This window comes from Salmo salar, chromosome 04, assembly GCF_965601325.2.
Source record: "Salmo salar chromosome 04, fSalSal1, whole genome shotgun sequence".
Lineage (NCBI taxonomy): Eukaryota > Metazoa > Chordata > Actinopteri > Salmoniformes > Salmonidae > Salmo > Salmo salar.
In genome coordinates, this window is record NC_138294.1 from 48,549,664 (window position 1) to 48,611,512 (window position 61,849).

Sequence of the window (61,849 nt, forward strand, 5' to 3'; positions counted from 1 at the left end):
TCCTACGCCAGAGTAATGACCAGTGGAACAACCAAGCTATGTAACTACCTTGCAACAGGTATGGAGTATGGAGTATGGTGTTATGGACAATTCCCACGTTTGCTCTTGCTTTTGGTTTTATCTTGAACAAAACGCTCTTTGGGCAATACTATGAAACAGTCTCTATACATACCTAGTACACAAGGTATTTACATGTGTTATTCCCTTATAGATAACACATAATAAAGCCATTTAATGTAAATTGTTGCAGAGTTCGAATTCAAGAAGAAGACATCCCCGTGACTATTACTTGACTACTGCTGCCGACCACCGTAGTGAGCGATCAGAAGAATATGCGAAGCATATTTAATATACATATATAATCCATTGGATTTAGAAAGAAAATACAGCAAACAGACAGTAATGAAATCAAAACCAAAAGACCAAAATACAGCCTTTATGGTTTTGCCAAAACAGGGCAGAGACCACTGTTTTAAGAACACTTTGTTGAAATTGAAGTTAGCTCAATCGAATGGTTGAAGAAATGAGGTAGAACCAAATAAATAAGACAAATATATCTCCCTGTTAGAGAAGGCCCTTTACCATAGCAAAACAGACTAGAGAGCTGGCTGTTACTGCCACAGGCACTGAATGACCATCGATGTACGTGTCGTAACCTATAAATAAGCACTTCGTCATGAAATACTTGAATACAGACTGGAGGAGAGAGGACATTTTGGGCAAAGCTTTAGATATTGTATTATTATTATCATGTTATTCTACCCTTTAAATAAAGACAGTAAAATTGATGCCTAATTCTCATTGGTACTAAAGACTTTTGTCATCTACTAAGCGCTACTTACGATGACAAAACCCATTAATGAGCTTTTTTTGTTGCATTAAAGAAGATTCTCTGGGACAGGGCAGTACAGAGAGATAACAAGACAGAGAGAAAGGTTGGGAGAGAAATAGAGAGACGGGAGGACAGCAATATAAAGACAGAATATGACGTGACAGGGTAGACCACAGACTAGACAGGAGGAAGATACATGGCAAAAGGCACTAATGATTATTCACTCCCAAGCAACACACATAGTGACCCATAGACAAAGCACACCATGCTTGCGTTTTCCACATGCATACGTCCACGCACAGAGCTTGGTGATGGCATCCTCATCTTTTTCCCTTTTTCAGCCTTGCCTTCGTAGCCTGTGGTGGAGGGGGGTGGGGTTACATTGACCCAGTTTTGTCATGGTGGAAGTCAACATCACTCTGATCACTTTTCACTCACACATTGTAAACACCTCATCAGCACATACATCAACACAGTGTAGCGGTGTATTGGTCCTTTTTAATCATACTGTCAAAAGAACAGTCAGACCAAAAACACAGTGCAAATCACAAAAAACATACTTAAGCAAATGCTTGCAGCAAGCAATGCCTCTAGAGATCATTGTCATCATCATCATTGTTCATGAGTGCCATTCTGACCATTACTGTCACCATATCTACAATTGCAGCCAGTAGTCCTACATACATTGTGTGAAAAGATGTTCTGAATGTGGAGGCTTGATAAAGGGTGTAAAAGTAATGTTTTTGCTACAGAATAAGATCATAGGCTTACCTCTAATAGATACAATGCTTCGGATGTGCAGAAGACAGACTTCCACCCGCTATACCATTATGTGATCATTTTTAAGGGCGATAGAATGGCTAGAACATTTTTGAAATTCTGTCCCTGAATGTCACAAAGGTGAATGTAGAGAGGTGACCTGATGATTTGTCTCGCTCTGAAGTAGAGGACCATGTTGGATTCACAAGGCACTGTCTGTCTTTTTAGGATCTTTCACCACATACGGTGCATTCAGAAAGTATTCAGACCCCTTCCCTTTTTTCCACATGTTGTTACGTTACAGCCTTATTATAAAATGGATTAAATAAATGTTTTCCTCATCAATCTACACACAATACCCCATAACGACAAAGCGAAAACCAATTTTGAGATTTCTTTGCAAAAACAAAAAAACAAAAACAGAAATACCTTATTTACATTAGTATTCCGAACCTTTGCTATGAGACTCGAAATTGAGCTCAGATGCATCCTGTTTCCATTGATCATTCTTGAGATGTTTCTACAACTTGATTGGAGTCCACCTATGGAAAAATTCTATTGACTGGACATGATGGAAAGGCACACACCTGTCCTTATAAGGTCCCACAGTTGACAGTGCATGTCAGAGCAAGAACCAAGCCATGAGGTTGAAGGAATTGTCCGTAGAGCTCCGAGACAGGATAGTGTCGAGGCACTGATCTGGGGAAGGGTACCAAAACATTTCTGCAGCATTGAAGGTCCCCAAGAACACAGTGGCCTCCATCAATCTTAAATGGAAGAAGTTTGGAACCAACAAGACTCTTCCTAGGGCTGGCCGCCCGGTCAAACAGAGCAATCGTGGGAGAAGGGCCTTGGTCAGGGAAGTGACCAAGAACTCAATGGTCACTATAACAGAGTTCCAGAAGGACAACCATCTCTGCAGCACTCCACCAATCAGGCCTTTATGGTAGAGTGGCCAGACCATTGGTCATCCTTGAGATGTTTCTACAACTTAATTGGAGGCCACCTGTGGTAAATTCAATTGATTGGATATGATTTGGAAAGGCACACACCTGTCATATATAGGGTCCCACAGTTGACAGTTGTCCGTAGAGCTCAGAAAAAGGATTGTGTAGAGGCACAGATCTGGGGAAGGGTACTAAAACATTTTGCTTCATTGAAGGTCCCCATGAACACAGTGACCTCCATCATTCTTAAATGGAAGAAGTTTGGAACCACCCGGCCAAACTGCGTAATTGGGGGAGAAGGGCTTTGGTCAGAGAGTTGACCAAGAACCAGATGGTTACTCTGACAAAGCTCCAGAGTTCCTCTGTGGAGATGGGGGAAACTTCCAGAAGAACAACCATCTCTGCAGCACTCCACCAGTCAGGCCTGTATGGTAGAGTGGCCAGATGGAAGCCACTCCTCAGTAAAAGGCACATGACAGCCCGCTTAGAGTTTGCCAAAAGGCACCTAAAGGACTCTCAGACCATGAGAAACAAGATTCTCTGGTCTGATGAAACCAAGATTGAACTCTTTGGCCTGAATGCCAATCGTCACGCCTGGAGGAAACCTAGCACCATCTTTACGGTGAAGCATGGTGGTGGCAGCATCATGCTGTGGGGATGTTTTTCAGCAGCAGGGACTGGGAGACTAGTCAGGATTGAGGGAAAGATGAACGGAGCAAAGTACAGAGAGATCCTTGATGAAAACCTGCTCCAGAGCACTCAGGACCTCAGACTGGGGCGAAGGTTCACCTTCCAATAGGACAACGACTCTATGCACACAGCCAAGACAACACAGGAATGGTTTCGTGATAAGTGCCTGAATGTCCTTGAGTGGCCAGGCAGAGCCCGGACTCTAACCATTTCTAACATCTCTGGAGAGACCTAAAACTATCTGTGCATCAAGGGCTGTAATCGCTGCCCAAGGTGCTTCAACAAAGTACTGAGTAAAGGGTCAGAATATTTATGGAAATGTGATATTTCCGGGAGTTTTTTGTAATACATTTTAATCTAAAAACAAGTTTTTGCTTTGTTATTATGGTGTGTAGATTGATGAGGTGGGAAAAAAAACTATTTAATCAATTTTAGAATAAGGCTGTAACAACAAAATGTGGAAAAAGTCAAGGGGTCTGAATTCTTTCAGAATGCACTGTATCATCTGTTGTGGCACATCAGTCTACTGCTGAAATTATTTGAAGCCTTCCGTGACCTCTGGTCACCTATCTACACGTTCACACAAAGACCTACCTGCAATACTATTTATCCCTGTTTACTGTGGACAAATAACGGCATGCTGCGCCTGCAAGGTAAGGAGAATAATAACAACGGGCATTGGTGGAAAAAAACATAATACATTTACTGCTAATAACAGAGGAGGACAATAACTTTAATAAGGTGGAATCATACGGGAATGAAATTATTTTGCGCATTGTCGCACATCATTACGCTTAGGGTCCCGTCTCTCTGTGAATGACAGGGAAGAAGAAGCAGTCTCCTCTCCATGAGCGGCGTTTTATGTTTGCCCTTTGTTCGCATATAGGATATAGATATGCTGAAATGATTAGACCTAGGCTATATAAAAATAGCCAAAATTAGAATACATACTAGTATTGAATAGTGACTTGCAAAAACGCACATCATGGAAACTAATTAATAAGAAAACCATGGTTTTAAAATATACATAAGAAATAATGGTTATGGCCTTGTAGCATGTATGTCCCACAACTCCAGCATTAGGCCATGGAAAATGAATCATCATCATCTAGTATCACTTTCACTCCCACAGTCCTGATAAATAATATAACTTATTTTGGCAAAGTCTGCAGAGATTGAGGGTTGGTGGTATTATCCTCTGCTGGGCAGTTCTTAAGTAATGAAGGTGAATTTAATCAAATTGATTCGTAGTGTCGCGTCAAAAGGATATATAGCGTCCGGCGTCTCAGGAAAGGGAAAACTAGTTTGGAGTCTAGTCTGTGAGACCAGTCTGTGAGACCAGGCTGCATTCTAACGCATTGGCGTGTTTCTTATATGCATAAGTGTGTAACACGTAGCCATAGTGCTGGATCCTCATGTGTCAACAATAGCCTATAATATTCAGAGTAATTGTAAATCAGGCATGAGTCTTGTTCGTCAGGATACTTTACGCCGTTAAAGGTTTAAAATAAACTCACTTACGTTAGGATTGACAATTCCGTTGTATCTTCATGCTCTCCGTGTAATATAATTATTTACATTTTCATTGATGTTGTCCAGACATTTCTTTGGTTAACGGTATCCTCTTCTACACTGGAGGACCTATCATATTTTGCGGATCCGTTTTCCGTGCAAGAATAAGCTTGCATATAAAAATAGAGGACCTACGACACTAAGCATCTATTATTGATAATAAAAACTAAAAAAATAACACCACTATAAAAAGTGCTTACACCACACCAGTGTCAGTGCTTGTGCATGTGTCAATGTGCTCTCGGATGTATATGTGAATGAGAGCGAGGAAGACACTAAGACAGACGGTGCTGTATGGAGGTGGGGTCTGTGGTCTGTGCAGTGGATGACATCATTCCAGACCAATGGCAAGCAAAATGTTGTAAGGCAGCCAGCAAATTAAGCTTCGTTTTGAGCACGTGTGCAGTATAAAGTGGTATTCTCCAATGTCATTCGACGGGGTGGGAGGCGGTGATAACAGTGGTAGGTAGGCCTATTACAAGCCAGCGTTGTGCTGAAATTATGTAACAGTGAAAGCTTGAATAAAATCGATTGTGTCATTGTTGTTATAGAACTAGAACATTTCGTTTCTGCCATTGTTCAACCTCTTCTTGACCTAGCCTACATAACCTACAAATAAGGCCTGTGTCTATCAGACACAAATACACACACATACAGCATGAAGGGTGTTTTTTTAGTTTTTTTTTTTACGATATACAGTCAGGTCCCAAATTTTTGGTACCCTTGAAAAAGATTAGCAAAAACGATTGTATAAAATAAATATTACAAATACTGAGCTATATTGTTAGCACAAAAAAAGCACAATAATATTATTTTATACTAATACAATTGCTCAGAGAAAGAGATTTTGTTTAAGAAGTGATACTATTTTTCCCCAAAAATATATGGGTCAAAATTATTGGCACCCATGTTTCAATACATCAGCTTGCGAGGATAATGGTACTGAGCCTTTAACATTTTTTTGATGATATTGGAGAACACATTGGGAGGGATCTTAGACCATTCCTCCATACAGAATCTGTCCAGATCCTTGATATCCTTCGTCTGCGCATATGGACTGCCCTCTTCAGTTCAAACCCATTTTTCCAATGGGGTTCAAGTCCGGAGACTGAGATGGCCATTGCAAGATTATGATTTTGTGGTCAATTAACAATTTCTTTATGAATTGTAATGTGTGCTTTGGGTTATTGTCTTGTGGCCCAGTTTCAGCCTCCTAACAGAGGCAACCATGTTTTTGGGTGAAATGTCCTGGTACTGGGTAAAGTTCATGATGCCGTTGACCTTAACAAACCGAAGCAAAATAGTTCCATAACATCAAAGAAGGTCTACATCTGTTGTATTCGGGCGCACGTGACAAATAAACTTTGATTTGATCCACCACCATATTTTACAGTAGGTATGGGGTTATTTTCTGCTTATGCATCCTTATTTCGATGCCAAACCCACCACCGGTGTGTGGTCAAAGAGATTTATTTTCATGTCATCTGACCATAGCACCGGTTCCAATTCAAGTACCAGTGCCGTTTAGAAAACTCCAGGCGTTTACATTTGTTGGATGACATGAAAATAGAGCTCTTTGGCCACGCACACCAGTGGTGGGTTTGGCGTAGAAATAAGGACACATAAGCAGAAAATAACCCCATTTAGACAAAATATTGATGTCATCCCTCATTATGAAGAACAATGTTCATGCCTCTCTCTGTGTGTGTGTGTGTCATTTGTGTGTGTGTGTGTGTGTGTAAGAGAGAGAGACAGAGAGAGTGAGGGGGTGGGGACATGAGAGTCATTTATAATGAAGTCTGACAACTTTAGTCATTGATGTCATGATCTTGACTACACAGGCATAGCCTACGTGATTCTATGACTTGTTGAACATTGTGTTACAACACTAACTCACACCTGAAAAATGATGTCATTAATTTCCCAGCCCCGAGCTTCAGAAATAATGCCTTCGGAAAGTATTTAGACTTTTTCTAAAAAAATGTAACTTACAGCCTTATTCTAAAATGTATTAAATCATTTTTTTTCACGCATCAATCTACATACAATAACTCATAACGACAAAGCCAAAACAGGTTTATAGAATGTTTGCTAACTTGTAAAAAATATCACATTTACATAAGTATTCAGACCCTTTACTCAGTACTTTGTTGAAGCACCTTTGGCAGCGATTACAGCATCGAGTATTTTTGGGTATGACACTACAAGCTTGGCACACCTGTATTTGGGGAGTTTCTCCCATTCTTGCCCACAGATCCTCTCAAGCTCGGTCAGGTTGGATGGGGAGTGTTGCTGCAAAGCTTTTTTCAGGTCTCTGCAGAGATGTTCAATCGGGTTCAAGTACGAGCTCTGGCTGGGCCACTCAAGGACATTCAGAGACTTGTCCCGAAGCCACTCCTGCGTTGTTCCGTTGGAAGGTGAACCTTTGCCCCATTCTGAGGTCCTGAGAGCTCTGGAGCAGGTCTTCATCAAGGATCCCTCTGTACTTTGCTCCGTTCATCTTTCCCTCGATCCTGACTAGTCTCCCAGTACCTGCCACTGAAAAACATCCCCACAGCATGATGCTGCCATCACCATGCTTCACCTTGGGGATGGTGTCAGCTTTCCTCCAGACGTGACACGTGGCAATCAGGCCAAAGAATTCAATCTTGGTTTCATCAGACCAGAGAATCTTGTTTCTCATGGTCCGAGAGTCTTTAGGTGCCTTTTGGCAAACTCCAGGCGGGCTGTCATGTGCCTTTTACTGAGGAGTGACTTCCGCCTGGCCATTCTACCATACAGGCCTGATTGGTGGAGTACTGCAGAGATGGTTGTCCTTCTGGAAGGTTCTCCCATCTCCACAGAGGAACTCTAGAGCTCTGTCAGACCGACCATCGGGTTCTTGGTCACCTCCCTGACCAAGGCCCTTCTCCCACGATTGATCAGCTCTAGGAAGGGTCTTGGTGGTTCCAAACTTCTCCCATTTGAGAATGATGGAGGCCACTGTGTTCTTGGGGATCTTCAACACTGCATACATTTTTTGGTAACCTTCCCCAGATCTGTGCCTTAACACAATCCTGTCTCGGAGCTCTACTGACAATTCCTTTGACCTCATGGCTTGGGTTTTGCTCTAACATGCACTGTCAACTGTGGAACCTTATAGAGACAGGTGTGTGTCTTTCCAAATCTTGTCCAATCAATTGTATTTACCATAGGTGGACTCCAATCAAGTTGTAGAAACATCTCAAGGATGATCTACGGAAACAGGATACACCTGAGCTGAATTTCGAGGTCCAAATACGTATTACTTTGTTTTATTTTTTAAAATAAATTTTCAAAAATGTTTAAAAACCTGTTTTTGCTTTGCCATTATGGGATATTGTGTGTAGATTGCAGATTTTTTTTGTAATCCATTTTAGAAGACTGTAACGTAACAAAATGGGAAAAAAGTAAAGGGGTCTGAATACTTTCAGAAGGCACTGTAGGTCAACTTGTAGGCTAGTTAAAGCTTGAAATGCTGTTATTTTAAGCAATAACCAACAGAGGGCAGCAAAAACTAGTAAATGCCTGTGTTGGGGTTTCAAGATGAATTGGGGCCCTGCAATATGTGTTTATAGTGCCTTCAGAAAGTATTCATACCCCTTGACTTACTTCACATTTTGTTGTGTTACAGCCAGAATTCAAAATTGATTACTTTTTCTTCTTCTTCTTCTCACCCTTCTACACACAATACGCTAAATTGACAAAGTGAAAACACATTTTTGCAAATGTATTGAAAATGAAATACAGGAATATTAACTTACTTAAGAAACATGAGTCAATACTTTGTAGAAGCACCTTTGGCAGTGATTACAGCTGTGAGTCTTTTGGGGTAAGTCTCTTAGAGCATTGCACACCTGGATTGTACAATATTTGCCCATTATTCTTAAACAAATTCTTCAAACTCTGTCAAGTTGGTGAACATCGCTCGACAGCCATTTTCAAGTCTTTCCATAGATTTTCAACCCGATTTAAGTCCAAACTGTAACTAGGCCACTCAGAAACATTCAATGTCGTCTTGGTAAGCAACTCCAATGTAGATTTGGCTTTCTGTTTTAGGTTATTGTCCTGCTGAAACGTTAATTCATCTCCCCATGTCTGTTGGAAAGCAAACTGAACCAGGTTTTCCTCTAGGATATTGCCTGTGCATATTCCGTTTATTTTATTTATTTTTTAAACTCCCTAGTCCTTACCGATGATAAGCATACCCATAACATGATGCAGCCACCACCACGCTTGAAAATATAGTGGTACGCAGTAATGTGTTGGATTTGCCCCAAACATAATGCTTTATTTTCAGGACAAAAAGCTAATTTCTTTACCACATTTTTTGCCGTATTACTTTAGTACCTTGTTGCAAACAGGATGCATATTTTTTATTCTGTTCCTTCTTTTCACTCTGTCAATTAGGTTATTTAGTATTGTGGAGTAACTACAATGTTGTAGATCCATCCTCAGTTCTCACATCACAACCATTAAACTCCAACCATTTTAAAATCCCCAATGGCCTCATGGTGAAATCCCTGAGCAGTTACCTTCCTCTCTGGCAACTGAGTTAGGAAGGACACCTGTATCTTTGTAGTGACTGAGTGTATTGATACATCATCCAAAGCCTAATTAGTAACTTCACCATGCTCAAAGGGATATTCGGCGTCTGCTTTTATTTTATTTACACATCTACCAATCGGTGCCCTTCTTTGCAGGACATTGGAAAAACCTCCCTGGTCTTTGTGGTGGAATCGGTTGTTGAAATTCACTACTTGATCGAGGGACCTTACAGATAACTGTATGTGTCGGTACAGAGATAGGGTAGTCATTCAAACATGGAATGAGTCCATTCAACTTAAGCGATTTGTTAAGCACATTTTTACTCCTGAACTAATTTAGGCTTGCCCAAAAGTGGTTGAATACTTGCCACAAGCCATTTCAGCTTTTTTTCTAACATTTTCTACAAACAAAATTCCACTTACCTTATGGGGTAGTGTCTAGATCAGTGACAAAAAAACCCACCATTGAATCAAATTTAAATTCAGGCTGTAACAGTGCAGAAGTAATGGTTTGTGAATACAGTGCCTTCAGAAAGTATTCAGACCCCTTGACTTTTTCCACTTTGTTAGGTTACAGCCTTATTCTAAAATTCATTCCCCCCCCCCACCCCACCCCACCCCACCCACACAATACCCCATGACAAAGCAAAAACTGAAATATCACATTTACATAAGTATTCAGACCCTGTGCTCAGTACTTTGTTGAAGCAACTTTGGCAGCGATTACAGAATCAAGTCTTCTTGGGTATGACACTACAAGCTTGGAACCTCTCAAGCTCTGTCAGGTTGGATGGGGAGCGTCGCTGCACAGCTATTTTCAGGTCTTTTCTGAGATTTTCGATCGGGTTCAAGTCCGGGCTCTGGCTGGGCCCTCAAGGACATTCAGAGACTTGTCCTGAAGACACTCCATTGTCTTGGCTGTGTGCTTAGGGTCGCTGTCGTGTTGGAAGGATATTCTTCGCCCCAATCTGAGGTCCTGAGCAGGTTTTCATCAAGGATCGCTCTGTACTTTGCTGCGTTCATTTTTCCCTCGATCCTGACTAGTCTCCCAGTCCCTGCCGCTGAAAAACATTCCCACATTATGATGCTGCCACCCGCTTCACCTTAGGGATGGTGCCAGATTTCCTCCAGATGTAACACTTGGCATTCAGGCCAACACATTCAATCTTGGTTTCATTAGATCAGAGAATCTTGTTTCTCATGGTCTGAGAGTCCTTTAGGTGCCTATTGGCAAACTCCAAGCGGGCTGTCCCTTTTACTGAGGAGTGGCTTCCATCTGGCCACTCTACCATAAAGGCCTGATTGGTGGAATGCTGCAGAGATGGTTGTTCTTCTGGAAGGTTCTTCCATCTCCACAGAGGAACTCTGGAGCTATGTCAGAGTAACCATCGGGTTCTCGGTCACCTCCCTGACCAAGGCCCTTCTCCCCCGATTGTTCTGTTTCGCCGGACGGCCAGCTCTAGGAAGAGTCTCTGTGGTTCCAAACTTCTTCCACTTAAGAATGATGGATGCCACTGTGTTCTTGGGGACTTTCAATGCTTTCTGTGCCTCGACACAATCCTGTTTCGGAGCTCTACGGACAATTCCTTTGACCTCTTGGCTTGGTTTTTTCTCTGATATGTACTGTCAACTGTGGGACCTTATATAGACAGGTGGGTGCCTTTCCAAATCATGTCCAATCAATTGAATTTACCACAGGTGGAATCCAATCAAGTTGTAGAAACATCTCAATGAGGATCAATGGAAACAGGATGCACCTGAGCAAAATGTTTCGTCTCATAGCAAAGGGTCTGAGTACTTATGTAAATAAGGTATCTTTTTTAAAATGTTTTTAATTTTCTAAAAACCTGGTTTACTTTGTCATCATGGGGTATTGTGTGTAGATTGCTGAGGATATTTTTTATTTAATCAATTTTAGAATAAGTCCTTTCTAAAGGCACTGTACATGTACATCATTGGGTCCTACCCTTGTGTAGTTTCAGAATGTGATTTGTTCGATTTACACAATGATTCCTGAGGTACCCAATGCCTCTTGAAGGGTGCTCGTAGAAATGTTTTACTTTTTCGGTGGGGGCTCACATTGAGGAGTCCTGATTTGATATGGGGATGCCCATGTCTCCTCTAGCTCCCCTGTTATTTGAATGATGGGCTTGGATGAACATTTAACATAAGTGGGTTTGGGGCTGTTTCTTGAGGGCCTGAGGCTTTAATGGGACAGAAGATTTAAGGTGTTGCAGATAGAAAATGATCTGTCAGTTGCAATAGCACCTTGTTTCCTCAGCCTGGTCCCAAATCTGTTTGTGCTATATTCCCACTCCTGGTCATGGAAAACATGTTTAGCATTAGCTCTCGTTTACACAAGAGGGGGGCCTCTTGGGTTCTCAATTGAAACATGGACAATGGCTCGGCCAATGTGTACAACAGTACCGAAGCTCTTTTTAAATAATTATTGCTTGCGGTACTGTTTCGGTAACCTTGTCATCGAGGGGAAAAAAAGTAAAAGACGGTTGTTGTTTTTTTAACACGGGTCCCACAGGTTATGGCTCGTTTACAGAAGAGAGGTGCCCACCTGTTCTAATTAGCATCTCTGAACACCTGTGTGTAACGGAAGACTGAATGGTGTTGTAACATAAAAGCACTGGCTGGAACTGTGTTAAAACAGTACGTGCATATTTCGCATTTGTACAATTAATTTGATGTGATATGAAAGTAGATAAAACCGTATTGCAATCGAGTATCGATTCACATTCAGATGGAATATTTGACTGTGTTGGCTGCCAGAGCACCTCTTAACATAAGGGCCTTGGACGTTAAAAGAGTAGACTAGCCTTTAGCACATCTTGGGCTAATTTGGCATATGACACGGCGTAATGGGTGTAATGTTAGCATAAACAGATTGGTACCCAGGCTAATGTTTCCTGTTAGTGGCTTCTTATTTCCTTCAACCACACTGAATTCGGTACGCCACTGTCTGTTTAACACAATTCGTGGGGGTGACAGATGAACATAATTATAACTTGAATGGCTAGTCTGAAATCAAGTCAGACCTTCTTAGATCTGAAATAATCGGATGAGTAAAAAAAAAAAAGCTCCACCTAGACACCTGGTAGGTTCCACCATATTGCTTACACCCATCAGATATTGCGGTAAATGTGTAGCTAGTTATGGCTAGTGTTTGATTTCACACTGGGTTGTTTGGCCAGCTGGAAAATAATCAGCGTAGACGCAGTCGAAACCTGGGGGGCGCTTCAACTCTAGTTAGTCTATAGCCCACCCGAGATTCAGCGACCCAGCAAACTGAACATACTCGCATAGCGCGGAGGGACAAACTCGGAATTAAACTTGATTACATATGTTGCTTTGGCTAGCTATTCTGATATTCAAACATGCTAGCGTAGACAGCTAGCTACAACTTATATATCACATTTATAAAAGCAAGACCAAAGACAGACCGAGCTAACTTACTGGCCAAGTAAGATAGCAAGCTAACTAACGTACGTTGATAGCTGGTCAGGAAGAATACAGGACGTTGCGGTTGAGTTGCTCGTGTACCATTTTAGCTAACCGGCTAGTCAAAGCGACTGCAGTTCATTTTCAGTTTAACTCGCGGATTCTTACCTCTGCCGTGGTGGGAAACTAGCCTACGCTAGCTAACAACCTAGAGTTGGCAAAGCAGCTTGCAGATAACGTTTTCATCATTACAACTGAGGGTCGATAGTTGTATCTATACGTTAATGATATTTAACTAGCGACCTTTTTTTTTATTCCTCTAAAGAGGACGTTTGGGCTGCTGCTATCGGCGTGGCCAAAGTTTGGTAGAATCCCCGGACTAGATTTTACCGTCTACTTGTGGGAACAAACCTCGCTTTGGGTGGAGCTTTAGCTAGCATATCCCTCTAACTTGACAGCTCATCCTTCCACTGCACAGCTCCGTGTGTAATTGGCAGACCACTTTTCTCCATTGAGTGGAATAGGCGTACCAATGTAGATAGCTTGTGAATGCAGGGTTACCTTTTCACGTGAATAGCTGTTATTTCAGATAGTTGTGAATCCAGAACTTTGCTTTGAACTCGAACGGTACTTATTCTATTGATAGGTAGCTAACTACTAACGTTATCTTCCTACTACCTGGACTAGGTATGGTATTTCATTGACGATTGAGTAACTTCAGCTAGCTGGATAGCTAGCTAGTTAGCTAGCTAGAACTTTAGCTAGCTAGCTAGCTAGTTTAATTACTCCTCGACACGTAACGTTAGCTAGCTAACGTTAGCCTCGAGCTAAGGCTACGTATGAGTAACTTTTTGATAAGTTGGCTAGCTAACTAAATTAGCTACACAAATAATATAGTCCCCAGTTCAGCAATAACAAACACGGAGGACAGATGTACATTGAGTTTTGAGATTCTGTTAAGAAGTTACCCCCCGAAAATCTGTTAAGATGTCAACCCGGACGCCATTATTAACAATTGAACATTCGTCAAACCAGGTAAGCCAACTGCAGTTGCGGTATATCAGACCATTTTTAGGTAGCTAATTTAGCTAGCCTGAACTAGTTAACTTAAACCACATAAACCCTCTTTCTTTTCTTAGCCCTCAGGCTTGCTATCTTCCTAACTTGGCTACCTTACTAGTCACACATTGTTTGTGGTTAGGAGGTATTGCATGGTGTAGAATTGAAGTATTATTTTGTATAGATATTTAGCTAGCGAACTATGATTAAATAACGTTGGAGGGCTAAAAGCCTAACTAGTTAGGAAACATTATTGTAACCAGGTTTAGACACTTTATGAAGCATTTCAGTAGGAAATGCCAATACTTTTAAAAACTCACTTTTCCATGTCTTCTTCAAATCGGGTCAACAGGAGCAGATGTAATCTCTAACATTAATGTCTACACAGAATATATCAATCACGTTTATATTTTTTGGCAACTTTATAGGTCTTCCCCTTTTCCTGTATGCCCCTGCATTGTTTGAGTGACTTTGTCTAACTCGTCAACAGATCATTCACTCCCAGTAAGTCAAGTTGTAGGCCCAACTAGATATTGCCACTTCTACAACTGTTTAGTGTGAGCTGCATCCTCTGCCATCTTGTTTGTGTTAGCCAGTAGCTCATGTCTGAACTGGAATGGGGGATTCCATCATACAAATACTTTAGTAGGAATAGCTCAAATCAGGTGTAAGTAGAGGATAGCATAATTTACATTTGTGCATTTGAGGAGCAACTCAGTCATGAACACACATCTGCTTGCAGTGAAGGCTGGCTCTCATTACTGACATGAATGTTTTAGTCAATAATGACATTATGAAACAATTGTCTATTCAAATCACAAATTGCTGATCCTTGTACATGGGTAGCAGAGATGTTGACGTATTCCATTGTGGTGAAAATACCCTAACTTGCACATGCTACTAATTCCAAAGTTTTGTTTGCCACTGAATTTGGCTGAAGCAAGGAGTGGTACCCTGCCCAGCTTGTTTTATTACAGACTGCTGTTGACCAGGGACTCTCAATGTTCTTCTTACCCCAGTTTCTCTGTTCGTTAAAACCAGCATTTCCAGTTGAGCTGGGCGTAGGATATGTCTGAAGGCCAAGGGGAGTGCTTCTTTTCTCCACTTTGGACGGATTAGCGTTATTTGTATGCACACACATCTGTCAGAGTTTCCCTGTGTGTGTGTGTGTAATTCTACATTTTAGCAGAGGCTAATATCCAGAGCGACATACAGGTGCAATTCGGGTTAAGTGCCTTGCTCAAGGGCACATCGGAAGATTTTTCACCTAGTCAACTCAGGGATTCTAACCAGCAACCTTTAGGATACTGGCCCAATACTCTTAACCGCTAGGCTACCTGCCTCCCACTTTCTCCTGCATCTGTTAGTAATTATGGATCTGGATATGGCATCATGTTTATGATTGGTCAATGAAAGATGAGAATATTTATCCATCTGGTTGTAGGTTTCTCCTGCATTTGTTAGTAATTATGGTTCTGGATATGGCATCATATTTATGATTGGTCAATGAAAGATGAAGAGAATATTTATTCATCTGGTTGTAGGCCTATTGAAAACAATTAGGTTTTTACTATCTGGTTTCAGTGACAGTGTCTTTGTTTTTGCTAGCCATTCCCTTAGTGATCTTGGTTTCTCTCTGTGGTCTTTCTGTCATGACCTAACCCCAGTCATATACTTGTGGGTATTAATAGCTCACATAGGCAGGAGTGGGATGATTTTAAAAGCTTGTGTCAACACTCTTCTTGTTCCAGCTTTGTTTAAAATGATTTGGTTTCTTGTCTGAAAGGATTCATCACTATCCAGTATTCCTTTTTATTTATTTATTCTTTTCTTTTTTACTTCTATTTTTTTTTTTTTTTTTTTTTAGGGGTATTCCTTTTATTTCTCAGCTTTGTAGCTTGTGCTGTCTTCTTTGAGGAAAAAGTTGTCCTGATTTTTAGTTCTAAGTATTTTTACAGTTAGGCCTACAAATTAATGTATTCTCTTACAACATAGACAGGTAGCCTATCTATACTGAACAAAAATATAAACGCAACAATTTCAACGATTTTAGAGTTAAAGTTTATATAAGGAAATCGGTCAATTGAAATAAATTCATTAGGCCCTAATCTATGGATTTCACATGGTCCCACCCATCTGTGGCATTGTGTTGTGTGACAAAACTGCACATTTTAGAGTGGCCTTTTATTGTCCCTAGCACAAGGTGCATCTGTATAAAGATCATGCTGTTTAATCAGCTTCTTGATCTACCACACCTGTCAGGTGGATGGATTATCTTGGCAAAGGAGAAATGCTCAGTAACAAGGATGTAAACAAGTTTGTGCACAAAATTTGAGAGAAATAAGCTTATTTTGTGTATAGAACATTTCTGTGATCTTTTATTTCAGCTCATGAAACATGGGACCAACACTTTACATGTTGTTTATATTTTTGTTCAGTATAGAATATATAAAACCAGAGCCCCAGTGGTGTGTTTTCCCTCCAGTGCAGTGTAGGTCTATGTGATTGTGCAGGCCTATGGTTGTGGTCCTTTTCATTTTAGCAGCTTGAGTTGTGCTCAATTATAATTAAAGACTAAACAAAACTGGGTTGCAATTGACATTTCTCTCCCCCATAGTTCCACTATGCCATGTGTTTTGATTTCGGGATGTTCTACTCGTGTTATTGAGGTAAAGGACTGTCAGAAGTGTAGGGAGAGGGGACTGGAGGGAGAGCTCAGTTAGTGTCTATTTGTGGTTCTTGCTGCTGCTACCCTGACTGGAAATAGCCATGTGTGATATTAATACCCAGATAAATGACAAGCTGGCTCACTCGCCTCCTTTATTTACCAGTTCATCTCTCTCTCCCCACCAGTCTGTTACTTTGTTTACTCGCTTTTCTTCTTTCCCTCTTAAGTTTCAATAAATTGAGCAGGCAAGGACCACTTTTCCTCTGACAGGTAGCCTAACAATTACTAATAGGCCTATTTTTTTATTTATTTTATTAAATATGTTTGCGTCTTTAGGCCTAGGCTATTTTTTTGTTGGAAAAAATGTGCTTGTGTCCTTGTTTGACTACTGTGTATTGCTCAGTCTGAATTGAATGCTTTTCTCAGAGTATGTTAAGGAGAGAGAGATGTGAGGCGACAGCTAGGCTGGAGTGAGTGAGTGTTTTGTTTCTGTGTGTGTATAAGAAGGTTGGGGAGGGCAGAGTAGAGGACAGGTTTAAGCAGCGGGTCCCCATGGCAACACTCCCACAGCAAGACTACTTTTTCAGAGAAGGACCATTCCTTCTGATCTTAGCAACGCTAAAGCATTTCCCCAACCTCTCATAGCAGCATTGCACATTACTCCAACGAATCTTATGTTCTCGATTGTTTAAAGTTATCAAGTATAAAATAACATTAGTGCAATTGTGACAACAGGCACAAGTGTAAGTCAACAGATACTTTTAGAGGGTACAGTTGTGAATGGCTACGGCAATACATTTCAAGAAATATGTGTTGATGGTTTAAGCTGGACTAGGGAGATGGGGTTAAGAGGGAGAATGGTTGCTAAGGTAGATGGGTAAAGCTAGTTCATCATCGGCCTTTGATGTTATATATGGACCAGAGCATGCGCTTGCCTATTATCCTCTTTCAGGATAACGTTTTCAGGTTAAATTCTTGAAGGAGTTACTAGAATACTAGTTACTGAGAACATTGATCATGTGTTTGTGTGTGAGTAACCTGATTTTGACACCAGGTAAATGTTTGAAAAGGTAATTGGGCAGTGTTTTTAAAAGGGGTGTGGTACAGAGACTACTACAATACACTGATTTGCTCATCTGTTAAAATCAATTTGATCTCCTTAAAACTCATCACCAAGTTGTGCTTCCTGTTGTATTCTCTTTAGTATTGGGGAATCCTTGACCTTCCCCCTTCTATTTTTTTCTCTCTCCCTCTCATATCCTCCCTTCTTTCTCCTGATTGTATCTGTGGCACAGCTGTCTGAGCATGTCTGCTCTTGTCCATTAGGCTGCCTCCCTCCCAGGTCATGTCTCACCAGTGCTGCTGTTCCCTTAGCCAGACATACCTAGGCACGTCTCACTGGCACTAGGAACCTGACCCTGTCATTGTGTCAGCCATTTTGTTAACTTTTTTTTCTATTTTTTTGGGGTGGGGGGGGGGGGTGTAATTGCAATACTTCCTCAAATTACCCAAACAAACTTCCTGTTGAGCGGTTGGGACCGGCGAGGTTGTCTGGCCCTCTGGAGAGCCTGGCTGTGCGTGCTGTGTCCTATTTTAGCCTGAGACCTCATGGCCCCCTGTGTCCCACTTCCATCCAAGCCATCAACACCCCCTTTATGCTTTGAAATCTGTGGCGAGGGGGACATTTACAATCTGAACTCTGTCCACACCTTTTTCTTAGAGCATGGCTGAAGTCTGTCTCTTCATAGAGGAAGTGACAAGGTTCCTATAGCCTGAATGGTATCTGGATGGTCAGTTCTCATGCTACTGTTAGCAATGGATGGAGTCCACATGTCCCACATCAAGCATCATAACAGGTCAAGTACATTTGCATGTGTAGTTTTGTGCGTATCGCTGAATGATTAATGTATGAGTCTTTTTGACAGTGATAGCCGGCTGATAAGTGAGGTTTTGCCCTAATACTACCGGCTCTATAGAGACATGATTTTTGAATTTCAAATCTGTCGTCTTCAAGTGTTTGAGTGTCGTTCTTGTGGTTCTTGCCTCTCTCCACCTGAGGCTGATCATGAGCTGAACAGAGAGATGTGGGGCTGTATATGTTATTGATGAGAACCTCTAGGTCCCTCAGGCTTTTCCTGGCTGCACTCTCCTCAGCCTTTCTCTGTCTTTCGCTGTCAGCCCTGGAGCTGAGCTTCCATGACTTTGATGGTATGTCTGCATTGCTCTCGGTTTTGTCTGATATTATGTGCTATTTGTGAACATGTGTTTTATTTATGTAATCTTTGAATGTGCTGCTGTCTGTGTGCCAGCCTCTGCGAGTGCGTTTATTAGTTTGTGTGGTAGACTAATGTGCGTATCTGGTAGGGATAGAAGTGCCGGCTGCTGTACTGAAGGTCAAAGCTGTGTTTGTGAGGACTGCGACTGCATTGCTGACGCTCTGTTACTGCAGAGCATCCTCTGCAGATGAGCTGGGTGCAAGACACGTCTTTGACATACAGTGGACACTTTCCCTCACACTCCTGACACACAACAAATCCACTGTAGAGTGATGGCTAAACCATGTCTGCCAGCACAGAAATGAAAATGAAAACAAAAACGAGGTCCGCACACTGAAAGTGTGGTAGTCTGGCTTACCCTGTTCTGCTCTGTATGGAGCTCTCTGTGATGAGGCACTTCCTCATGCATTTATGCCAGAGTGTGTTTTTTTGTTGTGTAAGTGTGGGAGGGAGGGAGCGTTTAGATGACAGCTGCCTTCTGGCTCATTGGCTCCTGCTGGTTCTACAGGCAGACTTGCAACAAGCTTCTGATTTATCGCTCTATGAAAACTCTGGGGCGGGACTCAACACAGACACTACACAGGTGTTACGTAACTGAACACAAAGCAGGCACACCTTTGAAATGCAGATATTGGTGCGTTTAAAAAAAAAAAAAATCTTATGTGGAATGCTGTTTTGTTTCTGAAAGGGAAGTGGCTTGTTGGGAAATGTGACGTACTGTATTTGTCTCATAGCCTGTGCTTTTTGTTTCTTCTTGGAATAAGTAGGAGAGCAGAACTTGACTTATATTACAACGTTTTTTGTCAACTGTCAATTATTCACCCTATGCCAAATAGCCTTGACATTTCTGTCCAATTCATTGTAAATGACATTAACATTGCTCTTGATAAGAATCCTTCGAATTTTCCAGTTCAGAATGCAGAGAAGTTGTTCCGCCTTGGGCCCAGACTTGAACACGGAAACTAAGGTCCATGCGGAACAATGCACACAAAACGGTGCCCGTGTCAACAATAGCTTTTCTGTCCACTTACGTATGCTCACAAGGTAACAATCTCCTCGAGAGAGCAAGCGCAAAAGGATACAATGCAGAGTTTGTGAATACAGAGAGAGCAGAGTGTGGCAGAGACATGTAAACAGACCCCCCCCCCCCCCCCTTTCAGTCACTTTCTCATCCTTGCTTTCTGGGGCTCCCACACACTAACTACCCCCTTGCACTTTTCCCCATAAAAGTACTGTACCTTCATATTTTTTTCTGATTTCGCCCCCCCCCCCGTTCTGTCTGCTCACTTTCGTCTTCTTGAGTCACTCTTCAGTCCCCCAACACTTTCTCTCTGTCCTGTTTGCTTGTCAGTGTGGATTTGAGTTGCTAGCAGTGACAAACAGGCCCTCTGTCAGTGACAGCCTCATTAGCTGAGAGGTGGGGTGACTATGTAGATTAGTAAAAAGCATGAGCTGAAATTTTTGTAGAGGTGCTGAACCATACTCCCTGTTACTAGCCGGCTACCACCCTCTACTCTACCCTGCACCTTAGAGACTGCTGCCCTATGTACATAGTCATTGAACACTGGTCACTTCAATAATGTTTACAAATTGTTTTATCCATTTCATATGCGTATACTGTATTCTAGTCAAGGATCATCCTAAATAACTACTACTGTACACAGCTTTTCTATTCATATATACTGTTCATACTGTCTTTCACACCCATTATATACATATATTTATATTCTGGACTCTGACATGGCTTGTTCTGATATTTCTTTCTTTACATTTTTTTGTGTGTGTGTGTTAGGTATTACTGCACTGTTGGAGCTAGAAACATAACCATTTCACTGCTACTGCGATAACATCTCAAATATGTTTACACGACCAATATGTTTACACGACCAATACATATTTTCTTTTAACTAATGAAGAGTAAACCGTATAAAAAGAAAGTTGCACAGTCTACAGTAACTTCAGAAAGTATTCATACCCCTTGACTTATTCTACATGTTGTTGATTGGACCGGGTCTGGATCCAACCAGGTCTATAAGGAACTGGTGTAGTTGTCCTCGGGTCCGTTCAGAACGGGTGTCAATATTTATTAATGCATAAATTTGAAGACCTCTACTTGACGTCCAACATCCCTGTCACAACAGACAATGCCAGGAACATTATGAATGCGGTCACAGAAGCTGGTCTTGGACCACAAATAGGGTGCTTTTTAGTTTTGTGTCTCTTGCCAAATGAACTACAGTAACTGTTGGCATTTAATTTTCCCGCTGTAACGTTACCGAACCGTGACCCCAAAACTGCGAAACGTACACCCTTAATTTCTGAACACTGCTACATTCTTGAGGATGCTAACATGATTACAGATAATCATGAATGAATTGTGAAAAAGGATAAGTTAGGAACAAAGGTCATTACCACCCAAAAAATGCTAACACCCAAAATGACACGTTACATTATTCACCATTCAGTTCCCATTGGGCAAAACCATAATCTGAAACGCAACCAAAACAAACTGAAAATGCATTCAACAAGTTTGTAATCACAAACTTGATGTAGTCATTGTGTGCTAGGATTATGGGACCAAATACTAAACTTTTGACTAATTGAATCATTGTGAATTTGTCTAGTCATTCCACCTCAAAAAGCACAAGAGGATTTCGACACCCACCATCTCAGTTTCTTTAGTTTAAACCAAATAAGATGATCATTCATGAAATATAATTAGATTAAACAAATGAATTGGCCATTTAATTTTTTTGGGGGGGATTGGATTCATATAATCTTCAATAAATATAGTACCTAACATCCGATTTGGACCATTTTTCCGAACAACGAGTAAGATGAGCTATCCAATAAAATGATCAAACCCCCTCCACCCCAACAACCAGTATACAGTATCAGTTCTCGGTCTGACGTATGGAGCTGTTGCTTGGAGAATTGCTTCTTCAGCCTTTAATGTTTTCCCTGTGAATCTTAAACATTTTTGTTCAGAGAAATTAGCCATTGGAGTCACAAGCTATTGGTTTTCTGCCCAAAGTTGCAAAGAAAATGTTGTGATCCATTTAATGAACACAAGAGACTAGTAAAATTGATAAAAGGGTGTTGCGGAAGTAGCAAGAAGAGCGGCATCCAGTGGGCAAAACCTGGTAATTTCACACTAATTTACTTTCACACTAATTTACGGTAAATAATGCAAGCAACGTCAATGGTTAATTTCTCTGAACAGGGGAGGAAAAAACTTCACCAGATTCACAGGGAATACATAACAAAGGATAAAGAAGCAATACTCACAGCATCTCCATACTACCTATCAGAAATAGATAACTGATGCTGGTTGATGGGGTGGGATTGCTGTGGGGGGGTCCGTGGGTGACTTTTGACCCTTTTATTGGATTGCTCATGTCTTACTCACTGTTGGAAGAAGTTTGGTCCAAATTGGATGTTTTGGTGCTATAACTGTTGAATATTATGTGAATTCTATAAATTAAAAAAGGTAATTTGGGTGAAATGTTAAAAAAAATATTTCAGGAACGCTATCTTATGTTTCTAACTACAGAAACAATTCCAGAACAGTCTGAGATGGTGGGTATCATGGCTTGCTGAAATGACATGGAATGACCCCAAATACTGATGGAAAAAATGTCAAATGGGGGGACTAGATACATAAAGTGCTTTCATTTCTAAACGGTAAAACGGATATGTATGAAAACCCCTTAAATAAAAGGCGACATTCTGAACTATCGCCTCATGAAACATTTGATCTCCAATTCAAAATGCTGGCGTATAGAGCCAAATTTACACATTTCAGCTTCACTGTCCAAATAAAGAGGGGAGTATATGCTCCTAACAATTTTAATGGGTTAGGTTGACCCATTTAAATAGTTTGGAGCATATAGTGTGCGACTTTATTTCATTTTTATACAGTGACTATGTAGATTGCGAGATCAACACTATTGGACAGTATCAAGTTATGCTCACAGTTGCGTTTTTCTATGAGGTCTCCTTGGATCCAAGGCTCTTTCTCCTTTGATGGGAGTCTAAAATGCATTGTCTGGATTTGTGTCAGAGGTGTTGTGTAGGCTAGTGTTAGGAATTCACCACTCCTAACAGAATTTTGTTCCCCTCTTTCAGTCTCACTCGGAGTCCAAGGCAGGTGGGCATCCTAATATGCCGCGGTGCCGGAATTCTGTCGCCACGACGCCAGACGAGCAGCCACACATTGGCAACTACCGGCTGCTGAAAACCATTGGCAAGGGCAACTTTGCCAAGGTCAAACTGGCTCGTCATGTCCTCACAGGGAAAGAGGTGAGGATAAACTGAGATCAAACCAAGTCCAAACATTGGATTTAGTGGCTATGATGTTTTTGCTTTTTTGTTAATGTGTTATTAGGGATGTGACTCTTTCCTTTCAAACACGGTTTGATACGCACCTAGATACATGGGCTCTGATATGATACTTTCAGGCACGGTTTGATACGCATCTAGATACATGGGCTCTGATATGATACTTTCAGTTTGAAACGATTTGGTGCGATTCAGTTTGATTAGTGGAAGGAATCGATGTGATTCGATATGATTTGATGCACTAACATTTGTTGTCTGAACACATTCATTTTCCATTCTAAATTCAAAATCTGATGGAGCTCAGGAGCTGGCCCTCTGAACTGGATCTGTCAGAGCTGACTTCCCTGAGCTGAGCTGAGTGGCGTGTGTGTGTGTGTGTGTGTGTGTGTGTGTGTGTGTGTGTCTCAGGGGTCGCGTTAGTTTTCAAAATTTCAGACTGCGTTTTATACCATTTCACCTGCGTTTTATATTGAAAGTCAAGTGTTTTTTTTTTTGTCAATAGAGTGGTCAGGAGTGTGCAAATATAGTTTTCCTTCATAGAAAATACATTAGTGCAACACATTTGGGAGAAAAAAGCTTCATTTCCATCAGATGACAACAGAAGTGCAACACTACAGGTACCATGCCATCAAACTAGTCACACCCCTTTACTTTTTCCACATTTTGTTGTGTTACAAGATGGGATTAAAATGTTGACAAAATTACAATTAAATCCAGTCTACACAAAATACTCTGTCAAAGTGGAAGAAAAATTCTAACAGTTATAAAAATAACTAAAAAACATGAATATATCTTGATTAGATAAGTATTCAACCCCCTGAGTCAATACATGTTAGAATCACCGTTGGCAGTGATTTACAGCGGTAAGTCTCTAAGAGCTTTGCACACCTGGAATGTACACTATTGTTGATCAATGCTAGACAGCCATTTTCAAGTCATAGATTTTCAAGCCAATTTAAGTCAACTGTAACTAGGCCACTCAGGAACATTCAATGTCGTCTTGGTAAGCAACTCCAGTGTATTGCCTATTTGGCCTTGCGTTTTAGGTTATTGTCCTGCTGAAAGGTGAATTTGTCTCCCAGTGTCTGTTGGAAAGCAGACTGAACCAGGTTTTCCTCTAGGATGTTGACTGTGCTTAGCGCTTTTCTTTTTATCCTACAAAACTCCCTTGTCTTTGCCGATGACAAGCATACCCAAAACATGATGCAGCCACCACCATGCTTGAAAATATGAGGAGTGATACTCGGCGATGTGTTGTTGGATTTGCCCCGGACATAAAGTTAATTTCTTTGCCACATTTTACTTTAGTGCCTTATTGGAAACAGGATGCGTTTAAAAAAAATAAAAAAAATGTGTACAGGCTTCCTTTTCACTCTGTCAATTAGGTTAGTATTGTGGAGTATCTACAATGTTTATCCATCCTCAGTTTTTTTCCTGTCAAAGCCTTTTTAAACTGTAACTGTTTTTTAAAGTCACCATTTACCTTGTGGTGAAATCCCTGAGCGGTTTCCTTCGTCTCTGGCAACTGTGTTAGGAAGGACGCCTGTATCTTTGTAGTGACTGTATTGATACACCATCCAAAGTGTAATTAATAACTTCACCATGCTCAAAGGGATATTCAATTTCTGCTTTTTATTTTATTACCAATAGGTGCCCTGCTTTGCCCTGGCATACAAAAACTTCCCTGGTCTTTTGTGGTTGAATCTGTTTGAAATTCACTGCTTGACTGAGGGACAGAGGGTACAGAGATGAGGTAGTCATTAAAACATCATGTTAAATCCCATTATTGCACACAGTCTTTGCGACTTATGTAACTTGTTAAGCACATTTTTACTCCTAAACTTATTTAGGCTTGCCATAACAACAGGGTTGAATACTTATTGACTCAAAACATTTCATTTTTCATTTTTAATTAATTAGTAAAACATTCTAATAACATAATTCCACTTTAACATTATGGTATTGTGTGTAGGCCAGTGACACAAAAATCTCAATTTAATCCATTTTAAAATTCAGGCTATATTACAAAAAAAATTCAAGGGGTGTGAATACTTTCTGAAGGCACTGTATTTTGCTAGCAGCCACACAAGTTAATTAGCTTTAATTTCAGTTAAAAAGCAAGGTATTTTATGCAAAAACGTATTTATGTGTATCATAGGAAATGAGGCTGGCTACATTATTTCTTAAGTTTTGTTTGAAGTTAATCTTGCATTTTACCAGACAAAGGTAGGCTACACATCGGTCAGAGCGCTGTCTGCTGATAGAATGCCCATTCGGGAATTCTCATCTGAGTGGAGAAGTGCAACTGAAGCACAAAATGAGTCTGTCGAACAGAAATTACAATAAGAAACCTTTCTGCATTTTGTAAACGCAGATTTGAAATGCATTTCTTACGAGTTTAATATTTTTTTCTTTGTGAAAAATGCAGAACTCGGCGTTAACGCGACCCCTGGTGGGTGTGTAGACTCCTGAGCTGAGCCATAGGGCAGACTGAGCATCTAACACTATCCAATTGGGGGGAGGGGGAATTTGTTTTATGTCCCCCTACTTTATTCTGATATCCCCGTCACCCACTAATTAACTTGTCATTATACAGGGCTCCAGACTGCGACCATTTAGTCGCATTTTGCAACCCTTTGACTTGGCTGTGCGAGTTATATTTTTAATTGGTTGCATCGGAAAAGTGTTCTGATAACATTTCAAAACCCAACCACGGGGAAAACACAGCAATCCTGTGTAATATTGTTGTTGCCATTGAAGAGAGGAGGTTCTCTGCTTTCTGTAGGTAGGATTTTTATTTCTCAACTGAATATTCAGCAATATGTTTGATATGGCTTTGAGATACAAAGTGCGCGAAATGCGCATCGGCGATTTGTGATTGCATAGGCGTCATTGGATAGTAGGCTACAACTGTGAAGTTTTAGGACATTACATTTACTGTTAGATTAATACATGGCTACTAGCAGTGTGTATTATATATTTAGAGTTGACTATCTAGCTAATATCTTTTGAGTTTCCAGTTACTCAGGTGTAAATTAGCCCCAAATAAATTGGCCTATGATATTAGTGCACATAAAGACGTGGGCAAATTCATCTCTATTGAGCAAGAGAATTCTGGAGCCCTATTTTAACAGTAAAATATAACAATTGCCTAATAGTCAACCCAACTTATTTCTTGAATACCATCTCAGTAGTCTATTACACTTCTTAATAAAGCACTGTGAATGACTTTAAAATGATCTCATTTTGTTCTATTGCGTGACCCCACATTTTTGTATATGAGATCAAATCATGGGCTGGTGCTCACACAAATGATTTCAGTCCTTGTAATGAAATTACAACTTTACCATTTTCATGTAAAAATGACCAGATGCACTGACTGTTTAAAGCAAAACTACAAAAACTATTATTGTGAAACGGGCAATCTCAAAGCCCCGATCAGCAGTTAGATGTGCAATCAGCAAAATGCGAGTTGTCCACTCCGGTAGCCTACACAACTATGCCGGTAAAACACCATTTTCTACAGCACATTTGGTAACAATGACCCAGCAAATTACATTGGTTGTCACCCAACTACACTGAGCAAAAATATAAATGCAACATGTAAAGCGTTGATCCCATGTTTCATGAGCTGAAATAAAATATACCAGAAATGTTTACATCCCTATTGATGTGCCATGCGTGCTTGGAGTGGGACATCACATGGAGAAACAATACCAAGAGCAATAGAGTTGTTTGGGGGGAAAGAGTCCTCATCCAGCTCTTTCCACTGGTGGCTGGTATAGTTCAAGTCAGGAGCTACTCATGTCTAACTTTTTCCCCCCCTCCTATAAAAGGTGGCTGTGAAAATCATAGACAAAACACAGCTCAACTCTTCCAGTCTCCAAAAGGTGAGGACAATGAGATGCTGGGTTAATGCCATATGTTTTTTTGTGTGTGTGTGTGTGTGTGTGTGTGCATGTTCGGATAGGTACTGTTTATTTCTGAAATAGAAAGAATACAGCTAAAATCAAGAAGAGATTGTGACGAGCATTGCTTATTCACATCCATCCTCTTGAAGCATCTTCCAGTCCCTAACCCCAATCTTCTCCTGAAGAGGGTAGTTCCCTCTGTAGGGCTTAGGGCAGGATATGGGGGTAATTACAGGAAATTAGACCCAAGTACTTCCTGTCGTGATGGTTTGGGTGGGGTGCCAGTACTCTCTTCAGAAATGTATGCATGGAGACATGCACACAGTGATTTTCACATACAGTCTTGGAGTATAGAGTTAAAATCATATCGGATAAACTCTGACTTTGTCGCATATAAACTGATTGATCTTCTGTTAATGTCTCTGTTCTCCTGCCCATAGCTGTTTCGTGAAGTGAGGATCATGAAGCTGCTCAATCACCCAAATATCGGTGAGCTTTGTGCTGCCCACCTTTTTAAGATTATCATCCCCAACCAAATAACAAAAACATGTTTCGCCTGCCTGCCTGCTTATTGGTGGAGGCTGCCTATGTAGAGGTCATAGTTCACATTTTGAAAAGTGACCGGTAAGTTGTGATGGAAGGTGTTGTCTTGATTGAATTGAACAAAATGTATCATCTTTTCTCTGTAGTTAAGTTATTTGAAGTTATTGAGACAGAGAAGACGCTGTACTTGATCATGGAGTATGCCAGTGGAGGTGAGTAAAGACCCACTCAGTTCAACCTGACGTTCTGTTTTCAGCATTTAATAACATCAGTTCTGTCTCGCTTTATTCACATACTCTTTTTACTCACTCAACCTTTTATCCTCTTTTGTGTTTCCACTGCTTTCTTCAAAATTCCCCTATTTTCTGTCTCCCCCCTCAACCCCTCTCCTCAGGTGAGGTGTTTGATTACCTTGTTGCTCACGGGAGAATGAAAGAGAAAGAGGCCAGAGCCAAATTTAGACAGGTGAGACACTGTTTGTCTGCTGGTTTCATTTCCTGTTATTGACAATACTGTTTAAAAGGGAATGGTCATCCTAGCTGTTGCTCCTTGTCTTGCTACAGATAGTGTCAGCGGTACAGTACTGCCACCAGAAGTGCATCGTACACAGAGACCTGAAGGTGAGGATAGACAAGAAATGGGGAAGTGTTTTGATGTGTAATGTAGAGAAAGAGATCCATTTGTGACAAATCAAGATTATTACATTATGAAATGCATATAAACATTCCTTACCTCCAGGATACTTCAACTGGTGACTACCCCAGAGAATAAACAAGAAGGAGCACTCTGTTGCTGCGTATATCTGATTTTACGTAAGCCTATTGTTTTTCCCCGTCAATAAATCCGTCAGATTTACCCAGCAACAGTGCTCCTTTTTTTTCTTTATTCTCCCGGATAGTCACCAGTAGAAGTATCCTGGGGTAAGGAATGTTTTTGGGCTCCACCCTTTTTTTTTTCTTCATTTAAGCTGGGCTGAAGTGCCTTTTGAGTATACTTTTTTCCCCCATGTTCATGTTGGTGTTCTTTAAATATTTTTGTTGAAAGAACTGGTATCAATAGAAAATGATTTCTCTCCAGGCAGAGAACCTACTCCTAGATGCTGACATGAACATCAAGATCGCAGACTTTGGTTTCAGCAATGAGTTCACCATGGGGAACAAGCTGGACACGTTCTGTGGCTCTCCTCCCTACGCCGCCCCGGAGCTGTTCCAGGGGAAGAAATATGATGGCCCCGAGGTGGACGTCTGGAGCCTGGGGGTCATCCTCTACACACTGGTCAGCGGATCTCTGCCTTTCGACGGACAGAACCTAAAGGTGGGCAGGGAACAGTGGAGGTGGAAGGGAAGCATGGTAAACACGTGATGTTCTTGAATACCTACCCACACCTCACTTTAATCCTTGTCTGTTGCGCTCGTCTTCCCTTTAGGAGCTGCGCGAACGGGTTCTGCGGGGGAAGTATAGGATTCCCTTCTACATGTCCACAGACTGCGAGAACCTGCTCAAGAAGTTCCTCATTCTCAACCCAACCAAGAGGGGCAGCCTGGAGGTTAATAGTACCTCACCTAGCTACTGCCTCCGCTGGATACAAACCAGAATTGTGTAGAGACAACTGTCACTGTTAGTACTGTGTTTTTCTATCCACCTTCCTTTCCCCATTAACCCCAAGACTCTGTCCTCTCTCTCTGCTTGTGTCCAGCAGCAGATCATGAAAGACCGCTGGATGAACGTAGGCCATGAGGAGGAGGAGCTGAAGCCCTTCATCGAGCCCCAGCCAGACTACAAGGACCCCAAGAGGACAGGTCAGCACCCCGACCGAGCGGGGGGGTGGAAGAGAGGTGGGGCAGGCGTCTGGTGGATGAGCTGGTGGCAGCAGAGGGGTTACTGGGGAAGGGGTTAGAGGTCACATTAATTGGGGGAGGGCCCTTCTATCTGAAGGTAGTCTTATTTTACGTGCCCTGTTAGTCTTAGTATGCCTACCTCTGTGTTGCGTAACATGCCCTTTGCTGTGTTGACATGTGCCTACATGTTTAGTAAAACTAAATGCTAGACCTTTTTGTTAGACTCAAATGATATGCCTTTATGTTCTAACTATTTTGTCTGTAGAATCATGTGCCTGTGTTAGTGATATGTGTCTCTCTGCAGTATGCTACATGTGTGCGTAGTACTTCTGTCCTTGATGTGGTTGTACGGTTGACCTTTTCTCTCCATTCTGTCCAGATATCATGTTGCAGATGGGCTACTCTGCGGAGGAGATCCAGGACTCGCTCGTCAACCAAAAATACAATGAAGTCATGGCCACATATCTATTACTGGATTACAGGAACTCTGAGGTACAAAGTGTATACACTCAATATCTGTAGAAGCAAAGTGTGTCCAACTCCTGCCATGGTAATATTTATGACCATCCCTCCTCTTCCCCCTCAGATGGACGAATGCATCAGCCTATCAATGAAACCCCGCCCAGGAAGTGACCTCACAAACAGCAATGCCCAATCCCCTTCTCACAAGGTACAGCGCAGTACCTCATCTAATCAGAAGCCCCGGAGAGCAACAGATGCAGGTAGGAAGCTGTTTGGATTGTTGAGGATACTGTAAATGTACTGCTATTTAGGACAAATGCTCTTATTTTGGTCTGTCTCAACTATCTTTTTGTATTGATCTCCGTCTTTGCGTCTCTGTCCCACTCTTTCCGTTCTTCTGTTGTCTCTCTTGTTCTTTTTCCCAGGTTCTTCAGCTTCTAAGCGTTCCCAGGGCGACAACAAGCACACAGCAGAGGATTATGGGAGGAAAGGTTCTGGCACTGGCAGCTCCACTAAAGTCCCTCCCAGTCCCTTAGCTACAGCAGATCGTAAGAGGAGCACCCCGACCCCCTCCACCGTAAGTAGACTTATTGTTCTGCATGCCTGCCACTCCAGGGTTGATGGCATGTACACTACTGTACTCTACATCATTTCCTCTATCGGTCCTACAGAACAGCATCCTGTCCACTGGTACGAGTCGCAGTCGAAACTCACCAGTCCCTGAGAGAGCCACACTTGGGGTTCAGAACGGAATGGACAGGTAGACACAAGCACCCGTGCGCGCACTCTCTCACACACCCAATCACACACACTTTTACATGGCAGCGGAGCTCTGTTTTTGGGGCTAGTCACATGTCTAGGTGGCAGTGTTTACAAGCAGTGGCCAGCCGCCAGTGGATTTAACACAGAGCAGTTGGCAGGTGGATTCCCAGTGTACACACAGTCACACAGGAGCAGTTTTGAACTCTTTGATAATGGATTAGTGACACCTGCTAAAATGTATGAAAGACTCAAAATATACTCAAGGCCAGCTTACTCACAAAGTAAAACACTGCATCTGCAATAAACTGAAACCATAATCATTTCTTGACCCTGATAGTCAGATTGCACTCCTTCCTCCGGGATTTATGATGCTGGCTGCTTTTATATGCAGGTTACTTCCAGGCACAAAAAGGGAAGAATGCAGAGGGAACGTGTTTAAAGAACATGTTCTGTGTGGGAGAGGGGGAGCAGCGTTGCCAACAGCATGTGACTAAGACATGTTTGCTTGAAAGAGATGATGAGAGGGCAAACTGACACGGTGTGGTCAGCACCATCGCTACTAAACTATTGGTTGAACACACTAGCACACATTCTCCTCGCTGACAAAATGGCCCTTTCACACAATGTTATGTCAAATATGCCTTTTTAATTTAATAGGGTTTTGTAACGTTCACATTGTCCCCATTTTTCTTTTTTGTTAATGCATTTTATTCCTTTATGCATTTTTAAGACACCTTTTCTTTCCAAAAACTTGTGTTCTGTTCTGACAGTTTTTCTCTCCATCTCTTCTTTGGGGTGCAATGCTTCCCAGAAATAATGCAGTCTTCCATTAAGCTCCCCTAATGGAAGCTGTTCTGTATAGTCATCTAATACAAATCTGCCTTATCTGAGCTCCTGTATTGTCTGTGTTGTTTTCCTCCCTCCGTTTCCCCCCCGCTTCCTCCCCACTTCTAACTTTGATTACCCCATGGCCCTCTTCCACCCCTCACGGGGGGGCGGTCGGCACTGGGTTTATTAATTTCTCTCCCCCAGCCTAACCACCCCAGGGTCCCGCGCCTCCACAGCCTCGGCAGCCGCAGTTCTCTCTTCCTCCTCCCGCCCCCGACACCACAAGTCCCTGTCCACCTCTGCCCATCCCACCCCCCCAGACATCCACGCACACCGGCCCAGGCAAGTGGCACCAGAGAGGGGAACACAAGGACAGCCACTCGTCAGAAGGGAGAATAGAGTGGATATGAAAGGGTTTGGGTTAGAGGGTCCCTGGTGGCAGTTCTCAGCATTGGGTATTCATAATAGGTAGAGAAAGATCACAGATGTAGGGGTTAAAAGGGTAGCAATATTGCTGGAAGAGCACCATTGAAAGCACCCTACTTTTTTTTCTGTCTGCCACTTTCCCCACCCCCTGAAACTCACCCTACAAGCACCCTATCTCTTTGAGAAATGCCTTTCTCCCCAACACTTCTGTCCGTATCCGACCAGTCCTAGCACAAATATTGCACATAAAAGCCAGAACCTGCCAACCCATGGTTCATGTGTACCTGCAAACCCTCAGTTAAACATCAAACACCATCACACTTTGAACGTGGCCCAGCCGGTGCCATCATGTTTTTGCCTGAGCCTGAACTCTCTCAGCTCCTGGCTGGTGTGCATGTCATGTAATCTCTTTTTAATACCTCCTGTAACTTCCTGTCCATACAAAATCTGACATATCATGGGCCATGCACATTGTAAAAAAAAAAATAATCCAAGTGAATGAGCTTTAATGTTAGGATGTCATTCACTTATCAATTGGTTAACATGTAATCCACTTTATCACTACGTGGTTTCGCTATAACCTCAATGACAATGTGTGGTCCATGACATAATCAACAGTATCACGGCTCCACGCCCCTTCCCCAACCTTTCCTTCTTTGTAGTGATGCTGCATTCGTTGTTACCCTGTTAGCTGATCCTACTGTGTCACGCTGATTGTGATAATGCAGAGTGCCTCTGATTTTAACACTCCAACAAAGCTTCACTGGCCTCAGTCTGTAGTTTATACCTGCTGCTACCCGTGGCGGGTCACGAGGCTGTAGTCGTTTTCTGGGCAATATGTAATTTTACTAGGCTTCATCTTTCAAGATTAAAATCAATCATGGGGGATTTTGCAGAGTGGATGGCATGTTGTAGCCTAATAGTAGCAGCTACATTGTTTTTACCAAAGGCTTAATCACTCTTACAACTGTGGCATTTGTATATAAATTATATGCATTTACTGAACTTTTTGTTTCACTATCTGAAGCTCAATTATGTTTTTATCATACATTCTTTGTGGGAAATAGCTTCAGCAATGGGGAAAAATGTTGATGTGCATGGTGATAATGAAATCTATAAATGTCTCCTCTGCCTACTCATTCTACTTACAAAACTCTAAAAACAGCACTGCCCCTCTGAGAGTACCAGTGGCGTCTCCCTCTGCCCACAACGTCAGCAGTTCCACGGCGACTGAGCGATCCAACTTCCCCAGAAATGTGGCCACCAGAAGCACTTTCAGTGCCGGGCAGCAGAGGGCGACGCGGGACCAGCATGCCTCCACCTACAATGGTCCCCCAGCATCCCCCTCCCTCTCCTATGGGAACAGCCAGGCCCGAAGAGCTGGGGGCACTGGTATCTTCAGCAAGTTCACCTCTAAATTTGTGCGCAGGTGAGAGAATGGGAGAATGGGGACCTGTGGTGATTTTTCTGTTTTGCTGATCACATCCTGGTGTTGAACATCTTGCCTTAAGTGAATGAGAGTGTGAGAATTACAGTGAGGTATTCGTGTTTGTGCATTGTGATTTTTGGACTGTTCGTTCTTCTCTTCACTGTGTCCCTGTGATTATTTTTTGGGGGTCTGGACATAATGTTCTTGTGTTCACAATGTGCTTGACTACAAGTACTCCCCTCTATTTTTTTAGTTTGAGTTGGTTTGGAGCTGTGCATATTTCTGTTGCTATGGTCAGTTGCCACACATGTAGTTGGAGCAGCTAGCGAAGTTACTCTGTGTAGAAATACCTTCAAATACAAATCAGAGTGTGTTGCTATAGTTTAATTGTTTTATTGATACATTCTTAGTGTTGTACAATTTAAGGCGTTATACACAGTGTACAAAACATTAAGAACACCTTTCTAATATTGAGTCCCCCCCATTTTGTCCTCAGAACAGCCTCAATTCGTCAGGGAATGGACTCTACAAGGTGCCGAAAGCGTTCCACAGGGATGCTGGCCCATGTTGACTCCAATGCTTCTCACAGTTGTGTCAAGTTGGCTGAAAGTTCTTTGGTTGGTGGACCATTCTTGATACACGGGAAACTGTTGATTTATGAAAAACCCAGCAGCGTTGCAGTTCTTGACAAAAACCGGTGAAGCCAGGCACCTACTACCATACCCCATTCAACGGCACTTAAATCTTTTGTCTTGCCTATTCACCCTCTGAATGGTACACATACACAATCCATGTCTCAGTTGTCTCAAGGCTTAAAAATCTTTCTTTAACCTGTCTCCTCCCCTTCATCTACTCTGATTTGTAGTGGATTTAACAAGTGACATCAATAAGGGATCATAGCTTTTACCTGGATTCACCTGGTCAGTCTGTCATGGAAAGAGCAGGTGTTCTTAATGTTTTGTACACAGTGTAAATATATCATAATTGGCATGCATGTCTCCCATCCAGTGCTAACGTTAGTCCTAATCCGAGTCCATTGTTCATGTAACTGCTCTGCCCTTAACATCCTGAAGACTATGGTAATGTCAACCTACATTAACAGCCATTTAGTGACAAACTGTTTGGCTTAAGCAGCTCACCTCCTGAGGGACACCGGGGGAAGTATTCATCTCTTTCAGTTGACTGACATGTATAACAGATTTGCTGTGGTTTGTTTATGCGCACGTTTGTGTACATACAGTTTTCTTTTTCTTCCCCCCTCCCCTTCTTTGTAGAAATCTCTCATTCAGATTCCCCAGAAGGTAGGCAAAAATAACCACACCCTTGCGTTTTTCCTCAACTTTTACCTTGTCGTATCTCTCCACTGTGAGGCTATTTTATGTGTCATGACCCTTTCTTTTTTTAATACGGATTTTTGTAACAATTTGCCTTTTTATACTAACTCACCCTGCTCTCCATCGCCTGGGTCACCGTCATCTGCTGCTCTCATCATCCCTCAGTGAATGATACTCATCCCTTTCTTCTTTCTCTCATCCCGGTTTCTTTGTCTCGTTAGTGTTGAGTGTTGCCCTATGGGTCCTTGGCCAATTGAATAGAAAACCCTCTGTGCAGCCCAGTCTGTGATCAATTTATGCTACCCAGTGTGCATAAAGCTAAGAAGCTTAGAATACAGAGAGACGGTGATCGTTGAAAAGAACATGCATTCTTCTGAACTCTTTAATGCTATTGTCAGCTGCCTGTATTGTGGGAAGGCTTTCAACATTACATGCTCAGACAGGAGTAGGGATTATTTCTGTTGATTTTGAAAATGTCACGTCACTGTTATTTTGGGAGGGATATCTCCTGCATTTCTTTTGTCTGATACCAGGCCACTGTCCTGGCTTGCAGTTTGCACTAAACAACCTCATATTTCAGCAACGTCCTGCTGTTTCTTTTTCTTAACTTGGCTTATTTTTGTTTCTATTTCGAGTTAGTTCCCTGAAGTGTCATTAGAGCCGTCTATTTCTTGGCACTAATATAATATTCTCAGTATTTAAGATTGAATATTTTGACGTTTACAAAAACTTGCGTCAAGGAGTGCATGTATTTGACGTCGTATAATTGTGGTGGGCACAGACTTAAGGTTTTGGGCACCTTGGGAAACTGAGAATAGGTCCGCAGAATGCCTGCATATGCATCTGACCGATGCTGTTTATTTTATTCTGATGGATGCCTTGCTGTGGGAGTTTGAGGAGAGGGGTTATTGGATGGTGGTGATGGGCCTTATTAACATAACAGACAAAGATGTGATCTCTGACTGTTCATTCCAGTTGTATGCTAAACAAAAATACAGCAGTATCCATGGATTGTGTGATTCCACTTCGGGGGGGGTGTAAATCATTTTTGGGGATTTGAAATAGAATTAGAGAGACCTAGTTATTTCCTCATAGCCCTCTAAAATGTAGTGGAGGTCACATGAATGAAATCTATGGATACATACAGTATAATTTCTAAGACAAATACTATATAATCTGGAATTTGAAGGTGCAGGGGTTGCAATGGGAGTTGATGGTGTTTGCTCTAACCTGGTAATAAAGTCTAATTGGAATTTGGGGAGACTAAACTTTTGCCGATTTTCTTTGAGGAGCCCGTATGAGGGAGAGGGTCGAGATGAGGCCAACAGGTGAGGATTATGATAGTGACAATTTGATCAATCTGTTGATTCAGTGAAAAAAATGTCAATCAATAATGATCATATTAATTGATTTAGGTGGTGTAAAGAATAGCATGCTGATTATATATGATCAGTATAGCTCCTTCGGTTTTGACAATGTAAGCATTGATCTTTTAATAACAGAAAGAGACGCATGTATGCTGCTCATTGAAGAGTCCATGTAAATGCACAACTTAAATGTTTCATGCTCATGCTGTCATTGGTTCCCCCTGTGATTGAATGCATTGTTAACCAGCCTGTAACCTTGCTGTTTTGTCTGTTTTTCATTCATTCTGTCCTTGCCTTTTATTATATTTACTCTCCTTTCCTGATTTCTTTCCGAACTCAGACCCATGTTGACCACTGCTGAGAAGCTGGAGAAGGGCACCCTGGGCTCTGCAGGAGACGAGAACAAGGACTCCCTGTCGTCCACCTCTACGGTGCCCAGCACCACGACCCCGGGCCTGACCTCCAAGGACAACAAGCCCCGCTCGCTGCGCTTCACGTGGAGCATGAAAACCACCTCCTCCATGGAGCCCAACGAGATGATGAAGGAGATCCGGAAGGTTCTGGACTCCAACAGCTGCGAGTTTGAGCTGCGGGAGCGCTACATGCTGCTGTGTGTGTCTGGGAATCCCGCCCGTGACGACTTTGTCGAGTGGGAGATGGAGGTGTGCAAGCTGCCCCGCCTCTCCCTTAACGGGGTTCGCTTTAAGCGCATTTCTGGCACATCCATCGCCTTCAAGAACATCGCCTCCAAGGTTGCCAATGAGCTCAAACTGTGAGCTTGTGGAAGAGGGGTAGTGATGATAACAATGAGTCGGACGGTGGATGGAGACAGACTGGAGCACAAAGGCAAAGAGGCTGGACTTTGAGACTGAACTGAGAGCTTTTGAGATGAAGGCAAAGGAGCATGGAGAGACTTTTTGGGTGGGTGGGTGGGGGGGAGCAAAGTGGCTAGGGGAGGTTGTGTGTGTGTATAGACCGTTTTTGAGGGGATTGTTAATTTTCTTGGAAGGGGATGTTTTTTTCAGTTTGGGGTGTCTGGCCCCTCTCTCGCCTCTGACTTTTCTGTTGTCTTCTGAGACATTTTTGTTTCTCTTAAACCTCACAATCATCTTTTTCCAAAATACATTTATTGGTGGAAAATATGAAAGGAAATGAGTTAAAAAAAATAATGAACTGATTTGTAGGTTTCTTATTTTTATTTTGAGCCCAAGATGGCCCTGAACTCAGCCAGCTGTAACCCTCAGGCCTTTCTCCCTTGCTTATCCTGCACCAAGCCCAATCTATGGTCGAAGCAACATGTTACTGTACTTGAGCATCTTGCCCCCATTTTCAGCTGTCTGTTTTGAACAGATGACGAGAGCTGCAGTTTGACACTGAATGTACAACATGATTAGACAGATGTATCTGAGGTACAACGCATATTCACTACAGCTGTAAATTGGTTTTCACATGTTCTAATTTTGATCAGCTAATGACAGTTGCACAAGGTGTTTCTGTGTGGTTCAGAAAGCTTCTGCCATTTTTTTACATATTAGTACAGTGTCTTACTTGAGGCTACCATGGAAGTGCAGACTTTAACTCTTTGCACTCTGCGAGCCTTCACCTGCCTGCTCCCCAAGCCCCTTCAAATCTTTTTTTTTTCTTTTTTTTTTTACAGTAGGGGTAATTTATCTGATTAAATAATTAAGGGCCAATTGATAATTATTGGTGGATTGTAATGTAATTAAGAGTTGCTGGTTGGTTTCAATGTGCTGCACTGGAATGTCGGAGTTCCCTTGCCTTTCTCTGGAGAAAATAATTATTAATATTGTTATTATAAGAATAAACAAAGTTGGATGATTTCTTTGCTTGTGCTTTTCAGTTTTGTTATCTGTTATAGAAGCCCACTTTAATATGCCCACATTGCTGATGAATGAAGAAAATGCAGAACAATTGCACAAGCTTAAGAGAGACTCAGTATATTCACCATAAACATTACAGAAATGCTACTGTGTGTGTATATATAGTTGTTCGGGAAGTATTCAGACCCCTTGACTTTTTACACATTTTGTTACGTTAAATCCTTATTCTAAAATGTATTAAATTGTTTTTTTCCCTCAGTCTATACACACTAACCCATAATGACAAAGCAAAAACTGGTCTTAAATGTTTGCAGATTTATATAAAAACTATTTTTTTTTAAACATACCTTATTTACATAAGTATTCCCTTTGCTATGAGACTCAAAATGGAGCTCAGGGGCATCCTGTTTCCATTGATCTTCATTGGAGTCCACCTGTGGTAAATTCAATTGATTGGATGTGACTTGGAAAGGCACACACACACCTGTCTATATAAGGTCCCACAGTTTGACAGTGCATGTTAGAGCAAAAACCAAGCCATGAGGTTGAAGGAATTGCCGTAGAGCTCCGAGACAGGATTGTGTCAAGGAATAGATCTGGGGAAGGGTACCAAAAAATGTCTGCCGCATTGAAGGTCCCCAAGAACACAGTGGCATCCATCAATCATAAATGGAAGACGTTTGGAACCACCAAGACTCTTCCTAGAGCTGGCCGCCCGCCCAAACTGAGCAATCGGGAGAACGGCCTTGGGCTGGGAGGTGACCAAGAACCTGATGGTCACTCTGACTGAGCTCCAGAATTCCTCTGTGGAGATCCTTCCAGAAGGACAAGGATCTCTCCACCAATCAGGCCTTTATGGTGGAGTTGCCAGACAGAAGCCACTCCTCTGTGAAAGGCACTTGACAGCTCGCTTAGAGTTTGCCAAAAGGCAGCTAAAGGACTCGGACCATGAGAAATAAGATTCTCTGGTCTGATGAAACCAAGATTCAACTCTTCGACCTGAATGCCAAGCGTCACGTCTGGAGGGAACCTGGCACCATCCCTACGGTGAAGCATGGTGGTGGCATCATGCTGTGGCGATGTTTTTCAGCGGCAGGCACTGGGAGACTAGTCAGGTCCTTGATGAAAACCTGCTCCAGAGCGCTAAGGACCTCATACTGGGGTGAAGGTTCACCTTCCAACAGGGCAATGCAGGAATGGCTTCGGGGCAAGTCTCTGAATGTCCTTGAGTGGCCCAGCCAGAGCCCGGACTTGAACCTGATAGAACATCTCTGGAGAGACCTGAAAATAGCTGTGCGGTGACGCTCCCCATCCAACCTGACAGAGCTTGAGAGGCTCTGCAGGGAAGAATGGGAGAAACTTCCCAAATACAGATGTGCCAAGCTTGTAGAGTCATACCCAAGAAGACTCGAGGATGTAATCGCTGCCAAAGGTTCTTCAACAAAGTACTGAATAAAGGGCCTGAATACTTATGTAAATGTGATATTTCATTTTTATATTTTATCAGCATAACGCAACAGGAACCAGGATTAGTCAGATGAGGCAATGTTTTTCTACTCATCAATTGTCCAGTGTTGGTGATCGCGTGCCCACTGGAGCTGCTGCTTCTGGTTTTTAGCTGATAGGAGTGGAGCCCGGTGTGGTCGTCTGCTGCAATAGCCCATCTGTGACAAGGACTGACGTGTTGTGCGTTTCAAGATTGCCAGAACACACAACTCGTACTGTGCAGTTCTTTGCCTGTTAGTGACCTGCCTGTAAGCTTGCACAATTCTTACCATTCTCCTTCGACCTCTCATCAACGAGCTGTTTTTGCCCACAGAACTGCAGTTGACTGGATGTTTTTGATTTTTTTTGGACCATTCTTGGTAAACCCTAGACACTGTTGTGCGTGAAAAGACCAGGAGGCCCGGCCCTTTCTGAGATACCTAAACCGGCACCTGGCTCCGACGATCAATCATACCGCGCTCAAAGTTGCTTAGGTCACCCATTTTGCCCTTTCTAATGGTCAATCGAACAGTAACTGAATACCTGTCTGCCTCCTTTATATAGCAAGCCACGGCCACGTGACTCACTGTCAGTAGGAGCTAACTATTTTTGTGAACGGGGTGGTGTACCTAATAAATCACAAGACCTTGATTTGAATTGACCTTTTCCCATGTACCAATAACTATAGACAGCAATGCTCTTTTGTTTTCCGTTTCAATACAAAACACAGTGCAACAAACACACATAGAAACAACATGAAAATCACAAAAACGAAAGGAGACTGGACAGTGAATTGGAACAGAAGAATTACGCATTCCTGGACTGCAGATCTTGGTGTTGTGTTCTTTAAACCAGGGGATCCTCACAAGACCCAGTAGTGGGGCAATTGTGGAAACATATTTTGGCCTATATTATAGTATATCTGAACTAATATTTATCACTACACAATTTCACTTTGTTTAATAGGGGTAGCCTGGATGCAAAAAAAGGGTGGAGCCTGTAAACAGACCAGCATGGATGAAATATTCCATGCACTCAAAGTGGACTGCAAAATGTTCTGTGGTAGATTTAGGCTACTTCTTGGGCCTTGAGTCCATCTGTCTCTCACTTCTTCTGGACCCAACAGTTTGCCACATAGTTGGAATATTTTTTTCAGACCCTGTCCTCAGCTCTGGAAGGTGGTGTAATCCAAATGGAGCGCAGAAATGACTCGGCATTAGGCACTGAATCAAAGATGTGGGTCTTGCTCTCATGGGTGATGCGTAGCTTTGCAGGGAACATCAGAGAGTATATGATGTTTTTGGCTGCCAATTCTCTCTTGATCCCGTCTTAATATTTTATTTTCTGCAACAGCTCTGCAGTATGGTAATTGAAGACAGATATGCGCTTGTCCTTACAATAGTTATCCCTTGGTTCTCAACAGCTGCATTATCTCCTGTTTCCGTTTTAGTTTTGAAGCAGTCTTCACCTGACAAAGTTATGTTAGTATATGTCAGTTACCATGTGAGTGCTTTTGTGCCGAACCCACTGGTAATTTAGATGCTAAGCTTATGGTCATGTTGCAGCAGTGTGTAGGAGGGAGATTCTGAGATGTGAGAAGTGTGCAGGAGGGCATGGGACAAAGGAATGTGTAGTATCGGTGGAAAAAAACGGTCAATTCTGGGGTTGCCCATGTTGCTGACTGCAAGAGACTGGTTGAGGTTTCCCGGGTCCGAGTAGAACAGAAGGTGCTGTATGCTGAGGCAGTGAAGAGAGTAGAGGATGATGCGTCAAGAGTGAGCAGACATAGGGCGATACAGAGTGATACGAATTTGTGCTTCAGTAAGGTTGGTTTCTTAGCAACTGAGGGCGGCAGGTAGCCTAGTGGTTAGAGCGTTGGGTCAGTAACCAAAAGGTTGCTAGATCGAAGGTAAAGATCTGTCGTTCTGCCCCTGAACAAGGCAGTTAACCCACTGTTCCTAGGCTGTCATTGAAAATAAGAATAACTTAACTGACTTGCCTAGTTAAATAAAGGTAAAATTAAAAAATTAAAAATGTACGGCAGAAATTGAATGTAAATCATAGAAAAACATACACATGCATTCGGAAAGTATTCAGACCACTTGACTTTTTCCACATTTTGCTATGTTACAGCCTTGTTCTAAAATTGATTACATCTTTTTTTTCCACATCAATCTACACACAATACCCCATAATGACAAAGCAAAAACATACAGCGATTACAGCCTAGTGTCTTCTTGGGTATGAAGCTACAAGCTTGGCACATCTGTATTTGGGGAGTTTCTCCCATTCTTCTCTGCAGATCCTCTCAATCTCTGTCAGGTTGGATGGGGAGTATCACTGCACAGCTATTTTTAAGTCTCTCCAGAGATGTTTGATCGGGTTCATGTCCGGGCTCTCAAGGACATTCAGAGACATGTTCCGAAGCCACTCCTGCTTTGTCTTCGCTGTGTGCTTAGGGTTGTTGTCCTGTTGGAAGGGGAACCATTCGACCCAGTCTGAGGTCCTGAGCACTCTGGAGCAGGTTTTCATCTCTGTACTTTGCTCCGTTCATCTTTCCCTTGATCCTGACTAGTCTCCCAGTCCCTGCCGCTGAAAAATATCCCCACAGCATGATGCTGCCACCACCATACTTCACAGTAGAGATGGTGCCAGATTTCCTCCAGACGTGACGCTTGGCATTCAGGCCAAAGAGTTCAATCTTGGTTTCATCAGACCAGAGAATCTCGTTTCTCATGGTCTGAGTACTTCAGGTGCCTTTTGGCAAACTCCAAGCAGACTGTCATGTGCCTTTTACTGAGGAGTGGCTTCCGTCTGGCCACTCTACCATAAAGGCCTGATGGGTGGTGCTGCAGAGATGGTTGTCCTTCTGGAACTCTGTCATAGTGACCATCGAGTTCTTGGTCACTTCCCTGACCAAGGCCCTTCTCCCACGATTGCTCTGTTTGACCGGGCGGCCAGCTCTAGGAAGAGTCTTGTTGGTTCCAAACTTCTTCCATTTAAGAATGATGGAGGCCACTGTGTTCTTGGGGACCTTCAGTGCAGAAATGTTTTGGTACCCTTCCCCAGATCAGTGAATCGACACAATCCTGTCTCTGAGCTCTACGGACAATTCCTTCAACCTCATGGCAAGGTTTTTGCTCTGACATGCACTGTCAACTGTGGGACCTTATAAGGACAGGTGTGTGCCTTTCCAAATCATGTCCAGTCAATAGAATTTTTCCACAGGTGGACTCCAATCAAGTTGTAGAAACATTTCAAGGATGATCAACGGAAACAGGATGCACCTGAGCTCAATTTTGAGTCTCATAGCAAAGGGTCTGAATACTTATGTAAATATGTTTATTTAATTAATTTTTTATACATTTGCAAAATTTCTAAAAAACAGTTTTTGCTTTGTCATTATGGGGTGTTGTGTGTAGATTGAGGATTTTTTTTTAATTTAATCCATTTTAGAATAAGGCTGTAACGTAACAAAATGTGTAAAAAGTCAAGGGGTCTGAATACTTTCAGTATGCACTGTAGATGTTGTGGTGGCAGCTGCAGAGAAGTACTTGTGTGTATGAGGTTTTACTGCAAAAGACTTACAAGGTGTGTTTAACAAAAGAGTCCCATCCTCCCAGGCCGTTAGCCTGGTGTAGGATTAGTTTGGCTCAAAGTGGTGGAATGTGGTGTAAAAAGAATATGAAATAGTGGTATATAAGTGTAGGGTTAGTTGGTGGTGAAATTATTTTTGGGGTATCACAAAATGTAACTTGATTGACCACACACTCCCATTACAGTAGGTGGTTGTAATATTCATATGTGAATACATACTGAATTATAATTGGATGCATTTTACCGCCGTATCATACTGTGCGGTGATTGGTTAAGACCACCCAGACGGTTAGGTCATGGGCAGTTGATCGTGGTTGGAGATAGGCTAACATGTAGTTGTAGCTAGTTAATAAAGAGTTATGTTAAGAAACATCCTGTAGTTCTGCGTTTTATTATTTTGTACAAAGTGTACAAAACAAAACATGGTGTCAGAGTAAATGGTCTTAAAAGATGGATTTTTCTGGAGTTCCTTCACCTCGAATGGACTGGGAGTCTACAAACTTACCCGATGCATGGCGTAAGTACAAACAGCATGTGGAGCTAATGTTCACGGGTCCCCTGAAGGAAAGAGGAGAAGAGGAAAAATGTAGCTACCTGCTCCTCTGGATCGGTGAAAAAATGAGAGATATTTACAACACATGGACACTTACCGAGGCTGAATCAAAGGTACTGAAAACATACTACGATCGTTTTGAAGCATATGTTGTGCCGAAGACTAATACAATTTTCGATAGGTACAAATTCCATGAGAAAGTACAGGGAGCTAGCGAGTCTTTTGAACAGTTTGTGACTGAGCTGCGTCTGCTTGTGAAAGACTGTGATTATGCAAACAAGGATGAGATGGTCAGGGACCGTATTGTATTTGGAATACACTCACCGCGAGTGAGAGAGAAACTTTTGAATGTTGGGTCTGAGCTAACGCTGGACAAAGCTATCGTCATAGCCAGATCTCACGAGCTAGCACAGGCTCAGATGAAAACCATTTCGCGCCGCAGCACGAGCGCATCACGTGAACAAGCAGTGCACGCAGTCAGGCAGACATCAAAGCACACCTCCGGTGCCCAGAGAGAGCGTTTCAGAACGGAGAGAGACATAACTCCAAAACAGAGCGACACAGACTCAAAACGCCCCAAAACATGTGGATATTGTGGATACAAAGTGCATGGCGAACAAGGAAATTGCCCAGCTAAAGGCAAACAGTGTACTAAATGTGGTAAATGGAATCACTTTGCAAAAGTGTGCAGAGCTTACCGTGGAAAAACAGTACACACAGTGAGTGAAGATGAAATGTCAATCAAAGAGTCAAATGATGATGAACTGTTTATTGATTCAGTGACACAGAAAAGTCACATATCAGAGACAGAGCAAGCCTTTGCTGACATTGAGATAGGAACACAAGGCACAAAGCTAAAGTTCAAACTAGACACTTGTGCACAAGTAAACATTATTCCTCTGAATAAGTACCGCAGCTTGACATCTGAGTGCGAGCTACAGCCCACCATGCGCAGACTGAATGGTTATGGTGGTGAACAGCTCCCAGTAAAAGGCACATGCACTTTCAAATGCAAATACAAGGAAAGTGACATGATGTTGGACTTTTACGTTGTTGACACTAGAGCACCTGCAGTGCTAGGTCTTAAAGCATGTTTAGACATGGACCTCATCAAGCTAGTTTTATCAGTAACAGGACCAGTAGAGACAGAAAATGTACTGGAGGAGTTTGCTGATGTCTTTACAGGAATAGGATTATTCCCAGGAGAATGTACCATTCACCTTGACCCAGACGCAACCCCTGTGGTCTACCCACCGAGAAAGATTCCCCTTGCTCTCCGTGCCCGTCTGAAGAAAGAGTTGGAGAGCATGGAGCAATCTGACATAGTCACCAAGGTTACAGAACCGACTGACTGGGTAAACGCGTTAGTGGTGGTGGAGAAACCACGCACAGGCAAGCTCCGAGTATGCCTCGACCCAAGAGACTTGAACAAGGCTATCAAACGGCCCCATTACCCTTTACCGACGCTAGATGGTATCACGCAAAAGCTAGCGGGAGCACACTACTTCAGTGTCATGGACGCTAGATCAGGCTACTGGGCTATCAAGCTCACAGAAGAGTCATCTAAGCTCACAACATTCAACACACCGTTTGGACGCTACAGGTTCCGTCGCCTGCCTTTTGGGATTATCTCAGCCCAAGACGAGTTTCAGCGAAAGATTGACGAAGTATATGAAGGCCTCGACGGAGTTGTGGCAATTGTGGACGACATCCTTGTTTATGGTCGAACCAAAGAGGAGCACGACCGAAACCTCCGCGCGATGCTGCAAAGGTCCCGCGAGAGAGGAGTCCGGCTCAACCCCGAGAAGAGCACAGTCAGCGCTACAGAGGTCAGCTACTTCGGACATCTTCTCACAGCGAATGGAATCAAGCCAGATCCACAGAAGATCTCAGCCATAAAAGAAATGGAGCCACCAAAGAACCGTGCAGAGCTGGAAACAGTGCTTGGCATGGTCAACTACTTAGCCAAGTTCGCACCCAGCCTCTCCAATGCTAATGCACCCCTGCGTCAACTGCTAAAGCAGTCCAGTGAGTTTCTTTGGGACAAGCAACACGACATTGCTTTCCAGAATGTGAAAGACTTGATCACGAGAGAACCAGGACCAATCCTTGCCTACTACGACCCCAACAAAGAGCTCAGACTCCAAGTGGACGCGTCGAAGTATGGACTAGGTGCAGTGCTACTGCAAGAAGGAAAGCCCATCGGCTACGCTTCCAAATCTCTCACAGACTGTGAAATCAACTACGCTCAAATCGAAAAGGAGCTCTATGCCATTCTGTTCGGATGTAAACGTTTCCATCAGTACGTATATGGACGACAAGTCATTGTGGAATCCGACCACAAGCCCCTTGAGTCAATCATGAGGAAACCACTAGCTGCAGCCCCGCCAAGGCTACAGAGAATGATCCTTCAACTACAAAAATACGACTTCACAATCACTCACCGTCCAGGCAAAGACATCCCTGTCGCAGACACACTCTCCAGGAAGTTTCTTACCTACAAGGACAGCAGCCTCAGTGAGGGCATGGACATGCAAGTGCACACTGTGTACAGCAACTTACCAGTTAGTGACACGAAACTGAAGGAGATCCAAGCAGAAACAGACAAGGACTCACAACTCACACAGCTGAGGAAAGTCATACAGGATGGATGGCCTGAGGAGAGGAGAAAATGCCCTCAGAGCGTCTCAGAATTCTGGAACCATCGTGATGAACTATCACAGATCAACGGAATCATTTTCAAAGGAGAGAAAATCATTATTCCTACCAGTCTCAGAGAAGAGATTTTGACAAAGATCCATGCTGGACACATGGGCATGGAAAAGTGCAAACAGAGAGCACGGGACATTTTGTTTTGGCCTGGAATGTGCAAACAAATAGAGGACATTGTTGGTAGATGCACCATCTGTCTTGAAAGACGCCCCTCAAACACCAAAGAGCCAATGTTACCTCACTGTATCCCAGACCGACCCTGGCAGGTTGTGGCAACCGATCTGTTCACCTGGAACAACGAGGACTACATCGTAACAGTGGACTACTACAGCAGATACTTCGAACTCGACAAGCTTCACAGCACCACATCTGCAGCTGTGATACACAAGCTGAAAGCAGCCTTCGCCAGGCATGGCATTGTAGAGACTTTAATATCTGACAATGGGCCCTGTTACAAATCAAATGACTTTGAATCCTTCACAAAAGCATGGGAGTTCACACATGTCACCACAAGCCCACATTACCCTCAAAGTAATGGCCTTGCTGAAAAATCTGTGCAGATTGCTAAATCACTCATGGACAAAGCAAAAGCAGACAAGAGAGACCCCTACCTCAGTCTCCTTGAATACCGCAACACTCCAGTTGACAACTTCAAATCACCAGCCCAGCTGTTGATGAGCCGCAGACTTCGCTCAACCCTTCCCAGCACCAACCAGCAGCTGCAACCTGAGGTTGTCAGCTACAAGGAAATGCATGAAAAACGTGCACAGAGACAACAACAACAAAAGCGATACTACGACAGGTCAGCTAGACCACTGCCACCACTGATCGACGGAGAGTCAGTTAGAATCCAGGAGCATGGCCTCTGGAAACCAGCAGTCGTCATCCAGCCAGCTGACACTGAACGTTCATATCACGTCCGCACAGCAGAAGGAGCAGTGTACCGCCGCAATCGTCGTCACTTACTGAACACAAAAGAACAACACACTGATGAGATGAACTGTTCCCCTGAAAGAGAACGTGATGGACTAAACACACACACAGCACAACATACACCACACTTACCTGCAACACCACAAGAGCTGTTGACTGACACAGAAGCATGCTCAACATCATATCGCACAAGGTCAGGAAGAGAGGTCAAGCCCAGAGCTGTCCTCGACCTGTGAAATGTCAAAGGGTGTAGGCGGATCGCTGCCCTAAAAGCGTTCCAGACTGTAAACTTGTTATTGAAAGTTCACTTGACATGCTTTGGTATTGTATTTGTTTGAAATGTTAAGATGTCATTTCTACAGTGAAAGCTGAGTTGCTGAGAATCCCTTGTTTAAAAAGTTGGATCATTGTTTCAGAGTCTATGTTGATTCAGTTGGTGTATTATGCAATATAAATGGTTACTTGCCTTGAGTTCAAACTACAGAGCACGTATCCAAAAGAAAAGCTTAGAATATGTAAAACATTTGTATTTTGTTTAAAAGAAGGGGGATGTAATATTCATATGTGAATACATACTGAATTATAATTGGATGCATTTTACCGCCGTATCATACTGTGCGGTGATTGGTTAAGACCACCCAGACGGTTAGGTCATGGGCAGTTGATCGTGGTTGGAGATAGGCTAACATGTAGTTGTAGCTAGTTAATAAAGAGTTATGTTAAGAAACATCCTGTAGTTCTGCGTTTTATTATTTTGTACAAAGTGTACAAAACAAAACAGTGGTGGCCTGCACAAGAAAAATGTGCAAACGCCATGATACCAAAGAAGAAGAATACCACTCATTGGTTTCTGTGTCAAGGAGGACGGAGGAGATAGTGTTGGCCTTGCAGTGGGTGGAGGAAGTCAAGCCAAACAGAGTACTTATTTGCTCTGATTCATGTGCAGTGTTAATGAGTCTCCAGTCCTTAAGCTCACGTAGCAGACAAGACCTGCTTTATGAGGTGCTACATACCCATGGCACGATTACACAAATGTGTATACAGAAAGGATTTACTTTGGTCCCAGCCCATGTGAGGGTGGAGGGGAATGAGGCAGTTGATGTACTGGCTAAACAAGCACTTAGTAGTGGGGGTGTTGATGTTGTAGTTTCAATGAGCAAGGCAGAGGCAAAAAGCCTGATATGGACAGTGATGGTGCAGAGATGGCAGGAGCAGTGGAATAGAGATACTAAGGGCAGGCATTTATTTCAAGTACAGAGGAAAGTCGGGGAGGATGGCAAAACATTTATTTTATTGAACCTTTATTTAACTAGGCAAGTCAGTTAAGAACAAATTCTTATTTACAATGACGACCTACACCGGCCAAACCCGGACGATGCTGGGCCAATTGTGCGCCACCCTATGGGACTCCCAATCACGGCCGGTTGTGATACAGCCTGGAAGGGACAGCAAGGGACAGAAGAGAGGAGGCTATTTTTATAAGATTAAGGGTGGGGGACAGCCAGTTGAATAAATGTGATGGGAAAGCATCCAACAGGAAAGTGTGATTATTGCCAGGAAACAGAGACCATGGAGCATGTATTGCTACAGTGTAGGCAGCATCAGAGGGAAAGAGAGAGGATGAGATATAGTATGAGGGAGAAGGGATAGAGGAAATTCGTTTAAAGAGGATATTGAGTAGAACGCATTTAGATATAGTCTGAAATATTTTATATTTTTTGAGAGCAACAAGGCTGGCAGGTAGGATTGACTTTCTCCATGTCTATGGCCCACACTCCAGTGCAGTAGCTGGCGGTAAGGCACCATAACGTTGGATGCCAACCGCCGATAAACCCCACCAAAGAAGAAAGACGAGGAGAGGAGAATCTCCTACGGGAAGGAAGCCACTATAGACTGTATTGGCACAGATAGATTATATTAGAATATATTTGGTATTGGTACGCAGCTGCACGACAAACTCCTCTTCCTTCTTCAGTTAGCCAGCTGGCTTACTGCCTGGCTCACGCCATTTGCTGTCAGTGAGAAGGTGTAGTCACTAGTTACCACAGCCACAAAGTCATAAACCCCGCCTATTTCTACAATTGATTTTATTAAAATCTTATTGGAAACCTAACCCTTACCCCACTGCTAACCTTATGCCTAACCTTAAATTAAATTCCAAAAATCATGTTTGTATTTTCATAAAGTTTTCTATATAGACAATTGTGACTTTGTGGCTGTGTTATCTAGTGGAAACCGATGTGGGGCTGTTGAGAAGCCGTCAAAGTACAAGGAAGGTAACGTTACATAGCTAGCTACGTAACCTAACTGGCAAGGTGAGATTAAAGTTAATTTGTACAGAAATAGACAAAACAAAAGTGACTTGGTTCGTACAACCTCAAAAGGTAGCTAGGTAACGTTAGCTTGATGTAGTTAGTTACTAACGGTTAAACATATCTAACATTACTATAACGTTGTTAGCTTGCTAGCTAGCTAGCCTGCTGCTGGCAGCTTTTCTGTTAGCTAGTTGGCTAGCTAGCTCGCTCGCTAACCTTACATACACTAGCAAAATTATTTTTCTATCTACAGTAGTCTACATCTACTAAGGTATTTGGTAAGTCCTTTTGTAACTCGCTATCAGTCAGCTAGCTAATGTACTAGCAAATATACTAGTCAGCTCTGACCCTAGCCTGGCTGCAACAAGCTTCTAGCTAACAAGCTAGCTAATGTTAACCCCTAAGAGCCAAGAGTGTGCCAGAGAAAACCCCCAGGACTCCAATTTACTATAACGTTTCTATTGAGATCTTAATAGCTATCTAACTCCTCTTAATTTTGGTTTTAGAGACTGAAGAAGCTGCTCTGTCACCGTTTGAGTGCTGAAGAAGAGTCCTCCAGGAATCCTCATTTACACTTGACACCCACCTTTCTCTGCAACAGCTAAGTCAAGACTGTGTCTTGTTAGCTACCATACTAAAATGGTGAAGATATTTGTTGGAAACGTGAATTCCTCAACCACAGAATCAGAACTGCGTACTCTATTTGAGAAATACGGTCAGGTGTCAGACTGTGACATTCTGAAAAACTATGGCTTCGTGCACATGAATGAGGAGGAGGAAGCCCAGAAGGCAGTGGCAGAACTCCATAAGCATGAGCTGAATGGGGCGCGCATCACTGTGGAGTTTGCCACTACGAAGGTCCGCAATGCCACCAAGATCTACGTAGGGAATGTCCCTGAAGGGACCACAGCTGCTAAGATAAGAGAGCTCTTCCAACCGTTTGGTAAGGTGGTAGAGTGTGACATTGTGAAGAACTTTGCCTTTGTGCACATGCAGAGAGAAAATGAGGCCTATGAGGCCATTTCCAAGTTAAACCACTCTAAAATGGAGGGCCAAAAGATCTTTGTATCCATCTCCCGCAACAATCAAGCCAGGAATGGCAGAGGGGATGACTACCCTCCCCCACCTCACCACTATCCACCTCACGCTCCTCACTACCTCCCCCCTCGAGCTCCACACGGTGACTACTACCCACCTCGTGGTCGCTATCCTCCTCCCCTTCCCCCACCCCCCCCTAGGGCCTACTATGAGTGTGACCTATATGAGAGGCGTGTCCGCCATGACCCATACTCTTCCTCATCACGTTACTATGAGCAGGATCCTTATGAGCGACGGCTTCCCTCACTCCCTCAGCGGCCACTTTCTCCCCCCCTTACTTCCTGTTATTACCGGGAGCGCAGCCCCCTGGCTAGCTGGTCTCCACCCCCACCTTCCTCTGCCAGCTATGCCCGAAGGGGTGCCGAGCGAGATTGTGTTGGTGGCAGCTCTGTGCCCCCTCCTTCCTCTATGTGCTATGCTCTGGGCTCAGGCTTTGATAAGGATGATTACTTTGAGGAGAAGTACTCCAATGGTTTTGGTAGGGGCTACTAAGGGCACTTTTTGAAATTGAATTTAGGGGAAGATGCTGTGTATGAGTGTGTTAGCAATGAGTGCGCAGTTTTAAGCTGGGTGCAATTGTATATTATATAGAAAAACGGGTAATAGGAACAATACTGTTCATTCATAAAGCTTACTTGTCAAGTCAAACAGCACACTTAATTGATTTTGACCTAGTTTTTGTTGATCATGAATAATCACCAGCCATATCAGCAGTCTATGAATGCATTTTATATTAGTGTTTCATTGTTGCCAGATTTTTAGACTTGAGGTGGTAGGCTTGTGTCTTTGAATGTTTGTTAATATTAATGTCATATTTTCAATTTTTGAAGGAGTTTAAGTTTTTTTTAATGTAGTATAGGAATTATGTTTTGTGTAGTAGACCCTACATCAGGGGTCCTCAATTACATTGAGCCGTGGGCAGATTTTTCTTTCAGCGGATGGTTGGAATGCCAGAACATAGTTATAAATAATTTGGACACTGAAAATTGACCGCAAGTATCCAAAACCGATCATATTTGACAAAAACAGAATAATTTCAAACCTTGATTACATTGGAATATGATCACATATACCTCTTTATGCGTAGTAATACTTCTGAACATATTTCCTAAATCGGTAAATAAAATCACTACGGGCCACCTATTGGGGAATCCCGCCCTACATTGAGTGGATGGCACTGACAAACTATTTCTGCTTTTTTTGAGACAGTTTGAAGGGAAATTGATATGTAATTATCAGTGGTAAGTTATTTATATCATACCTGTCTATCACATTTATTTTGTTGTCAAGTCCTGATACACTTTTCTCGAAGACATTCTTTTTTATTTTCCTCCTGAGGATTTTAGTCCCCTAAAATCCCTCTCACTCAGGTTTTTGTCATTCACCCCAATTCAAAGGTTGGGGTGTTTGTTGTGTGCAAACTAGCTGACAGACTAACCAAGCACACTGCATCAGCTGACCAAGCTCATCTCATCTGAAGGCCTTGCCACGTTCGGTGCAGCATCATAGGATAAAGCATTGTCTCTGAAATGAAACCCGATACGACCGATTCATCGACTTGACGACTAAATAAAAAGATAACCACCGAAAAATTGTTGCACCTCCGGAGTCAGCCTGTATATCTATTTGACATTATGCATATGAATCACTCGCTGTCCGTTTTGTTTTTGTATAAAATGGATGTAATCCAAGATAAAATAATTGAGAAATCTACGCCTATAAGGACAAATCTGACTTGTTTTTATTAGAAGAAATACATGAACAAATGTCTTGATCAGCCGCTGTTGTCATTTGGCCGCTTAAATAAATGTTCGACCTCTGATCCCGTCGATTTTTCATTTCATTTATTTTTTAGTTGACTATATCTTTACGAATTGATAGTGGAATAATTCTTGCTCAAATACATGATTGACAGTTACAAATTGTTTAATTGAAATGGTTTGTGTCCTTTTACAACCAAATATGAATTGAAGGGGGAAAAAAGCATTCTCACCGGTGATCAAGCGTGTAGCTTAGAACAATGTCAATGGTGTTGAGGTGTTTGGAGGTCAAACATCTGTTGGAGGTAAGGTGTCGGGTGTATACAGGAACTTTGATATAACCTACCTCCACAAACAACCCCCCACAGGGGGATAAACTGTGACTAAACTCACTTTTGTGGAAGACCTTACACATGGCTTTTCCCTTTTGTTTAGTCACTTCCTTTCTCCAAATAGAGGAGTAGGACCGGTATAATGTAACCCTTACCTGCTGCTATTTAATTGATCTTGTACATACGCTATTCTATGGAAGCTTTCATCCATCTGAAAAAGGTAAGTGACAAGTTGTGTAATGAGCTTGACAGGAAAACTGAAAGAACTGACATTGAATGTAAGGATGCACAGAGCCCCCAGCATGGTCTCTGATAATGTTTTAGTATGTATTTCTTTTGATGGTGTGCAACATTGCAACCTCTCCATGGTGCACTTCCCCAGTCTAATCCATGGTCCCACAATGGTGCACATTTTCAGTTATGTCCAAAAAATCTAATCTGAAATGTCCTATTTCTCTGTCCTTGCTGATCTGGTCTTGAAGGACTTGATTGACACGTGAGAATGAGGACAAAGAACTCTGGAAAGTAATTAGGATTTGGCCCATGTGATCCCTTTTCAAGCACATGGATTAGATTCGGATACTGTCCTCTTTCGACCCTCTTTCCTCTTCCATTCTGTCTAAAGCACGTCACTTTGTACGGTTCCTTATGGTATATTTAAGGATTGGTAAGTATTTAAGCATAACGATTAGTCATTCATTTATAATTAAGTGAATTTTAACAGCCGTCATTTTTAAGACTTATTTTACTATCATCTGCTGTGCAATAAATTATATTGATTTCCAATGCTGGGCATGACTTGTGTTCTTCATCGCGTGTGTCTGTGTGTTAAGAGGAAACACCTAATTCTGTTATGTAAAATAGTATGCTGCATTACCTGAATATTTAAAGGACAGTTTTGAACTTCTGATGGAAGGATCTGGGTAGTAAAAGTAAAAGCCTATCCAGGAGATGAGCAAAGGAGACAATTTAATCCTACAATATGGCCACTCGATCATCTGCAGTAAAGTGAAATAACTCATTCATTCATTTGATCTTAGCCTGTGTTTGTTATTTTTATACCCGTCTAGATTTTTAGATCAGAAGTAGTTGAAGGAACTGTTGACTACTGAAATGCGTGACCCGGTGCCTCTGATGAAGTGCGTGAAGCAAATGACTGGAAAACATGAAATATTTTTGGAATGTAGCCAACCTCGCTCAGATGCTACAACATGTTTGTGTACCCTGTGTTAAACATATACAGTTAAAGTCGGAAGTTTACATACACCTTAGCCAAATACATTTAAACTCAAGTTTTCACAATTCCTGACATTTAATTCTAGTACAAATTCCCTGTCTTAAATCAGTTAGGATTACCACTTTATTTTAAGAATGTGAAATGTCAGAATAATAGTAGAGAGAATGATTGATTTATTTCAGCTTTTATTTCTTTCATCACATTCCCACTGGGTCAGAAGTTTACATACACTCAATTAGTATTGGTAGCATTGCCTTTAAATTGTTTAACTTGGGTCAAATGTTTCAGGTAGCCTTCCACAAGCTTCCCACAAAAAGTTGGGTGAATTTTGGCCTATTCCTCCTGACAGAGCTGGTGTAACTGAGTCAGGTTTGTAGGGCTCCTTGCTCGCACACGCTTTTTCAGTTCTGCCCACAAATGTTCTATACCATTTGCCATATTCTAATAATTATCATGTATTTATTGCCACAGTCTAATGTAAAGCAATTCAGGCATTCTTGAAAGACAAGACAATCCTTGTCATGGAAAGAAACATTTTTATAGTTAAACACATGGATTTTGCAAGCAGTAGGCATTTAGAATTAAATTGGGAATGGAACTTTATAGTTAGGCTTCGTGATAACATCACATACCCAGCGTACCTTCAAAATTAGTCTGTTCGGCAACCATCATTTATTCGAAAGGTAAAGTTTTCATAATTTGTCGCAATAAAGAAACTTTGAAAAAAGAAAATCCACATGGGCCTCCCAAGTGGCACAGTGGTGTAAGGCGCTGCATCGCAGTGCTAGAGGCGTCACTACAGACCCGGATTGTATCACAACCGGCCGTGATCGGGACTCCCATAGGGCGGCGCACAATTGGCCCAGCGTCGTCCAGGTTAGGGGAGGGTTTGGCTGGGGGGGCTTTACTTGGCTCATCGCGCTCTAGCAACTCCTTGTGGGGGGCCGGGCGCCTGCAGGCTGACCCCGGTCGTCAGTTGAACGGTGTTTCCTCCGACATATTGATGCGGCTGGCTTCCAGGTTAAGCGGGCAGGTGTTGAGAAGCGCGGTTTGGCGGGTCATGTTTCGGGGGACGCATGACTCGGCCTTCGCCTCCCGAGCCCGTTGGGAAGTTGCAGCGATGAGACAAGATCGAAATTGGGGGGAAAAAGGGAGTAAATTACACCAAAAAAAATCTAAATCCACCAGTCAAATGGATAAAAATGTAATAGATCTTTAGAAAAGTTATCATACACCTGCCATTTCCATTACACATGTCACAATTTTTTGTTGTTTCAAAATTGCTTTTTTCGAACGAACCTGGGTCAATGGAAACCTACCTATTGGCTGATTGCTCCCAACTCATAGGAATCCCCACCCAGTTGACAACTTTAAAATGGTGGAAGCCCTCAATGGCAATGTCCATGCTAAAACAGCTTATATCAATGATGAGTCCTCTATCTTTCTTTATGTCAACAGGGTAAGTTAGGCAGGTAGCTTAGTGGTTAGAACGTTGCACTAGTAACCGAAAAGTTGCAAGATCGAATCCCTGAGCTGACAAGGTAAAAATCTGTCGTTCTGCCCCTGAACAAGGCAGTTAACTGTTCCTAGGCCATCATTGAAAATAAGAATTTGTTCTTAACTGTAAAAAAATGTTGTTTTTGGTCAAGTTGCCGAAATGTCACGTGTCCACTTACATCAGTGCATTTGTAACAACCTAACCATTACTGTAGCTCAGTTGGTAGAGCATGGTGTTTGCAACGCCAGGGTTGTGGGTTCGATTCCCACGGGGGGCCAGTACTAAAAATAAAATAATGTATGAAATGTATGCATTCACTACTGTAAGTCGCTCTGGATAAGAGCGTCTGCTAAATGACTAAAATGTAATTACGAAACTTTTATTAGATCAAATAAGCATCCCGTAGCAATTTAGCAATTACATTTTTTGCTGACCAAATTCGACACTCATTGACCTCCATACAAAAATTCCACACTTCGTTGGCTTATTTTCGTGGACAGATTTTGGGCCGAATAAAGAAAATCTCTCGCTTCACCTTTTCCTCTCTGGTACGGCTTATATCCACAATGTCCCCCCCAAAAATCTTAAAGCACAGTCCTCCCCAGCCCCTCCATTTGGCAGTGATGTCTTCTTCACTGCCTTCTTTTAGACTGAACACGGGCTCAGATGCCCCTCCTGGGCCTAGTAACATACAAGCTGCAGGGTAAGCAAATGCACCTGTTGAAGCTGCGCTTGGGGCTGTAAATCCTGTCTTTGACACTCCTACAGTGTACGGCAATGAAGCAGACTTGGGCCGTGCCTTGTTGGACCTGATGCCCAAGCACAAACTGACATCTTCTGCCTGCGGCTATGGAACCCTGACCTGTTCACCGGACGTGCTACCTGTCCCAGACCTGCTGTTTTCAACTCTCTAGAGACAGCAGGAGCGGTAGAGATACTCTCAATGATTGGCTATGAGAAGCCAACTGACATTTACTCCTGAGGTGCTGACCTGTTGCACCCTCGACAACTACTGTGATTATTATTATTTGACCATGCTGATCATTTATGAACATTTGAACATCTTGGCCATGTTTTGTTATAATCTCCACCTGGCACAGCCAGAAGAGGACTGGCCACCCCTCATAGCCTGGTTCTTCTCTAGGTTTCTTCCTAGGTTTTGGCCTTTCTAGGGAGTTGTTCCTAGCCGCCGTGCTTCTACACCTGCATTGCTTGCTGTTTGGGGTTTTAGGCTGGGTTTCTGTACAGCACTTTGAGATATCAGCTGATGTAAGAAGGGCTTTATAAATAAATTTGATTTGATCTTCCTCATCATTAAGCTGTACCCAGCGGAAATGGGCCCAATGGTCGGAGAGGGCTGTGCTCGTAGACTGGAGAGGCTGGGGCTAGGGGGGACCTGTACCTGATCCACAGGCCTGAGACTGAGGGTCTGGACCCAGAGGACTAGAGGAATAAACAGCATCGAGCCCACAGCTGCACTGTCATGGAGGAGCTGCATGCCAATGAGATGCTCAGAGCAATTGGGGTCTCAAACTACTCTCTAAGACACCTGACAGAGCTGCTGGAGACCTGCAGGGTGAACCCTGCTCTACAGGTACATTAATACCCTCAAGATTTGTTGGGTACAGCAAGGGCACAGTTTTTAAGTTATGTCACAGCTGTTCATTGACTACAGCTCAGCCTTCAACACCATAGTGCCCTCCAAGCGCATTACTAAGTTCAGGGCCCTGGGTCTGAACCCCTCCCTGTGCAACTGGGTCCTGGACTTCCTGACAGGCCGACTCCAAGTGGAGAAGGTAGGCAGCAACACCTACGCCACACTGATCCTCAACACGGGGGCCCCACAGCCCCATCCTATACTCCCTGTTCACCCATGACTGCGTGGCCATGCACGTCTCCAACTCAATCATCAAGTTTGCTGGCACAACAGTGGTAGGCCTGATTACCTGGGATAGGATAAAGTCATCCTTCTAACCCCCCCCCCCCCCCCCCCCCCCCAAAAAAAATATAGATGTACTATTGTAAAGTGGTTGTTCCACTGGATATCATAAGGTGAATGCACCAATTTGTAAGTCGCTCTGGATAAGAGCGTCTGCTAAATGACGTAAATGTAAATGTACCAACAATGATGAGACAGCCTACAGGGAGATGAGAGCCCTAACCGAGTAGTGCCAGGAAAATAACCTCTCCCTCAACATCAACAAATAAAAGGAGCTGATCGTGGACATCGGGAGACAGCAGACTGGGCCGCAGTGAAGAGGGTCAAAAGCTTCAGCGCCTTTTCAACCTCAGGATGCTGAAGAAATGTGGTTTTGCCATCAAGACCCTCACAAACTTCTACAGATGCACCATTGAAAGCATCCTGCCGGGCCGTATCAATGCCTGGTACGGCAATTGCACAGTATACAACTGCAGGACTCTCCAGAGGGTGGTGCGGTCAGCCCAACACATCACTGGGTGCACACTGCCTCCCCTCCAGGACATCTACAGCACCTGGTGTCACAGGAAGGCCAAGAAGATCATTAAGGACCTCAGCCACCCGAGCAACAGCCTGTTAACCCCGCTACCATCTAAAAGGCAGAGACAGTACAGGTGCTTCAAAGCTGGGACCGAGAGACTAAGAAACAGCTTCTATCTCCAGGCCATCAGACTGTTAAACACCACTAGCCTGAGTCACTGTTCTACCCTCTACTCTACCCTGGACCTTAAAGACTGCTGCCACATGTACAGTGGTGGCCAAAAGATTGAGAATGACAAAAATATTAATTTCCACAAAGTTTGCTGTTTCAGTGTCTTTAGATATTTTTGTCAGATGTTACTATGGAATACTGAGTATAATTACAAGCATTTCATAAGTGTCAAAGGCTTTTATTGACAATGACATGAAGTTTATGCAAAGAGTCAATATTTGCAGTGTTGACCCTTCTTTTTCAAGACCTCTGCAATCCACCCTGGCATGCTGTAAAATGAACTTCTGGGCCACATCCTAACTGATGGCAGCCCATTCTTGCATAATCAATGCTTGGAATTTGTCCGAATTTGTTTGTCCACCCGCCTCTTGAGTTTTGACCACAAGTTATCAATGGGATTAAGGTCTGGGGAGTTTCCTGGCCATGGACCCAAAATATCGAAGTTTTGTTCCCCGAGCCACTTAGTTATCACTTTTGCCTTATGGCAAGGTGCTCCATCATGCTGGAAAAGGCATTGTTTGTCACCAAACTGTTCCTGGATGGTTGGGAGAAGTTGCTCTCAGATGATGTGTTGGTACCATTCTTTATTCATGGCTGTGGTCTTAGGCAAAATTGTGAGTGAGCCCACTCCCTTGGCTGAGAAGCAACCCCACACATGAATGGTCTCAGGATGCTTTACTGTTGGCATGACACAGGACTGATGGTAGCGCTCACCTTGTCTTCTCCGGACAAGCTTTTTTCCAGATGCCCCAAACAATCGGAAAGGGGATTCATCAGAGAAAATGACTTTACCACAGTCCTCAGCAGTCCAATCCCTGTACTTTTAGCAGAATATCAGTCTGTCCCTGATGTTTTTCCTGGAGAGAAGTGGCTTCTTTGCTGCCCTTCTTGACACCAGGCAGATGCACTCACACCTGCCTGCTGCCATTCCTGAGCAAGCTCTGTACTGGTGGTGCCCTGATCCCGCAGCTGAATCAACTTTAGGAGACAGTCCTGGCGCTTGCTGGACTTTCTTGGGCGCCCTGAAGCCTTCTTCACAACAATTGAACTGCTCTCCTTGAAGTTCTTTATGATCCGATAAATGGTTGATTTAGGTGCAATCTTACTGGCAGCAATATCCTTGCCTGTGAAGCCCTTTTTGTGCAAAGCAATGATGACGGTACGTGTTTCCTTGCAGGTAACCATGGTTGACAGAGGAAGAACAATGATTCCAAGTACCACCCTCCTTTTGAAGCTTCCAGTCTGTTATTCGATCTCAACCAGCATGACAGAGTGATCTCTAGCCTTGTCCTCGTCAACACTCACACCTGTGTTAACGAGAGAATCACTGACATGATGTCAGCTGGTCCTTTTGTGGCAGGGCTGAAATGCAGTGGAAATTGTTTTTGGGGATTCAGTTCATTTGCATGGCAAAGAGGGACTTTGAAATTAATTGGAATTCATCTGATCACTCTTCATAACATTCTGGAGTATATGCAAATTGCCATCATACAAACTGAGGCCGCAGACTGTGTAAATTAATATTTTTGTCATTCTCAAAACATTTGGCCACGACTGTACATAGTCATTGAACACTGGTCACTTCAATTCATATACTGTCTTTACACACCATTATTTATATATACAGTACCAGTAAAAAGTTTGGATACACCTACTCATTCAAAGGTTTTTCTTAATTTTTTTACTATTTTCTACATTGTAGAATAATAGTGAAGACATCAAAACTATGAAATAACACGTATGGAATAATGTAGTAACCAAAAAAACTGTTAAAAAAATCAAAATACATTTAATATTTGAGATTCTTCAAAGTAGCCACCGTTTGTCTTGATGACAGCTTTGCACACTCTTGGCATTCTCTCAACCAGCTTCATGAGGTAGTCACCTGGAATGCATTTCAATTAACAGGTGTGCCTTGTTAAAAGTTTATTTGTGGAATTTCTTTCCTTCTTAATGCGTTGATTTAACTGGCCTGGGATTTGAACTCTGATTGCCTTCTATTTCTTTGTTGCCATTCTGCAGGTGGAGTTCCATCCCAGACTGGCACAGAGGGAGCGGAGGACGATTTGCAGGCACTCAGTGGTCTGCTTCCAGGCGTATACCTCCCTAGGGAAATGTACCCTGTTGTCGAACCATAAGTTGTGGCTATGGCGGAGGGGCATGGCAGAACTGCCTCCCAGGTGCTCTTGCGGTGGGCCACTCAGTAGGGTGTGGCTATGTTACCCAGGTCTTTACGGCTCAAGAGGGTGAGAGAAAATGGACAAGTGTTTGACTTTGACCTGGATGGAGAGACTGTCTGACATGGACAGTGGAACAAGGTTCTGCAATAGAGATCCCACTAGTGTGGTCTAGAGGAGAGAGCCCCACAACAATATATTTGATTGGTCATTGAACATTGTTTGAAGTGTAATTCTGAACTACAAACGACATAATGAAATTTTTCATTTACCATATTATGTTTAGGACATAGTTTATTGATTCTTGAACAAATGTTTGGCCAATAGGTTAGTTAACATAGTTGTATCCTATTACATGTTAAAATGCTTATCATGTTCAACAAAGATTTGCAAATAACAATTGTTGCGTTTTAATTAGGGATACACGATATATCGGTGAACATATAGGAATCGGCCGATAATTTGCTAAAAATGCCAACATCGGTATAGGCCGATGTCTACTTTAATGCCCCAATGTGCTAAACCGGATGTCAAAGCTGACTGCGTATCCATTTAACGTACGTACATGACGTACTGACGACACGTAAAATGTTGCGCTAGACGTGCAACAGAGCGTTCCTGAACTAGCCCACAATATCTGCTGTGTGGATCAAGCAGTCATTTGAAAGAGTAGCAAAATTTCAGCAAGCAAAATCCATTAAAGCCAAGATAATGGAATTATTTGCCATTGACAATCAATCGTTCTCTGTCGTGGGTGATGTTGGCTTTCGCCGACTGGTCGAGCTCCGGTACACACTACCAAGTGCGCTATTTTACAGACGTTGCCCTCCTGGAGTTACACAGTAATAGCATCACTGCTATTAGCTTCACGACATACATACTATGGAACGTCGTTTGGGTCTTTGCATGTCAAAAAAGATACAGTAGCACTGTCAAAGCTGCACAAAAAAAGTCTGCAAACAAGCAAACACCGGCCACGAACGATGTGTTTACAATACCGCGTTGGTAATAAAGCATAATTTGTTCGACCCCAACTTCTGGGGTAGCTAGTTTTAGCTTGGTACCTAGCTAGCACCAATACAACCAGCATGAAAACAATGACCAGTAAAACCTGCAGTCATTTTCATTATTCTTAGCAATGATTTAGGAATCCTTGTAAGTATTAACTAGGTAGCCACTTGTTGTTCGCCTATTGAAACTGAACTTCAGTTCATGAAAATAAATAGCTAGCAAGCTACTTAACCCTGTCGCCCAAAGCTAACGTTATAAGCAGCCAGCTAGGTTCATCTGGCTAGTGAGGCTCTACCCGACCGGTTTATGTATTGTGAAGCTAGCCACAATAAGGATTAGGCACAAGAGTGGAATTTGCGGTTTGCCTTCAAAATAAAAGTTTGTCATTGACAGTAATGCAAATGATTACAAATAGTAGAATTATGCCATACCTTTATTCTGAAGGCAAACCGCAAAGTCCACTAGTGTGGCTAATCCTTATTGTGGCTAGCTACACATAGATTGGTCTGACCACCATTAATTGAACTAGGCAAGTCAGTTAAGAACAAATT

General features: G+C 42.7%; 3 protein-coding genes and 1 pseudogene across 17 annotated transcripts in view; 3 read left to right on the forward strand and 1 right to left on the reverse strand.

The window, feature by feature from the left end:
• Positions 1 to 5,039, reverse strand: part of si:dkey-175m17.7 (uncharacterized) — a 16,911-nt gene extending 11,872 nt beyond the window's left edge. Inside the window, exon 1 of one of the 2 annotated variants that reach the window (XM_014196435.3) lies at positions 4,750 to 5,039. The gene's annotated coding sequence lies outside the window, so the exon portion shown is untranslated. Of the gene's footprint in view, positions 1 to 1,096; positions 4,725 to 4,749 lie in introns of those variants that run through there. The other variant, XM_082974495.1, reaches the window with a different exon arrangement.
• A 7,464-nt stretch (positions 5,040 to 12,503) lies between these two features.
• Positions 12,504 to 37,900, forward strand: LOC106603150 (serine/threonine-protein kinase MARK2). Of its 12 annotated transcripts, none has more exons than XM_014196445.3 (19): positions 12,504 to 13,850; positions 22,947 to 23,120; positions 26,996 to 27,049; positions 27,511 to 27,559; positions 27,760 to 27,825; positions 28,008 to 28,078; positions 28,177 to 28,233; positions 28,691 to 28,927; positions 29,040 to 29,159; positions 29,310 to 29,448; positions 29,831 to 29,943; positions 30,038 to 30,173; positions 30,339 to 30,490; positions 30,585 to 30,673; positions 31,708 to 31,845; positions 33,095 to 33,358; positions 34,633 to 34,659; positions 35,982 to 36,020; positions 36,400 to 37,900. In XM_014196445.3, exons 1-19 carry the CDS (start codon positions 13,803 to 13,805, stop codon positions 36,833 to 36,835), a joined length of 2,409 nt encoding a protein of 802 aa, XP_014051920.1. In that variant the 5' UTR covers positions 12,504 to 13,802; the 3' UTR covers positions 36,836 to 37,900. The 12 variants fall into 12 exon arrangements, with proteins under 12 accessions (XP_014051920.1, XP_014051922.1, XP_014051925.1 ...); XM_014196447.3 differs by having other exon boundaries at positions 35,985 to 36,020; XM_014196450.3 differs by having other exon boundaries at positions 29,310 to 29,412.
• An 11,371-nt stretch (positions 37,901 to 49,271) lies between these two features.
• Positions 49,272 to 52,415, forward strand: zgc:77262 (RNA-binding protein 4). Of its 3 annotated transcripts, none has more exons than XM_082973783.1 (2): positions 49,272 to 49,456; positions 50,002 to 52,415. In XM_082973783.1, the coding sequence occupies exon 2, from the start codon at positions 50,135 to 50,137 to the stop codon at positions 51,083 to 51,085; it is 951 nt and encodes a 316-aa protein (XP_082829909.1). In that variant the 5' UTR covers positions 49,272 to 49,456; positions 50,002 to 50,134; the 3' UTR covers positions 51,086 to 52,415. The 3 variants fall into 3 exon arrangements, with proteins under 3 accessions (XP_082829909.1, NP_001167419.1, XP_082829908.1); NM_001173948.1 differs by having other exon boundaries at positions 49,319 to 49,495; XM_082973782.1 differs by lacking the exon at positions 49,272 to 49,456 and adding an exon at positions 49,502 to 49,773.
• Positions 52,416 to 56,062: 3,647 nt separating this feature from the next.
• LOC145878647 (glyoxal reductase-like) lies at positions 56,063 to 61,243 on the forward strand (annotated as a pseudogene).
• Positions 61,244 to 61,849: the final 606 nt, after the last annotated feature.

Bases quoted from the DNA above. Each gene is read 5' to 3' on its own strand.
- LOC106603150 (XM_014196445.3), top strand. From the start codon at position 13,803: ATGTCAACCCGGACGCCATTATTAACAATTGAACATTCGTCAAACCAG. The intron at 27,050-27,510 runs GTGAGGACAATG...TCCTGCCCATAG, and splicing joins ACTCTTCCAGTCTCCAAAAG to CTGTTTCGTGAAGTGAGGAT. The intron at 27,560-27,759 runs GTGAGCTTTGTG...TTTTCTCTGTAG, and splicing joins GCTCAATCACCCAAATATCG to TTAAGTTATTTGAAGTTATT.
- zgc:77262 (XM_082973783.1), top strand. From the start codon at position 50,135: ATGGTGAAGATATTTGTTGGAAACGTGAATTCCTCAACCACAGAATCA.